The sequence below is a fragment of the Erpetoichthys calabaricus genome, chromosome 14 (genome assembly GCF_900747795.2).
Source record: "Erpetoichthys calabaricus chromosome 14, fErpCal1.3, whole genome shotgun sequence".
Taxonomy (NCBI): domain Eukaryota; kingdom Metazoa; phylum Chordata; class Cladistia; order Polypteriformes; family Polypteridae; genus Erpetoichthys; species Erpetoichthys calabaricus.
The window spans coordinates 60,481,237-60,553,325 of record NC_041407.2 but is presented as its reverse complement, the minus strand read 5'-3'; the positions used below and the strand labels follow the sequence as shown (position 1 = coordinate 60,553,325).

At 38.5% G+C, this 72,089-nt stretch overlaps 1 protein-coding gene across 1 annotated transcript; it reads left to right on the top strand.

Annotated features, from left to right (window-relative positions):
• The first annotated feature begins 11,566 nt into the window (after positions 1 to 11,566).
• On the top strand, positions 11,567 to 70,661 carry LOC114664463 (nuclear GTPase SLIP-GC-like). The gene is made up of 19 exons (XM_028818564.2): positions 11,567 to 11,684; positions 17,595 to 18,189; positions 24,877 to 24,948; positions 38,979 to 39,084; positions 39,427 to 39,658; positions 41,478 to 41,711; positions 43,365 to 43,559; positions 43,651 to 43,820; positions 43,914 to 43,947; positions 44,215 to 44,313; positions 49,443 to 49,554; positions 50,424 to 50,557; positions 50,904 to 51,074; positions 58,519 to 58,679; positions 62,264 to 62,390; positions 67,274 to 67,382; positions 68,214 to 68,347; positions 69,157 to 69,244; positions 69,595 to 70,661. Exons 2-19 carry the CDS (start codon positions 17,613 to 17,615, stop codon positions 69,669 to 69,671), a joined length of 2,832 nt encoding a protein of 943 aa, XP_028674397.1. The 5' UTR covers positions 11,567 to 11,684; positions 17,595 to 17,612; the 3' UTR covers positions 69,672 to 70,661.
• Positions 70,662 to 72,089: the final 1,428 nt, after the last annotated feature.

Sequence of the window (72,089 nt, the reverse complement as noted above, 5' to 3'; positions counted from 1 at the left end):
AAGATCAGGTGACTGACTTGGTAGTTCAAGAATTTTCCACTTCTTTGCTTTAATAAACTCCTGGGTTGCTTTGACTGTATGTTTTGGATCATTGTCCATCTGTATGATGAAATGCTGCCCAATCAATTTGACTGCATTTAGCTGGATTTGAGCAGACAGTATGTCTCTGAACACCTCAGAATTCATTCGGCTGCTTCTGTCCTGTGTCACATCATCAATAAACACTAGTGTCCCAGTGCTGTTCCACACCTTCTCCATACTTTTTTCTTGCCATCATTCTGGAAGAGGTTGATTTTGGTTTCATCTGTCCAAAGAATGTTTTTCCAGAACTGTGCTGGCTTTTTTAGATGTTCTTTAGCAAAGTCCAATGTAGCCTTTCTATTCTTGAGGCTTACGAGTGGCTTGCACCTTGCAGTTCACCCTCTGTATTTACTTTCATGCAGTCTTCTCTTTATAGTAGACTTGGATATCGATACGCCTACCCCCTGGAGAGTGTTGTTCACTTGGTTGGCTGTTGTGAAGGGGCTTCTCTTCACCATGGAAATGATTCTGCGATCATCCAGCACTGTTGTCTTCCATGGACGTCCAGTTTCTTTTTGCATTTTTGAGTTCACCAGTGCTTGCTTTCTTTCTCAGGATGTACCAAACTGTTTTTCACTCGTAATGTTGTAGCAATTTCTCAGATGGGTTTTTTCTGTTTTCGCAGCTTAAGGATGGCTTCTTTCACCTGCATGGAGAGCTCCTTTGACCACATGTTGTCTGTTCACAGCAAAATCTTCCACATGTAAGAACCACACCTCAAATCAACTCCAGACCTTTTATCTGCTTAATTGATAATGACATAACGACGGACTTGCCCACACCTGCCCATGAAATAGCCTTTGAGTCAATTGTCCAATTACTTTTGAGCCCCTGAAATGAAGGGACTGTGTTAAAAAAATGCTTTAGTTGCCTCACATTTTTATGCAATCGTTTTGTTCACCTCACTGAATTAAAGCTGAAAGTCTGCACTTCAACTGTATCTGAGTTGTTTCAATTCATTGTGGTAATCTACAGAACCAAAATTAGAAAAAAGCCCTGTCCAAATATTTATGGACCTAACTGTATGTGAATATTGGCAAACCCTATCATTACAACCTAAATAGCAGTGCATCTTGCATCCATAGGCGACTGTCAGCTTATCTTCAGTCTAGCTTGCTTTGTTCTCATATGGCCTTTGAATGGAGTATTGAAACAGGCCACATGCTTTCCTCAATATGTTTGTCGAGACAGAGTTGTGTTCTTCATGGCCCAGCTGGTGAGAGATGGAAGTAAAGGGAACATGACCAACATTATACCATTCTTACCACAAAACACAAACCAATGGGGCATCAGAGGACAGAATGGCCTGTGATTCCAAACCAATTATAAATGGCCACGCTTTAGACCAATAAAATTAGTTTTCAATCCCTTCCTGGTCAGTTACAAATGAAAGCGCTCAGGTACAAATCATCACCCATTTGCTTTGTTTAGTCAGTTTATGGCCTTCCTGTGGTGGATGGATGGCTTATAGGCCTGAATTCCAAACATAGTCACCCTTGCCAAGCTGGTCTGATGCTCCATCCTATTCCCCATCCCAAAAAAAAACAGGGTGCTTGGTTAGGTGAACATCAAAGCACCTACTGTATGTTCTCATCAATGAAGTAAAACATGTTTCCTGAAACACTATCTAATATTATATTTGCTTTGTCTATTTTTAAAGACTTACAAAATACTGTATTTATCAACTTATACAGTATGTTAGAAATCATTTCATCAGTTCACCACAAGGCTGATGCTCTATACTGCAGGAGGGCTTATGTCAGCTTGCTTTTATTCACAGTTTATATTTTGCTGAACACATTCATTTTTAACTGAGGTTGGTCTTCCAAAAGACAGAGAAGAATACCTGATGTAAGACTGGTACATATAATGACATGGCTTCTCTTGGATGTTTGTGAGGCAGCTGTTGTTGGTTTGTTGGTATCAGATCTGGGCTGGGACAATTTATTTGGTTTTGTCTTTGGAATGACCACAATTGTTATGCACTTCTTTGGTTTGTTCGCCTTATGGCTCTTAGAACAGAATAACTCTTTTTCATGGTTTTTCACATGCCACTGTTTTAATTCATTAGTATAAGTATGTGCAGTCATAAATTAAAAGTTGTGTGGGTTATAGTATTGTCATTTCTACATCATTATCCCTTTTTGTCTACCCAGCTATCATTCTCCCAAGGTGTATTCAGGAAAATGAATGTAATGTCAACACAAGATATTCCCAGGCTTTCTTCCATTACAGCATCATTTCTGCTTTTGAACCAGTTTGACCTAGGTTCAAACTAATTTTTAAAATCTTCATAAAAATTATTTTAGATCAATGACCACTCTTAATCAATAGCCAAAAAAACAAGTTAGAGTTGAGGACTCTTGGGTGAATCTTTTAAGAATTTAAAAAGTACTGTAGCTAAGTGAGTGTTTGAAGAGACAATGCTGCATTGTGATGTCAGAGCAACTAATGGCGATTGACTTCAGCATCTCTTTGTGATGTCCATTGTCTCCCATTCTTCCACCTCAAGAACTTATTCATGTGAATCCAAGAAACCTGTAAGTATAGTTATATAATGTTATTCTTTGAAAATATAAGTGTGCAGCCATGTTGATCACACTATGGATGAATTACATCTGAATGCACAGATTGTTGAAGGGATTTCAACACCAATATGGGTTTGGTGCCCCTCATTGGCCGATAGCAAGCAATGTTACATTATACAAGCAGATACACACATAATCATAAACAGATGTCTTCATGACATCTCATATACAATTGTATTACATAACAATACACAATGTCAAACAAAAGATGCAAAAATGGCACCCTTGGTGATATCACTAAGTCAAAAGCATCATATAAAACAGACCAAATAAAATATTCTTCTTTAATATTTGTAATTTCTTGTAATTTCTTGTTTTGTCTCAAAATTAAAACATCCTGGATCCACAAGTATCATCTTTCTGCTGCATTATAGGTGTTGGTTCATCCATACGTATAATTTGTAGATACTGTAAGGATACAATGACCTATTTTAGTGAGCAAAGGTTTAGCAGATATCCGAGATGTACAGTAAATTGGGGTTAGCAAAAGAACAGTAAGAGTCGTTAGTGGGGCTTAGACCAAGAATTTTCCCTAATCTTTTGTAGCCACTAGGGGGCGTTCTGCCACCATAACCCAGACACAGACAGGCAGGAGACAAGTTTTGCCACACACCACACATTTATTAACAGTTTCTTACCAGTCGACAATACCCATAATCACAACGCAGCACCACTAAGACCTTTCAGTCCCTTCTGCTGCCAGTCCTTCTCCCTCCACTCCTCTTCAGGCTGTTTCCTCTTCTCCCGACTCTCTCTCTCTGGAGTGAGGCGGCTCCTTTTTATAAGGCACCTGGATGGACTTTGAGCTTCTTCCAGCCACACTTCCGGGTGTGGCGGAAGCGTGACCAAATAAGGCCCTGGAAAGGTCCATGTGCCCCCTGGTGGTAGCCACTGGTTCCAACAGGGTTCAGCCTCCATGCTCATAACCCGTGGCCCCACTGAAGACCAAAGGGGCTGCCCTCTATCGGCCCGATGAAGAAACTGTCCCGACAATCCTCCTTTCCCCAGTCCTTCCACATTTTGGGTGTCCTGACCAGGTAAGGGCCCTGGCCACCCGCCACACTTTCAACACATTAAAAAGCACTCTTCTGTCTCAATATGAACCAAGAGTCAAAATCAGTCACTTCTTTTTGCTTTAATTTTAATTTTTAGTTACTTCGATGCTTTGTCTCTAATGCAGGTCATGTTTTTGTTTGGCCAAAATTCAGATTTCTGGATGTACATGTTGCCATCTTTTATGGCACGCTTGTGCCAATGTCAGTTGCTTTACCTAAGCACATCAATTAACCTGGCAATGAATTGCAAGGCAGTTGAATTTGTCCACAGAAAATATTGGCTCTTAATTAAAAACTTGGGCATAAAATGTGATGGCGTCATCAGTAATAAGATAGCAAAAAATCAAAACTTTAAATAAAAACTAGCAGCAAAGTAAAACAAGAATGTCAATGTAATTACAAACGTGTTCCTGACAGTGGAGTTCCAATGCCTCCCAAAAAACTCTAATTGAAAAGGTGGGTCCAAAAAATAGATGCAACAGTCTATTAACTTTCAAAGACATCCAAACAATTCACCAAATCATTTAAGACTCGGTTCAGCCATTTTCATTTCATTCAGCTCCTGCAGATCCTCACACATCTTCCAAGCTCTCTGAATCCGAGCAGAAGCCCACCAGAAGAACTGGTAGACACAGATAAATTACAAATATGTTTTCATAAAAATGAATACAAGTGGCTTGTAGAAACCCACTAGGTGATAATTTTATAAGTAAAAAACTAAAAGTAACAACAGGCTGAAATTAGAGCAGTCATAGACAATGATTCAACATAACAGGTGATAGATTGCTGTGAACTAAACACACAATTAAGAAAAGTAAGAACTTAAACTAGAATATCTGGAATTAAAGAGTGTAACCATCCTGGAGGTGTGTGTAAAAAAGGAGGGCTGGAAAAGAGTCCTCACGCTGTACCTCCTGCAGGAAGATGACAGCTTCTCCTATTTATCTCAGCAGCAAGGTTTGGTGTCAAAAGCAGTGCCTCAGAGTGAACTCCTAGACTGAGACAAAGACCTCATGTAAGAGGAAGAAAGTGAACGCATAGTTGTGTGCTCCTTCAGTAAACCAATGAAGCATACTGTAACACTTGCAGTAATAGTTTCACAATATTAAAAATCACCTTACATCTTTGAAAAATAATTGCTTTGATATTACACAATAAAGACATCTTAAATGTCTGTAGATTAACAATATTAAAAATCATCACCTTTTATCTTTAAAATCATCAGCCTTGATAATACTGAAGTATAAAGATATCTTACACTTCTGTACTAAGATCTGTTTCCTTGTGAACTGTTTAAGCATCTTGTCTGCATGGAATTCCCTGGCTGAGTTGCAATGGGAAAACACACTTAGATCACAGCTGATACTATTTAGAAAGGACAAATGCAAAGAAGGTATGAAAACAAGTCAATAATATAAGGAGGAAAAATATCCTAGTGATTATCATATCTAAGATGGGCAATATTTAAATTGAAATTTTGAAAAAGAGTTAAAGGATACCTGCCAATATATCTACACTTATTATAGTGAACAAGTGAACAAAAACAACAGCTATTTATCCATCCATCCATTATCCAACCCCGCTATATCCTAACTACAGGGTCTAGACTCATTAATACAGACAGATAAAGCAATTATCTATTTAGCTTTTTAATAGTATATTTGGTAGTCAATGACTTTAACATAACAGTCTCAAAACCATCTAATCCAAATTAAGGTCCCAGCTGAATGGAGCCTGTCCTGGCAGACCTGGTTGCAAGGTAGAAAGCGGGCATTCACAGGGTGCCAGAGGGGTTGTAGGAGGAAAAATCCATGCAGACCTGGGGAGAAAAAGCACACTTCATATGGACAATGACATCATCATTTCCACACATTCAAATGGTTTACAAAAGAACAGACCATGGGAATGTGCAAGTCTTTTCTCTTAGCCTTGATAATTAGGTAAAAGTGGGATTAAATAACTATCATTTTTATGCATGCCTTGAAATCCGACTTTACTTAAAGGTAGACTGCACTAAGCCTTGATAATTAGGTAAAAGTGGGATTAAATAACTATCATTTTTATGCATGCCTTGAAATCTGACTTTACTTAAAGGTAGACTGCACTAATGCAGTTTGTCCAGGATGTGGCACAATTGACTCACTTCATGTCTTCATCTATCAACTGCATGTACTGCAGCAGCTTTCTAGGACCTAAAATAAAATAATTGTCAGAACAGGCTTACCCTGAGATTGCTGTGAATGTACTGTATTGAAGAATTAAATATTAAATAATTGTTTTTTCTGTACTCAACATATTAATGGATGAACTACACAGCTCACGCTGCATAAGGAAAGCAGAAAATATCTTAAAAGACTCCTCACACCCCACTCATGACATGTTCTAACTGTTGCCATCATGCAAAAGATATAGGAGCATCAAAACAAAGACTAATGGACTGAATAACAGTTTCTACCCTGTTGCTATTAGGACACTGAATGCCACCTAATCACCTCCAATGCAGCAGTGCAATAGATGACATCTTGTGCAATAGTGTTCATGTGTAATTAAGGTCTTACGCTGAATGTTTGTGTTCTACCTTACTTCTTCTTATTCTTTCTCATCCTTTTGTAATTATATTTATTTATATTTTGACACCGTAGGGACTGCACCTAATTTTGTTGTATTTGTTACAATGACAATAAAGATATTCTGATTCTGAATATAAAGAAAAAAAAATACATTTATTTTAAACTCGAGTGTATTCTTATCAATCAAACTACAACTTTTACCAATTTTGACTGGCATTAGTTAACTTAGAAGATATTTTTCTGCTTCTACTGTTTAGATTTTTTTCTACTGTCAGACTGAATTGCCAAATAACTGAATCAGCCACCAAGCAGGTCTGTGTAGATCGTGAAGAATCTCTTTATATTTTGTACAATCTAGTTAAACTGCATAAAAATATGAATTGGCTTCTCATGAGTACCTGGAGCTAGTGTAAAAAGTACACAGTCAAGAATTAGGAACTCAGTTATTATTGGAGGTTTGTAGAACGTTGAAGAGGAACCAGGCTTCAATGGATTTGAGCACAGATCTGGTTTATCTTTCTTTGACATTTTAAAGTCCTCTACTTTCCTGTTTGAGCAGCTGACATGAATAACCTGTTAAGAAGGTTGCCTGAAGCTTCACGAGACTGGTCTTCTTCTTTTTTTTTTCTTATTTCGCCTTATACAATTTCTTGTATTAGGAATTTATTAGTTTTGGCATACCCCCTGGGGTCAGAGCACAGGGTCAGCCATTGCACAGCACCCCTAGAGCAATTGCAGGTTAAGGGGCCCAGCAGAGTAGGATCTCTTTTTGCAGTAACGAGGAATCGAACCAGCATCGGTGCAGATTGTTAGCCTCAGAGCCACCACTCTATCCTATTCAATTGTAATACCTCCAGTAAAAGTGATCTGGTATCACTTGCTGACACAACTTTAATGATGGAACAGTTCCATCCTGGAGGTTTACTAAAATGTGGCACCAAAATAACAGGAAGAAAGTACTTCAAACAGTAAAGAACATGCATACATGGAGGGCATTATCTTTACTAGTCTTCAGCAAATGGGTGCTGAGACGATTCACACTTTTGAATTTGACCATTCATTACTATTCAGGGGCAGCACGGTGGTGCAGTGGTAGCGCTGCTGCCTCGCAGTAAGGGTTCACTTCCCGGGTCCTCCCTGTGTGGAGTTTGCATGTTCTCCCCATGTCTGCGTGGGTTTCCTCCGGGCGCTCCGGTTTCCTCCCACAGTCCAAAGACATGCAGGTTAGGTGGACTGGCGATTCAAAATTGGCCCTAGTGTGTGCTTGGTATGTGGGTGTGTTTGTGTGTGTCCTGCGGTGGGTTGGCACCCTGCCCGGGATTGGTTCCTGCCTTGTGCCCTGTGTTGGCTGGGATTGGCTCCAGCAGACCCCCGTGACCCTGTGTTCAGATTCAGCGGGTTGGAAAATGGATGGATTACTATTCAGTTCATGTATTTTTTATTTTGTTTCTCCATTAAGGGAAACACTAATGTTATCAGATTAGCACTATAGGAATATTATTATTGAAGTATTATTCAATAAAACCATACCCCCTTCTTCAAACACATGGTCTTAAATGATCAAAATCTCCCAATAGTCAGGGGATAAAGAACAGATCAGTGAATGTAAGTACTAAGGGGCAGTCAAAAATCCAAAACCACTAGCACAAACAAATATAACGAGAATACCAAGATATACAGTAATTGAGAAAATGAGCATTTGAATTAACTCCAGATGTTGTTAATCATATATATATTGGTTTATTGAGGGTCAGTATTGTTACTTGCACAGAGCACTGTGAAAATCATACTTGCACGTTCTGAACATCGCCACTCTCTGACATCATGATTCATGAGTATAACTACCTTACCTCAACAATTCTGTCTTCCTTACATGAAATGCCTCAAAACATGTTCACCACAGCAATTTAACTGAGACCAAAATTGCTGTCTGTCTTTTGGTTGCTTCAGATTTATCCAAAAAGAAGGAAAGCCGCTGGTGGAGGATGGAAGTGGTAAATAAGAACCAGGAAAACCAAAGAAAATTTTGGGCCAACCCATTTAGTGCAATCGTCCAAAAAATAGAACAGAAATAAGCATGTGATGGTGAGACTAAAAACAGGTGTAATATCTGCCCTTTCAGCTTCAGTGACTTTTCGAAACATTCAGCTCTCTCAAGCAGGTCTGCATCGGGAAGCTTGTGCATGTGGGACAAAATTCTGTCAGCTGAGACCCTATCCTCCTTGAGTCCTCAGTATTAAGGGGCATGGCTGAGTTTTCCTTCATGGGGGGTTTCACTATGCCAGGGAAGAGAAAAGAGAAGATACAATTAGCTTTGGCGCCCCCTTCTATGCCCAGTGGGTTATTATATACCTAGTCCAAACCTGGAAGGTGATCTTCAGGTGCCCATGCTTGAAACGTGGCAGACATTCCTTGCTACACCAGAGAGTGCTCACCCAGTAAAGGGCATGGCCAGATCACTTGTAATAAAATAAGACTCCATATATATATTTTGGTGTCAGTTTCAGGTTTGCATATTCTTTTAAAATGAATAGCATCTTCAGACAAACTAATAAAATTTCACTTTTTTAATACTGACTGACTCGAGAGACTGCAGGTCAGCTTAGGAAATGTAGCAATGGCTGTAGGTTTTCAGTTTATTTTTGTCCCCAATTTAAACTTAATTTTGACTTTGTGTCTGTTGGAAAATTCCTATTTGTAGTGTTCTACTGAAGTTTTACCTTTTTTACAGATGTAAAAGTAAAGTATGACAGTGTTTACTGATAAGGGCTTCCATAAAATAAGCCATCTTTACTATCTCTAAAATGCAGACCTAGTAGGATCCATGTGCTTTGACTAAGCCTCGAGATTTAAGGCTGGTAGGCCTCTGGTTTGCAATCTCATGTCTTCCACTGAAACAAAGTGTTTTTTGCATAAATGTAACACTTGGGCTTGAACTACCCAATAGATTTTGTGGAGACTGGCCCTGACACAGACAGGCAGACACGTTCATGTCACCCAACACACGTTTATTATACATTATATTTACAAGTAAAATGCACAATCCAGTGCCAAAGCACCATTCACCCTTTCAAGTCCTTGGCCACAACACAATGCCTTTCTCTCTCTCTGGTCCGCCTCCACTCCTCTCCAACACGCTTTGTCTTCTTCCTCCCGACTCTCGCCTTGACTGGAGGGAGGCGGCCCTTTTTTATGTGCCCCAGATGGGCTCCAGGTGCATCGTTAGGGCCTCCATAGCCACACCCCTGTGTGGCGGAAGTTAGGGCCTCCGTAGCCACACCCCTGTGTGGCGGAAGCTCCCAAGGTGTTGCCGGAAGTCCACCGGGTGCCCTCAAGTTTCTTCCCCCCAGCACTTCCCGGTGTGGCGGAAGTACTGAGGGCCAACACCCCCAAGGCATTGGGACGCCCCCTGGCGGTGACCACGGGCCCCTACAGGGCTGAGCTTCCAAGCTCCGTACCCGTGGTCCCCAAAACCACCAGGGAGGACGCCCCCTCGTGTCCTGGAGGAGGCACAAGCCCTCCTCCGCTCCTCCTAGGCGTCCCGGCCGGGCATGGATGCCCGCCGGGCACCACAATTTGTACACGGGGCCACACATGAAGGAAACACCATTTTTCTCTGGAAAGTAGGAGTAGATCTGAAGATGAAAATGGTTGTAGTCGGACAGGCAGGGTTTGCAACTGCAGTTTTGTTTGTTTTCCAAAGCATTTAGACAACACGGCAAAGCTCAATCACGATAAAAACAAACATCAGTAAGAAAATGCTTCTACATGAGACATATGTCTTGTGTTCATTTGAAAGAATGAGCAGAAGTGGAACGTTTCATTGGTGTCTGAAATAAAGAGGTGTTGTGTCTTTAGAATAAATATGATTTTAAAATATTGACAAAATCTGCAAAAGGGGCAGAGAAAATGCCCCAGAATGACCGGAGTGTGTTTGTGCAAATTTTAAATAAGAACGGGCATTCAAATTATTTTGTATTTTTTTTATTTCTCTAGCTGAATATAAATGCAATAAATTGCCCATGTACAGCATCATGTTTAGTGTATCTGATGAGTACCAGATATCTGAGAAATCAACGGAGCTGTGTTTATAATTAGGTTATGAACTAATACGAAAAACAATGTCCAAAACATTTATTGGTCAGCTATAATAATTCATTTTAGCTTTCATAAATATTGCATCATTATAGTATGAAAATTCTTTATCCTTGATAACATAATAGAAATATACACTCCATTGGAATGCAGTCTTTAGGGTATAAGCAATTTCTCTTCACCATTTTTCTGATTTTTGTAAATTGTTATTATTGGTTAATCATTTGTAATACAGCATTCTTCATTTTCAAAGTTCTTGTTTTTTAGAAGGAACAAGCTCAAGAAACAAATCAAAATAATAAAGTAGATACACAGGATAAAATGTACCTGTCTGCTCTTGGGTTTAAGGTATTGTGGTCAGACTAGACAAGGGCTTTCCAGGTTCCATCATTTTCTTTCAGCCCGACAGCTTAGTCAGAAGTTAATCCCTTTGATTTCAAAATTTTTTATTTGGCTTGTTAGTGCTTTCATTCTCCTGTGTCTGGTCATTTTAAGATTGTTGATTTTTCTTTGTTCTTCTTCTTCCACTTCTTTCCAAATATTTTGTTAAAACAGATACTTCACAATGCACCCACACAACCATAAATAAGCACCCAAGTTTTAAATAGTGAACTGCTGGTTCTTCTGTCATTTGTATCTCATTGTTAACTGGCAGCTGGTTAAGAAATCACAAAAGCAATAAAAATGAGTCATTGAAGCTGTTTAGGACTAGAAGAAACAATTAAGGGTTGGGAATCTAAACAAGTTACTTAACAAGAAATGAAGCACAAAAATGTTGCTTGATTAATAATTTCTTCAGTCTTAATAATTAGCTTCTGATTATTACACTGGGCTGGATCAAGTCCCTGCGGTTTTGGCAGCCCTCCAGTACTCCTCAGAAGTAGATGGTAACATTACAAATGCAATCCTTAGTCAACAGCCAAGGCAGACATTGAATCTGATTTACTTCAACAATGAAGGTGGATTTCAATAAACCGTCGTTTGTGAACAATACCTGTACAGTATTTCATTTCCAGCAACAAAACCGAGTTGCTCTTTTTTTTTCCAACCAGATATAAACACAGAGCTATATCGAGTCATAATTCAGAAAAATCAGATACCTCCTTAAATAAAAGCTTCCTGTATAACTGCAGGATTACAACATCACAAGTTCACGTCATATTCACGCCCAGACATAATGCAAGCAGCCTCCCCTGAGCTTCTGTTTAACAGAAGGTGTCAGTGATCTTAACTAGCGTATCTTCTTTGACTGTACGTATTTCATCTGATTTCATCCTTTTCTAGACTTCATACAGGTATGTTTTACCCTGTTTTTCTCTGTCCTTTATCTAAATATCTGGTTTCTATGATACATTTATGTGTCTGAGCTTTATTCAAAGTAGCTGTTAATTTTACAGTGTTAAACTGTTAGATAGCAAAGGTAAAAAAACTGTAAAATTTAAAATGGCAAAGTGCTGTTAAAGTAACAACAAATTTCAAAGGGCTAGAAATTAGGGTTTTAAAGAAAAGGACATTTTGTATGTTGCTCTTAGGCAATAAAAAACATGCAAATAGCAAATGTATATAGCAACAGCAACAGATGAAGGGGCAGCAGGTACCCTTTGTTTGAGACCGGGATGATAAGTGAAAAGGAACATTTCCTGAATGACTCTGTTCCAGGTTGTTGTTGATGGCTGCCTACAGGATGTTGATATGAGTATTTACCTGTCACACAAAACAGTCACCTGCCTTGAAGATCATACTGTTTTGATTGGTATCTCTTCAACATACAGTATTGTGATAACAGAACTGTCTGCTTCTTAAAAAATCTTTACATTTACTTAGTTTGAAAATTAATATGTTCTGGGGACATTGGTCTCTAGTCAGCATACAGGGGTACTTCAAAATAGTTGGCAACAATACTATTGTTTAACCGATGAAAATGTTTTTACACTGCTGTTAAGCAAAGGAAATCAGTATGTACCATTGTTTAATCAGTCGTGATGTTGATCTAGGCAGAGACTGAAGCAGTTATATACCTCTGGGCAAATCAGAATAAAGGAGAGTATGGTCAGAGATTCTTAACTGCTGCCTGCTTCTTTAATTCGTTTGGGACCTTACTGCTGTGGCTACACCCTGTAGCAACACTGGCTTGTACCTGGCCCAGGTTTCCCAGGGCTTGACACCGATAACAGAAGCACTGAAATGAAACGTACAAACCAATATAATATTTTTTACATTTTCAATCCATAAAAAATATGTTCTTTTTCTGTAAAAAAAAGATAACCACAGCACTGAAAACAAGGAAATGCTGCCAGAAATGAAACCGCAAACTTTCATTTTGCTGCACCAAGCTGTTTAAGGGAGTTCCTGCTTGTTGATCCTCATACAATGGCTCTAATACACTATGACATCGTGGCCAAGAATATATTCTGTAACTTTAGCTAAACAGCTACTTTACATTATTTTAACTCAAAATGATCATACGTACTGGCCTTATGTAGCTGTTTCTTCAATTAATGTGTAAAATAAGTTTGTGTGATTGCCATATTGTATTTTTCAGAATTTTTTTAACATTTTCTTTTTGGGCACCGATTTCTAAATTTGCCTATAGTTTTATTATTTACATAAGAGAATGCCCCCTTTTATCTTATTGTTCCTGGTGACCTGCACATCTTTGCACAGTGGGAAAAAAAAACATAAACAGAGTTAGCAAACTTATTCTTCCCAGCATGTTGAAGGTTTTTTGAGGTTATTTACAGTAATGTGGGTTGTTTTTCGATATATTGGCAAACCTGTAGCACCCCATACACCTCAAAAGCAAACTTTTCTTCTCCACCAGAGAACATGACACAACTTCATTAAATGTTGAATTCTTTAAAATGTATTAAATTTAATTGCTTAATATGCATATTTATAAATTGTAATTCATTTGTAAGTGAAATTGCAATTGATTTAGGATTTGAACAAGAAAGGTCTGTTTTGCGTATCGTATTTTGTAATGTGTTGTGAAGTTTTTGAACTCTTTTAGGATCCAGAAATGAGACGGGATGCCAAAGCCGCATTCTGCTTGGCCTGCCGGTACCTATTAGCTGCCTCCAGAGTCCCACAGGACAAAAGGGTCCTGTAGGACCCCTTCTTCAGCTTGACGGCATTCCTCACCACCGGTGTCCACCAACGGGTTTGGGGATAGCCACCACGACAGGCACCGACCACCTGACGGCCATAGCTCCGGTCAGCCGCCTCAACAATAGAGGCACGGAACATGGCCCATTCGGACTCAATGACTCAAATCTCCCTCGGGATGTGGTCGAAGTTCTGCCGGAGCTGGGAGTTGAAACTACTTCTGACAGGGGACTCTGCCAGACGTTCCCAGCAGACCCTCACAACATGTGGCCTACCAGGCCTGACCGGTATCCTCCCCCACCATCGAAGCCCACTCACCACCAGGTGGTGATCAGATGACAGCTCCGCCCCTCTCTTCACCCGAGTGTCTAAGACATGTGGCCGCAGGTCTGACGACACGACCACAAAGTCGATCATTGAACTGAGGCCTAGGGTGTCCTGGTGCCAAGTGCATATATGAACAAACCCATGCTTGAACATGGTGTTCGTTATGGACAGTCCGTGATGAGCACAGAAGTCCAATAACAAAACACTGCTCGGGTTCAGATCGGGGGGCCATTCCTCCCAATCACGCCCTTCCAGGTCTCACTGTCATTGCCCACGTGAGCATTGAAGTCTCCCAGCAGAACGAGGGAGTCTCCAGAAGGTATGCCCTCTAGCACCTCCTCCAGGGACTCCAAAAAGGGTGGGTACTCCAAACTGCTGTTCGGCGCATACGCACAAACAACAGTTAGCACCCGTCCCCCCACCCGAAGGTGGAGGGAGGCTACCCTCTCGTCTACCGGGGTAAACCCCAATGAACAGGCTCCAAGTTGGGGGGAAATAAGTATGCCCACACCCGCTCGGTGCCTCTCACTGGGGGCAACTCCAGAGTGGTAGAGAGTCCAGCCCCTCTCAAGGAGATTGGTTCCAGAGTCCAAGCTATGCGTCGAGGTGAGCCTGACTATATTTAGCCGGAACCTCTCGACCTCATGCATTAGCTCAGGCTCCTTCCCCTTCAGAGAGGTGACATTCCACCTCCCAAGAGACACTTTCTGTAGCCGAGGATCAGGCCGCCAAGGTCACCACCCAACTCACACTGCACCCGACCTCCTTGGCCCCTCCCATAGGTGGTGAGCCCATGGGAAGGGGGACCCACGTTACCTCTTCGGGCTATGCCCGGCCGAGCCCCATGGGTGCAGGGCCGACCACCAGGCGCTTGCCATCGGGCCCTACCCCCAGGCCTGGCTCCAGAGGGGGGCCCCGGTGACTCGCGTCCGGGTGAGGGAAAACGCCGTCCAAAGGTTTGATTCATCATTGGAGGTTTGTCGAACCTTTGTTGTGTGAAATTTACCGTTAATAATTTAATTAATTTATAATTTACTGTGTCCACATGTTCTTGTTCAACTCATTTTAAATTAACAGGCTCAATCCACAGTACCAATTCCCTTCATAATTTTGAACACTTAAATCACATCTTAATCTTCTTTTGCTTAAACTACAAAGGTTCAGCTCTTTTAATCTTTCCTCATAATTCATCCCCTGTAGCCCTGGAATAAGCCTAGTCGCTCCTCTCTGGCATTCACCCTCATCCATCCTCATACAGAAGATAGTCCAGCCAGTGATACAGGGAGAAAGCAAGGTCTTGAAAAAAGATACATTTAGAAGAATTTTCTTGAGTTGCAATATCCTCAGACTAAGCACGCAAGGTCTTTTACAGTAGTTTGTATTTTAAAACACACTACCAGGGAAGGTTTGACTGTCATATAGTTTTATGAAACTGACACTGAAACAAATATGTTTCACTGGAGATATCACAATTACAAAACTCACTGAAAAGTTTTTTTTTTTTTTTTGCTATTTAATAATGTCATTCATATTAATGAGGAGGAGCACATTATGCTTTTAAAACATTTAATATTTTGCATATTTTCCACACAAAGACACACATTAAAACACAGCATGATGTACATGACTGTCTTTTCTTCACAGTAAAAAACTCACTACAAGGAAAGTTTCTTGTCTTTGCCTGATTCATCTTTAGGATTGTAATTGTAAAGGTTGTCATCATAATTGGCAAAGTGGTGATCATACCACACGCCTGAGGGCTCAACAAAATTTCTACACATGAGAAGAAATTAGTCCAGTTTTTTTTTTTTTTTTTTTACTAGAGTTCTTTATTTAAATAGTAAATGATAGGTACACACACATGAATTAATGCACGTAAATGGAACATAACACCTTTCCACTTTCAACGGAGCGAACTTCGCACCAAGTAAAACACAATTCTTTTTGCAAAATGAAGCAGTTTTTCTTTAATCGTTTCTCTCATCACTAAGCAGTTATCTTTGCACACATTTCTTACATTCAACTATACACATTAAACTGCTCATTGTGTGTCATTGTTTGTTAACAAATATATTTCTGAAACGCCGTGTCTGCAGACAATTGAGAAGTAATAATAATAATAATAATTCATTACATTTATATAGCGCTTTTCTCAGTACTCAAAGCGCTATCCACACAGGGAGGAACCGGGAAGCGAACCCACAATCTTCCACAGTCTCCTTACTGCAAAGCAGCAGCACTACCACTGCGCCACCTGTGAGGACAAAGTAGCAGTTATTACAGCTATTTATGGCTTATCATGGTTTTTAACTCTCCAGTAAGTGAGAACTTTTTGGTGGTGGGACATTGCCGCACCGAGAGCCTGCGAGGGGGTCTGAGCTGATACTACACTGGGGCGCGTGTCCAAAGTCACTATAATATCCATTGGTGCCATTTAAAATTGAAGTGGCCTGAGGACAAAGCGTGTGCCCTAAGCCACTGCAGAAAGGAAAGGGCAGAGCAATGCGATTAAAAGACTGTCGACAGAAAGAGGAAGAAAGTTGCTGAAAGTTCAGTGCTCAACTGACCCGTAGAGGTGAACTAGCAGCTGCCGTGACATGGCAACAAACACATTTGCACGAAAGGAAAAGAAGGCTTCAAATAGTGACACAGCACCTGATGAGAGGTGTTCTCCATGTTGTTTGCTATTGGGGTCCCTAGATGATGTAAAAAGTAATTGGCTAGGCAGAGGCACTAGAGGTATTAAACCGAAGTTCACGACCACAGTCTTCAGGCCGACAAACTTCTTTACTGTTCTTTACAGGTACAGCAGAGAGAAGAGCATTTAAGTTTGTATAGTGAGCACAGTTTACAGTATTTCCGATTTGTATATATTTTTGGGTGGAAGTAATTTGTGTTTGTGGGTGCTCATTTTTTCATCATTGCCTTTTGATGAATTTTCTGTCTGTCCTTTGTGAACTGCCTGAAGAAGACGAGGAAGAAAATGCTTTTTGTTTAAGCTGGATTTTTTCTCCTCACTTTTTGCTTTGGAATCATTGTAATTATTGTATATAGCACCTGCACTTATTTTTCTTGTTTTTGTTAATGTTCTTGCATTGAACTGTGTATATTTACAAGACATTACTACAAATAGTTATTGGCACATTGGGAATAAATCAGAATTGGAACAATTGAAAAAAGGTATCGGGAGTATTGTGTGCTGAAAGAATTACATCGAAGGTTAAAGGTAAAATTTTTAAGACAATTGTAAGACCAGAAATAATGTTTGGAGCTGAGACTTGGACAGTATGGAGAGCACAGGAGAAGAAGTTAAATGTGGTAGAAATGAGAATGATGAGATGGGCGTGTGGAGTTACAAAAAAGACCAGAATAAGAAATTAGACAATCAGAGGTATAACAAAAGAGGGAGAAATATCTGTGAAAGTACAGGAAAGTAAATTGAAGTGGTAAGGACATGTGATAAGGAGAGACAAGGAATATGTGGGCAAAAGACTGGTGGGAATGGAAGTACAGGGGAAGAGGAAGTGAGGGAGGCCAAAGCAGAGGTGAATGGATAAAGTAAAAGAAGTATGAAAAATGTTGCTCAGACACATCAATCCTACATATAAGTGGAAACCAATGAAAAGGAAGAAGTTATTGTCATACAGTAAATGACTTTACATATTATTTTCTGCATTCACGGCCTAAATTAAAATAAATAATCAGTATATTATTCTTTATATTGCATGAGAACTGTATGTCATTAACCCAGTTTTACTCTATGTGTTTTACAGATATACATTGTATAAAGGATGGATCAATTTGCACAAGACTCCTGCATTCCATGCTGTGAAGATCCAAGACCCTCGAGTCATGCTACTGGTAGCACAAGTCAAGTTTACGTAAAAAATCCACAATTCTTACATGTGGTGGCAAAGCCTCCTCAGAAATGTTCAACTGTGGAGCTAGGAGTGCACAACTGTACCTCAAAGTGTGAACTATGCAAGAAATATCTGAAAAATATCAAAATTTTTAGGAGTACAACTAAAGAAAAAAGTCATGAGATAAAAAGTATTTTAACCTGCAAGTCATCTAGTGTCATTTATGTAATAGAATGCCAGAAGCCTGACTGCAAGAAACAATATGTGGGGAAGACAAGAAATTCATTAAAAAGCAGATTTAGTACTCACAAGTCAGCCATTTCACGTAAAAACCATCTGCCTCTTTACGAGCATTTCAACAGCAATGGCCACAGCTTCGAAGATTTAAAAATTTTTCCAATTGAACAACTTGATGATTTAGAAATGTTGGATAAAAGGGAAATGTTTTGGATAAAAGCTCTTGGCACACAATATCCTGAGGGACTCAATTTGGAAACTTATGAATCAGGTAATTAGATATTAAATCTGTTTCAATCAGCTTTTATAAGTAAATCAGATGTAATTTTTATTTTCTTATTTATTACATGCAGCTTTTTAATCACCATTGTAAGTTTCATTATTAAGGTATGTAATGTGCAATCCTGGAATACAAGTGAAAAGCTCAATGAACAGACCTAGAAACAAAACAAAGTGTACAGTTTTAGGATGTCTCCTTGGCTCAAAAAGCCATGAAGAAAAATTTAAAATAATTAGCATTTGTTAAGAGGTTGACTTTAAAAATGCTAGAAATTATGTTTTTCAGCTCTAGTTTAGTTTTTGTTTTGCTCAGCTTGTTATTCCCCTAATGTGACAACAAGTTTTCAACACTTGTGTCCTTTTCCTTAGGGCTGTTACTGTGGAACTTGGCACTGGGGTTCCAATGGTTGCAAAGTCAATTTTTTCCCATTTCTCCCTCCTACATGGTCCTCTGAATGCATATATTTTGTTCCCATTGCAATCCTAGTGACTGAATTAATGATTACAGTGATCCCTCGCTATATCGCGCTTCGCCTTTCACGGCTTCACTCCATCGCGGATTTTATATATAAGCATATTTAAATATATATCGCTGATTTTTTTGCTGGTTCGCAGATTTCTGCGGACAATGGGTCTTTTAATTTCTGGTACATGCTTCCTCAGTTGGTTTGCCCAGTTGATTTCATACAAGGGACGCTATTGGCAGATGGCTGAGAAGCTACCCAACTTACTTTTCTCTATCTCTCTCTTGCGCTGACTTTCTCTGATCCTGACGTATGGGGATTGAGCAGGGGGGCTGTTCGCACACCTAGACTATACGGACGCTCGTCTAAAAATGCTGAAAGATTATCTTCACGTTGCTATCTTTTGTGCAGCTGCTTCCTGAAACGACATGCTGCACGATGCTTCGCATACTTAAAAGCTCGAAGGGCACGTATTGATTTTTGACTGAAAAACAAACTCTGTCTCTCTCTCTCTCTCTCTCTCTCTCTCTCTCTCTCTCTCTCTCCCTGCTCCTGACGGAGGGGGTGTGAGCTGCCGCCTTCAACAGCTTTGTGCCGCGGTGCTTCGCATACTTAAAAGCCAAAAACAACCCTATTGATTTGTTTGCTAGAGATTGTTTTCTCTATCTATGTGACATTCTGTGCTCCTGACACGCACTCCTTTGAAGAGGAAGATATGTTTGCATTCTTTTAATTGTGAGACAGAACTGTCATCTCTGTCTTGTCATGGAGCACAGTTTAAACTTTTGAAAAAGAGACAAATGTTTGTTTGCAGTGTTTGAATAACGTTCCTGTCTCTCTACAACCTCCTGTGTTTCTGCGCAAATCTGTGACCCAAGCATGACAATATAAAAATAACCATATAAACATATGGTTTTCTACTTCGCGGATTTTCTTATTTCGCGGGTGGCTTCTGGAACGCAACCCCCCGTGATGGAGGAGGGATTACTGTAGTGTCATACCAATAGGAGAGAATTTATTTTTATACGTGGAGTTTATTTACATTCTAAGTTTCCGTGTGGATTTTTGTTCGGTTATTCTGGTCTTCGCCTACATGTTAAAGATTTATATTGTGAGGTTTATAAACTCTTTTGGGACTCCACCCAATGGGATGACACTCTGAGGAGCGTCCCAAAGCACCATCGCTGCGTCTGTGGAAGACTGTTATCCATTGCTGGGGCAACCACAGGCTCCCGCTGTTCTAGCAACTTGCCACGGAAACAAATCCGAGCCAACCGCTGTCGCGCTATAAGCGTGTGTCGTCGATGGATGATGAAAGGAACATTATAAATGCAGGGAACAGGATTACTTGGCCACTAACCTGGCCATGACCCTGCCTGACTGCTGTGTATGTGTATAGGAGAGTGGTAGATCCCGCTACAATAAATAACTGTGCTTTTCCTGTTTCAAGTTGAATAAAGCTGGTTCCACTAAAGTACTGAGACTCAGCCTCATGTTTTGGGGTGCAAGACAGGGACTCACGCGTCACAATGTGTAAAGTTAATCAGTAATGTAAAATTGGCTCAGTTAGTATGAATTTAGTGTGTGTATGAGTGTGCCTTGTCATGGACCGGTGTCTATTCAGAGTTGGTTGTCACCTTGTTCCTAGTACTCTCACTATAGACAACAGCTCCCAGCAACCCTAAACTGGATATTGTTAAAATTTGGGCCAGTTTGTTAATTTTTTTTAATTCAGAATTTATTCTACTGCTTTATTATGAGTCTTTGGATGGCTTTAACTTCAGGGAATATTAATACATGACTTATTTGTAATGTAGCTATGAACCATGATGTAATTTTAAGTGTTATGTTGCCATTTTGTAGCTTCAACATTTTATGAATGTGTTGCTAGGACATTCTGCCCTGTTACTTGTGTCTATCTCCCAGAAGGTACGATGCAACACACCATATATGTTTTTCTTTGTAGCCCTGTGCCACATTCAATGCAGTGTCTAAAATTCTGGATCCAACATTCAAACAATGTCAGAGTGAACCCTCCTGAGAAATTACAGTAATTCCCATTTTGGCTTTTATAACATTTTTAAGTCTAGATTTTGTAGAAAGCTTGTCTTTAGGTTACTGTACAGTTTCAAATCTATATTTTTGCAACATCTGCCTTTCAGTCATTGTTCAGTGTCAAGTCTATATTTTAGCTATAGTTGGCTTTCATGTAATTGTATACTTGCTTTTGGGTCTAGACTTTTGTGACTACTTAGTTATTGTTTGGTTTCAAGTCTTGATTTTGGCAGCACTTTGTTTGTCAACTTCTGGAAATTCTCATTTCGGCAGTAATCACAGTTTTTCATACTGGTTTTGTCTATAACATCTATGGTCTGAGAATTCAGCCATTGTACAACTCAAGTGAGTGTATTCATAACATTTAAGGTCATTTGGTTTTCCACTCATAACAGTTCTGCTTTTGTCTCTGTTAACAGTTTGCATGTAGTTTTGATGACAGCAAGCCTTATGATATTGACTAGTGTGGTAAAAATAAGGCAGCAGGCAAGAAAAGGGTTTCGGGATGGCCACCCCATATACTGAGAAATCAGCAAAATAAAAGAAGCATGTCTTTACAGATTGGAGTTCACAACTGAACTGAACTAACAGGGTGCGTCTGTTTTATAAATATGGTGGCCAGCAGGAAGAGGTGGAGTTAGGGTGGCTGGAACAGGAGCTGACGTGGCAGGAAGGTGAATTCTGGGTACCAGAAGTGATGTCATCACGATTGGTCAGAAATGATGTTAGTGGGTGGTTTGGTAGTGATGTCTTTGAGAGGAAGGGCCTTCAGCTGAACTGTTTTTGTCATCAGGGTTGGTCAGAAATGATGTTAGTGGGTGGTTTGGTAGTGATGTCTTTGAGAGGAAGGGCCTTCAGCTGAACTGCAGGAAAACAAGAGGAGAGAGGATCAGTTGTGAGCGCCAACCCCCGGTCTGCCTGATAAATAACACTATTTGAGCCAATAAACTGTTCCCCAAGTGCACGTGTGTGACACTCACAATGTTAGAAATGATATTCTAACTTTATTGTCAGTTTTGTGCTCTGGTTTAGTGATTGTTTTCCTTAGTAACCGACATTTGTATATTCACCTTCTGGCTATATCCACAGCTTTACACTCTGGTTTTGACAATAGTCTCTCTGACTTCTGTTCTCTACCCTCCCTACAGTTTCCTGAATAAGTTCTTATCTCTCTAACATCTCTCTCTTGTTAACATGCAATTCAAGGCTGAGAGGTGACAGCGTCAGATGTGCCATACCATCTGCTCCTGTACATACTCTGCTGTCCTTCCCTCATGTGTTGACTGTGATGACACTCTTTGGACATCTTCACTTTTTCCTGCCTGCACCCTCATAGAAAACGGGTGGTCACCTGAGATGCGTCAAGGACTCCTCAGTATGGCGTCCCGTTGTGCTGCAGGTGATTTTTACATTTCTATGCATGTAGGTGAGTTAGGCTGAGAGGTGGCAGCATCAAGTGTGAGCCATACACTGTGCTACATACTCTGCAGTCCTTCCCTTAGCTTGAGATGAGCTTCGGTGGCTGCGGATCTCATCATTTTGTAGATATGTTGCAGCTTCTAATATTTCAGCTTCAGCTACTGCAGCAGCAGCAGCTTCTTTTTTGGACTGAAGAGCCTCTAGTGCTGCCTCCAGTGCAAGTCTCTCTGCCTCCGTTGTTGCTCATTCTCTTTTAATGGCAAGCTCTTTCTCTGCAAGGGATGCATGTGCAAGCGCAGCTTCAGGCAATGCACGAGCTTTGGTTATGGAACTGCTTGCTGATGCGTTGGAATAGCGCATGTGTCTTGAACTGGCCACAGAAGCAGCGTCGGTTTTGTATACCTTCTCCATGTCTGCAACAGAGGAGTTCGGGCTGTATAAGTTGAACCGAGTGCTTGTGTAGCGAGCTACACCAAAAGAAAACTGCTGATTTCATGCGACTCAGGAGAGGCAAAGTGAATAAAGCTGAAACGCTTAAGGAAATCAGATCCCAATTCGGCTTCTGTGTGAACTGATTTTCACATTGTTTACGGCCAAGAGAAACGCCAATCTATATTGGAAAGCAGAGCATGAACAGTCCTTACTGCGCTTCAACCTGTTAGTGGGCGGAGTATATTTAAAAGATGCCGTGGAGATTCTGCACTCCTAATCGCGGAGTGAATAGCCTACTGTCTTAGCAGGTGTGGAGCAATGTTCTGCGGTCCGTCCCGCGCCCTAAGTTGCCTTAGGATCCTTCTTTGATCCGCGTGACTGAGCTGTAACTGAGCTGTCTTAATGATTCTCTTGCAGTCTGACCCTCGACGTGGATTCGCCTTTTTACTTTTCTGCCTCACTCCACGCTGTCCATGCAACACGGCCGCAGAGAACTTAAAGAACTCGGCACATCCACATAAAAACGACAAGGGGTGAGCTTTCTTGAAGGCTTTTACTGGACGTTCCTCATTGTAAACTGAAATATATACAAAAGAAACATACAGGTATATACAGGTGTACAACCAAAGACAATAAAGAATGATTTACAAAGCAATACATAGCAGACAGTATACATTAAACAATAAAGTTTTAAAAGACACTTACAAGGCGAGTGATTTCCACGGTTGGATCAAGGCAAAGAGAAGTGCATAGACAGAGGTTCAGATTGCTGAGTACCACAACTAACCAGACCCAGGGATTTATATACCTTAAAGATACGCTTTGGACGTGACCGAAACAAAAGGTAAAGGGGTGCCTACATGAGACACATGGGGTGTATTGTATTCAAATGATTATTATGGGACCTACATGCATTACGTGAGTTTCATAGACATTTATAGCACCACAGTGAGTGTGGGACGTGACTGATTGGTGTGTTAATAAATGACAAGATGAAGGGGGAGCACAGTTCAATAAATAATAGCTAACAGCTAACAACATGTGGGGCTGAACACTATCACTGATATGAATTGTTCCACCTGGACATTTTAATTTAGCCTGCATACAGTTTAGTGCAATGTAGCCTTTGTAGTTAGAGATCATTGGTCCTCTTTCAAATTTTTGATGACTCAGAAGATCTCAAGGACTGTGATGAGAGATGTCCGTGGCAGTGAGAGTTTAGTTTAAATTGGTGAACTCAGGCTTAGAGGGGCATAGGTGTATATAGTGGAACAGCCCCAGAGCTGTTGATGGGGAGGGAACTGACATATCTGTATTCAGGTGCAGATGTGAACAGTCTGGCCAGTTTCCTCATTAGAGCTCTCAGGTGTGTAATTAAAGCTCCTGCGATCCTATCAGTTTGAAGAGGAGCCTGAACAGAGAGCCATGGAGGACTGGAATCAGACTGGACAAGAAGCAAAGCCAGATTCATGGGGGAATGAGTCAGCAACATGTACAGAAGGCAGAGCGGTTGATGGCCCTGCAAGGGCGCGAGAGGAACAATGGTCGCTCACACTGAGCACCATGGAAGTGTGAGGAATGATTCAGTACTCCTAAGGATCCCACAGGCAGAGGGAAGATGAGAGGCTAGCTGAGATGGATGAGGTAGTCCAGCAGAGAGCCCGTAGTGTCAAACCACAGTTGTAGGCATCTCCACCCAGATACAAGACCTGATGGGTGAGCTTAGGGAGACAAATGGGAAAATATGCCTAGAAACTCTATGTCTGTGCAGCTTCACTCTTGGATTTTATGGAATTTATTTGTTGTTGATTATATCCTCAGGGACACAGTTTTTTTATGGAATATTTATTACATTTACTTATTAAGAGGCATTGCACTATTTGCACTTTAGGTTTTTTGAACTTTTGATTTTTAATTAAAAACACTATGTGACTTTATATCATCTCTTACTTGTTATGTGCCCTCATTGCCTGGCTCAATATCGGTTATGACTATCAACTATCGGTTGCTACAGCCAACATGGGCCATCGAAGGGACCTTAAACACTCTAAGAGCTGCAGTATGAAATAAGATGTGCATTTACAACATTGAATTTTATGGACCAATGCTAACCCAAACTTAACTTCAACCACTTTGTAACCGATTCTTATTGGTAATAGCTTTCATAAACCACACCTACTTTTAATCACTAGGGTGGCAAACAATGACTCACACAATGTGACAAAGCGTCATTGTCACAGTAGTCAGAGTGAATGAGACAAACTAATAATATAACTGTCTGACATCTTTCAATTTGTATTATATTTCAGATTCTCCAATCCCTATCAAGAGAAGAAAAGAACTAAGTCTACCAGTAGAAGCTCAAGAGAAACTGGATAAATGTAATGTAGAATGTATTTACTGTAGTGTAATATGAGTGATTTTTCTTTATTTACGGCCATCACAGATTAAAAGTAAATGTTTCGATAGAGTTTGAAACCCGTAAATCGCTACACAAATTAACAGGTTTTATTTCACAATAAGCAAAAACTTTATTTAGTAACAACTTCAGTCAGATGTGGTACAACTTTCAATGCATCTTTAAGAAAAAAATCCTGGTTTTTGTATTGGGCTCCTTCACAATTTCCTTCTACTGTTTGCTTTATCTGGGGCTCCTTTATACTAAAACTAGCAAAATACCCGCGCTTCGCAGCGGAGAAGTAGTGAGTTAAAGAGGTTATGTAAACATATATATACATATACATATATACATATATATACATATCTACATATACACATATATATATATATATATATACATATACACATCCACATATATATATACATATATATATACACATATCAACATATATATACACATACATATACACACATACATAAACACACACATATACATATATACATACATACATAGTGCGTTGTAACACGGGCTGTGATTGTTACATGGGAGGGAGACGACAAATCACAGCTTCCCGCTTTCTAATCGGGCCTGTGATTGGTGCTTTGACGGATGCCCAGATCCCACAGTATGTCCCCTTAGGAGAGGCATTAGGCAAGTGTAATTGAATAGTGGTGCTGCAAGTTTAGCTTTACACCTGTTTTTAAGGCTTATTGACTGAAAGGGGCTTTCATGAAAAACTTAGGGCTTTGCTACAGGATACACCCTCCACAAGTTAAGGAAGTAAAAATAAAGGTATATATTTCTGTTTTATTTAAAGCTTTTAAGTTTGTATGCGGGCAGTATGGTGGTGCAGTGAAAGGTGCCAGTTAGGAGACCCAGGTTCGCTTCCCTGCGTGGAGTTTGAATGTTCTCCCCGTGTCTGTCTGGGTTTCCTCCAGGTACTCCGGTTTCCTCCCACAGTCCAAAGACATGCAGGTTAGGTGCATTGGCGATTCTAAATTGTCCCTGGTGTGTGGGTGTGTGTGGGTGTGTGCGCCCTGCGGTGGGCTGGCACCTTGCCCGGGGTTTGTTTCCTGCCTTGTGCCCTGTGTTGGCAGGGATTGGCTCATGTATTTAAGATATAGCGGGTTGGATAATGGATGGATGGACATTTCTATGCATTTGCACGTTTTCGTTTTTTTTTCATTCTTCAGTAATATTTCAGCAAACCCGGAGCTTGTATGTAGCTTTCTTATTAATTTTTCAACATTGTGTAAAATAACTATAAAGTAACATAAAAGGTTTAAATACTCGTTATCCTTTTACACTAAAATATTACTAAAGAGATACAAAAAAAGTAAAATGCATATGTTGTTTTTCTTTAAGGAGATTAAATATTACTGAAGAAAAAAAAAAAACCTAAAACAGCCAAATGGGGCTATGCATACGAACTTAAAAGGTTTAAATAAAACAGAAATATATACCTTTTATTTTTACTTCCTTAACTTGTGGAGGGTGTATCTTGTAGCAAAGCCCTAAGTTTTTTCATGAAAGCCCGTTTCAGTCAATAAGTCTTAAAAAGAGGTGTAAAGATATTGACAATAAGCTATGTAAACCCACCAAGACATGCAATCGTTTAAATCAAGGCACGAGTCGAAAAACACCATCCGATACTATTAGTTAACGATTAACACATTTCTATATGTATTGTAAGCATACAATACAACTGATAATATGTTGCGCTTATTTATCTGGTGTACCGACATTTTTGCACGTTTAACGGCTGAAATCTAACGTGGTTTGTGCCCTTCAGAATGAAAAGTTTGCATTTACCTTTTTAATAAAAAGTGAGCTTTTAAGCCTGAGAAATCACTCCGTAAATGCACACGTTTAATTCTTTATCACTTCAAACAACTGAACTATCCAGAACATTTCAGGCATACATCCAGCATTCAAACTATGTATAAAAAGCACAACTGTTAAAGGAATTCAGTATTTCTTAATTGAAAATGTTCCTTTAATCCTCAACATGTCTCAATGAGTCGTTCTGGTGGTTTTACTTGACATTTTGATATTCTGGTTAATTGTGTTTGCAGTTGAGATGTTCTTTCCTGATTTATACTTGTTTTCTCGTTAATATTTGTTTCGCTGGTGTTAGTGTTCTGATTAGAGGTTATTGGTCCTTTGATGTCTTGACGGTTTCTTCTTAGAACAGCTCCTATTACGCAATTCCGTCACATACTGGTCTATTGTTTCTCCGCTTTTCTGGAAACATGTAAAAAAACTTGTGCCGCTCAAACGTCACATTGCGCTTTGGGTTGCAATACGTTTCGAATTTTTCAACTATTTTGTTCAATTTATTTTGTCTCCATCTTCTTCAAACTGAAAATTGTTATACACCTCTAGCGCCTCTTCGCCAATTACATGTAGAAGCATAGACGCTTTCATTTTTTCACTTTTCCTATCTGCTTCAATCGCAGCAAGATACAACTTGAATCTCTGTTTAAATCTTTTCCAATTTTCAGCTACATTTCCCTTTAACTGGAGATTTGGTGGGGGCTGTAATCCTAACATATTTGTTTTTCTCTTTTGCTAGAACGTCTTAGCGCTTTCTGATCACGTTTTCTGATTACTCACAGACACGTGACTCGTTCAAAAGCTGAACCTCTTCTTCAGATTCCTCTTCCAATCCGCCACTTCTGACACCATGTAGTGATCTTGTTAGGTTCGTAGTTTAATCAATACACAGGATTGAAAGATATAATAACTTTTTAATAGACAGACTTTGGATACATTTACTGTACAAGTTACTAATCGTTCTTTAGTTCACGCCCATTCTCCTACTTGCATCGGCATTCACAGGCATTACTAATCATTCTGTAAGTATCCCTTAATAGACCTTACTAATCAACTATCATTACAAAATCCAACGTGGTTTGTGCCTTTCAGAATGAAAACAGTTAGCATTTACCTTTTTAATAAAAGGCGAGCTTTTAAGCCTGAGAAATCACCCCGTAAATGCACACGTTTAATTGCACATGTGTTAATATGTATGGTTACACAGTATTAAAAGACAGTGAACAACGTCAGTTACCTTTGTTCCCGCGTTTGATAAAAGGCGAGCTTTTAAGCCTCAGAAATCACCCCGTAAATGCACATGTGTTAATATGTATGCTTACACAGTATTAAAAGACACTCAAAAATTAACGTCATTTACCTTTGTTCCCGCGTTTGACTCGTGCTGTAAATCTCTTCCTTGTTTTTAGTTCAAGTGATTACGTAGGAGGCGTGATGACGCGATACGTGACTCCGCCTCCTCCATTAGAGTATATGGACAAAAAACAGGTTCCAGTAATGACCATTACACGTAGAATTTCGAAATGAAACCTGTCTAACTTTTGTAAGTAAACTGTAAGGAATGAGCCTGCCAAATTTCAGCCTTCCACCTACACGGGAAGTTGGAGAATTAGTGATGAGTCAGTCAGTCAGTCAGTCAGTCAGTCAGTGAGGGCTTTGCCTTTTATTAATTAGTATAGATATAGATGACTCACTGCGATTATAACTGCCAAGACATTAGTTTTCTTTCTTTTTAGTTTTCCACCTTTAAATCATTCTGGTGTGTATTTAAGAGGGGTTTGTTTGTCATTATGTAATATTTATTTATTATTAAGCTTCTGTAAAATGCCAAACTTCCCCCAGGGACAAATAGTTCTAGCCATCGGATAACTTAGAAACTGCAAACATAAATAATTAAAAAGAAAACACAGGCAATTGTGTTGTAATAGCAGTGAGCTGAATGCCATGACTTTATTTATGCAATTCATATTTCTCTTCCCCTGCTTTTACAATCCTTCTGTTTTGTGTCAATTTTCAGTAAATGATTTAGTGTATCAGTAATAAAATGGCTAATAACAAGGGATGTAGTGAGTAGTTAACTGTCCAAAGCTTTCATGATTGTGTTAGGTTGCCTTTTCTGTTTTAATTATGTCTTGTGTAACACACTAAGGTTTTTACTTAAGGTGGTTACTTATTGGCTACCATCAATAAATGTAGTGCAGTCATCTAAAGCAGTGGTCCCCAACCTTTTTGACAGCAAGGACCATTTTATGAGATGCAAATTTTTCCACGGACCGGTCGGGAGGGGCAGTTTTATACACAATTTACATAACATTTCTATTATTATTAAAGTTATTAAGCAGTTCGCATACGTTTGCAATCTGAGATTTTTCTTTTTTTTTTGCATATAACAAAGACATATACTTTACATTTGCCATTCCAACAGATTGCACATCACAAACATTAACACTGCTATCTTTTTTTCGTGTCTGCCATTTCTATAAGAGGGTGTCAATGAGTTAAATTCCAATGGATGTTTTTCAAATGTTGACAAGCAATAAGCAAAAGGAATCAATGAAAACCACAGACAACAAAAACAGCAAAAAAAAAAAAAAAAAAAACGGTACAAGGAAAGTTCGAAGAAAGAGATTTTTTTACAATGTTTCTGTTTGGGGATCGTTGTGCAAACGTGCACAACTGAGCTGCGACCACAGATCTAACTGCTCTGTGGATGATTCGTTCAAGCATTTCAAGGTCACTTCGTTGTAATGAAAGCATCTGTTGAATGTACTTCGTAGTAACGTGATTTCTATAGACTCATGTCATATGGGGAAACTGTCGGGACCATAAAAATACTCTGTTGTAATACTCTGTCACCTCGGTCTCTCTCCTCTCTCTGCGCCGCTGCAAAGCCCCGCCCGCCAAGCGCTCTGAAAAGTCTGAGTGAGTCGCCGTTGCTGGCAGTTCTCTCCTGGCCCGGCTGTCAGACGGCTGCGGACCGGTAGTGGGCCGCGGACCGGGGGTTGGGGACCCCTGATCTAAAGGACTTCATTCAGACCAAATAAAAGCCTGAGCACTGTGTTATGTCCGTGCTTTGTGACAGAGCTTGCTTTTTCCAAAGGTCTTCTTCTTCTTACTTCGATTCTGCATTTTTGTTATGTACCTTTTCTAGCTAAGTGCTGTGTTTTTGTTCATGGTCATGGTTGAAGTTTAGTTGATTGTTTCTGTTCATGTTAATGGTTCAAGGATTTAGATTTAAGATTTTTTTTAAAATTTTAGTTCAATTTATTTATTGTAATGGCCAGCGTTGTCAGTCTGAGGTGGGTGGGTTCAAGACAGGTGATTGGTGGGTATTCAGATGACAGAAGGGTATTCACAGGCGTGCTGAGTGCTGCGTTCCAGGAACTCCTGGAACTTTCTCATTATATCTTTGAAGTCAGAGAAGGCTCAAGAAGGCAGGTGGAGACTCCCATGGCATTATAAATACAGACTTGCAAATGATAACAGGGTAACTCAGAAAAGGGACATGACACGAGACTCTAATAATAATAATAATAATAATACATTGTATTTATATAGTGCCTTTCCCATGCTCAAGGCACTTACAGAATATAAGAAAGAACGGCAGGGTATACAGTATATAGCATTGTACAAACCAGATAAATAAATAAAGAAGATTATGACAGTGAATTCATAGAAAGAAAGCCTGACAGACAGCATAATTGATGGTCTAGCACACACTCATACAGGTTACATGAGCATCTTGACAGAGAAGTAAACTGAGAGAAGGGTAATAAAGTCAAGTAGAGCTAAAAGCCTTCCTGAACAGATGAGTTTTGAGTTGTTTTTTAAAAGAATTCATGGAGTTAGCTGATGTAATTAATTTTGGTAAGTCATTCCAGAGTCTTGGCACTATGGAGCTGAAGGCCCTGTCACCCATGGAGTGTAGATTAGTGTGGGGCACAACAAGATTACCAGAATCAGAGGACCTTAGTGGGCGGACAGGCACATAGTGATAGAGAAGGTCACTGATGTAGTTTGGCGCAAGGTTATTTAAGGCTTTGTAGATTATTAGGAGGATTTTAAATTCAATTCTGTAAGACACAGGGAGCCAGTGAAGGCGGAGCAGGATGGGTGTTATGTGCTCACTGCTGCTGGTCCATGTAAGGACTCTTGCAGGTGAGTTTTGAATAAGCTGGAGCTGTGATATAAGATTAGAAGGGGCACCTGCCAGTAGGGAATTACAATAATCGATGCGGGATGTGATAAAAGCATGGACAGGTTTCTCAGCATTAGAGAAGGAGAGGAAGGAGCGAACACTCCTTGGGGTGGAGTGGTGGCTCTGAGGCTAAGGATCTGCGCTGGTATCCTGAAGGTTGCCGGTTCGAATCCCCATCACTGCCAAAAGAGATCCTACTCTGCTGGGCCCTTGAGTAAGACCCTTAACCTGTAATTGCTCCAGGGGCGCTGTACAATGGCTGACCCTGCGCTCTGACCCCAAGGGGTATGCGAAAACTACCAAATTTTTTTTTTTTTTTTTTTTTTTTAATATTTTTATTTTATTAATTTTCATTGTAATCATTCCATACAAACAGATCAATTTATAACCCAACAAATTTGAAGACAAATCAAACCCCACCCCTGAGAAGGAGAGCTTAGCTAAAGGAAAATTGCTTTAAGCTTTTTAATAAGGCAACATTAGACAAAAGAAGGGCAGAAGTAAATATCTATATAAATAAGAGATGGAGAAGGGAGTTAAATGCAATAATAGTTAATTCTCTTATTCTAAAATAATATTGATTAAATCCTGCCAAGTTTTGAAAAAATTTTGTACAGATCCTCTAACTGAAAATTTGATTTTTTCCAATTTCAAATAATATAAAACATCAGTTTCCCACTGACTTATAAGAGGAGAATTAGGATTCTTCCAATTTAACAAAATAAGTCTGCGTGCCAAGAGTGTAGTGAATGCAATCACCGTTTGTTTGTCCTTCTCCAATTCAAGTCCATCTGGAAGGACACCAAACACAGCTGTTAGTGGGTTAGGAGGGATTGTGATACTAAGGCTGTCTGAGAGGCACTTAAAAATTTTTGTCCAAAATGATGTTAGTTTGGTGCAGGCCCAGAACATGTGACCCAGTGAGGCAGGAGCTTGGTTGCAGCGCTCGCAGGTTGGATCCTGGCCTGGAAACATTTTGGACAGTTTTAAGCGAGACAGATGAGCTCGATATATAATTTTTAGTTGAATAATTCTATGCTTTGCGCATATAGAACTCGAGTGAATTCTCTGCTTTGCTACCTTCCACTCCTTTTCTGATATATTGAGTAAGAGATCTTCTTCCCAATGTCCTCTTGGATCTTTGAAAGGTAGGGACTCTAATAAGATTTTATATATTGCGGAAATAGTGTTTGTTTCCTCGGAATTGAGCAGTATTTTTTCCAGCATTGTGGAGGGTGCAAGGTGGGGGAAATCGGGCAATTTCTGTTTAACAAAATTTCTAATTTGAAGATAGTAAAAGAAATGTGTAGCTGGGAGGTTAAATTTTGAACGTAATTGTTCAAAAGATGTAAATATGTTGTCTATATAAAGATCTCTGAGCATTTTAATCCCAAAACTTTTCCAGGTATTAAAAACTGGATATACTTGCGAAGGTTGAAAGAGGTGGTTCCCTTGCAGAGGTGCCACTGATAAAAGATTTTCCATCTTAAAATGCTTCCTAATTTGGTTCCATATTCTGAGTGAGTAAAGCACGATTGGGTTATTAGTATATTTGCGATAACTTTCATTTATTGGAGAGCAGAGCAGGGAATATAAAGAAGTACTACAGGATTTTACTTCTATTGCAGACCAAGCCTGTGTATGTGCATTTATTTGTGTCCAGGTTTTTATGGCTTGTATGTTTGCTGCCCAGTAATAAAACTGAAAATTAGGTAAAGCCATGCCACCTTCTGCCTGAGGTCTTTGTAGGGTCGCTCTTCGGATACGTGGGTGTTTTGAGTTCCAAATGAATGAGGTTATTATTGAATCTAACTGTTTAAAAAACGATTTATTGATATATATTTGTAGTACATCTTGCCTGAAGAAGGGGCCTGAGTTGCCTCGAAAGCTTGCATATTGTAATCTTTCTAGTTAGCCAATAAAAGGTGTCATTTTGCTTGGCTTTTCTCTACATTGATATATATTGAAATGTTTTGAAATAAAAAGAGAAGTTTAGGAAGGATATTAATCTTAACGATGTTAATTCTTCCGGCTAGAGTGAGATGAAGGGTTGACCATCTATGCAAGTCTTGCTTAATTTTTTCCATACAGACGCCAAAATTTTGTTGATAAAGAGCTTTATGTTTACTTGTGATATTTACCCCTAGGTATTTAAACTGATCTGCTATGGTAAAAGGTAGGGTGTCTAATTTATTATTATATGCTTGTGAGTTCACTGGAAAGAGTATACTTTTATTCAGATTAATTCTAAGACCAGATATCTTTTGAAATTCTGTTAGTGCTGTTAAAACAGCAGGGACAGTGTTTTCTGGGTCCGATATATATAAGACCATATCATCTGCATATAAAGAAATTTTCTGTTCCAGTCCTTCTCTGACAATCCCCTTTATCTGATGAGAATTTCGGCAGTGAACCGCCAGTGGTTCAATAGTGATTGCAAACAACAGTGGCGACAAGGGACATCCTTGTCTGGTACCACGTTCTAGTTTAAAGTAGTCTGAGCAAATTTTATTAATACAAACTGAAGCTTCTGGACTGGTATACAGTAGTTTAATCCAAGCACAAATATTCGGGCCAAACCCAAATTTCTCCAATGCAGTGAAAAGGTAATTCCATTCGATCATGTCAAATGCCTTTTCTGCATCTAATGATAGTAATATCTCTGGGGTGTTTGATTTTGCTGGTGAATATATAACATTAAACAAGCGTCGGAGATTTGAAGATAGATGTCGGCCTTTAATAAATCCAGTTTGATCTTGTGATATTACCGAGGGCAGCACTTTCTCCATCCTTCTAGCTAGGATTTTTGAGAGTATCTTAACATCATTATTCAGGAGTGAAATTGGTCTATATGATGCACATTGTAACAAGTCCTTATTTTGTTTAGGAAAGACGGTGATTAATGCTTGTCGAAATGTTTGAGGTAGTATTTGGTGGTCTTTAGCTTCTGTAAATGTTACCAATAAGAGTGGAGCTAGCTGAGTGGAGAATTTCTTATAAAACTCTACGGGGTAACCATCAGGGCCTGATGATTTCCCGCTTTGTAGTGACTTTATAGCGTCTAGTAATTCTGTTAGCGTTAGAGGTTTATCTAGTTCCTCAGCACTTAAAGCATCTATTTGTGGTATTTGTGAATTATCCAGAAATGCATTAGATTGCGTGTTGTCTTCTTTGGGCTCAGTGGAATATAAAGACTTATAGTAATCTCTAAATGTGTGCATTATTTTATTATGGTCGATGATTTCTTCTCCATTCTTGTTGGTGATTACTGGTATTGCATTGTGAATTTCCAAATTTCTAATACGACAAATCGTATAAGACGAAATAAAGAACAAAAAAAAAACAAAAAAAAAACACATGATATGTTACGGAGGTGAAAGTAAGAAAGTTTCTTAATGTGATTTATGTGGGTGGAATAAGAGAGGGAGGAATCAAAAATGACACCAAGATTCTTTACAGTAGAGGCAGGTCTGATGAGATCACCGCCAAGATGGACTGGGAAGGAGCTCATTTTATTAAGTTGCATTTTAGTCCCAATTTGCAGGAGTTCAGTTTTGTTGCAATTTAATTTTAAAGAGTTCTGCTCCATCCAGGTTTTAATTTCACTGAAGCAGGTTGTGAGCTGAGAAAGCTCTGATGAAGTTCAACTTTTAACATTGAAGTAGAGTTGAGTATCATCTGCATAAAAATGATAACCCAGTCCATAGCTACGGATAACATGGCCAAGGGGAAGCATATAAATACAGAAGAGAAGAGGGCCGAGGACAGAGCCCTAAGGGACTCCTTGTGTGACTGGCACTGAGCTAGATCTGCTGTTGCCAAGACTAACAAACTCTTGCCTATCAGTCAGATAGGACTTGAACCACTGGAGGGCAGTGCCAGAGATACCCAGCATGTTCTCCATTCTGGACAGTAGAATGTCATGTCAGTGTCAAATGCTGCACTGAGGTCTAATAGAATTAATATGCTGGTTTGTCCAGAGTCTGCTGCCATAAGCAAATCATTGGTTACCCGTAGCAGAGCAGTTTCACAGCTGTGCCATGCCCTGAAACCAGACTGAAAGGGTTCCAATCAAGTTATTAGGGGTTAAGTATTTGGTGAGTTGGGAAGCTACAACACACTTGAGAACTTTTGACAGGAAAGGTAAGTGGGAAATAGGCCGGAAATTGTTAAGATTGTCAGCATCAAGAGCAGATTTTTTTAGCATTGGGGTTATAGAAGCGATTTTAAAAGTGAGCGGCACAGAGCCAGTGTCAAGGAATGAGTTTATTATTGTTGTAACAGTTGGGATTATGGCATGAAAGCAGGATTTAAGTAGGTGGTGGGGATGGGGTCCAGTACACAAGTAGTCGGCCTCATCTTACAAAGCAGGTCATTAACAAAAGCAGAATGTGACTAGTGAGAACTTAGAGAAGGAGCTGGATGGAGTGGGAAAACAGGGAGAGATATAAACAGATGATGTATTTATGTTAGTTGAATTATTTAGATCTTTAATTTTGTTACAGAAAAAGTGCAGGAATTCCTCACAGACTTCAGTGGAAGAGGTAGTTGGGCCTGATGCGGGTTTGAGTAGTTTATTAACTACAGAGAACAAAACCCTTGGGTTATTGTGGCCACTTTCTATTATTCTGCCATAATGGGTGGTCTTGGCAGAAGTTAGTGCTTCTCTGTAAGCTCTTTGGTGGTCAGAGAAAGCCTGGATGTGCACGCTGAGGCCAGACTTACGTGACATTTTCTCAAGGCATCGGCCAGCTGCTTTCATAGATCACAATTCTGAATTATACCAAGGAGCTGAACGTTTAAAGGAAACCTCCTTATGTTTTAAAGGAGCTGTTTTATCTAATGCTGAATGAAGGGCTGTGTTATAGTGGTCAACAAGACTATCTAGTGTTGGTGGAATAGGTGAAGACAGTAAAAGATCAGAAATGGATCCAGAAAGGATAGAGAGACAGATATTTTTAAGGTTTCTGTAAGAAATTTGTCGTTTACAGGTAAGAGGAGGGAGAGGCAGTGAGACAGTGAAAAATACTGCTTTATGGTCAGAGAGTCCCAAATCAGTGCTATAAATGTTGGCAACAGATAGTCCAGAAGTGCAGATCATATCCAATATATGACCACCAGAGTGGGTGGGAAAATCAACATGTTGTGTCAAGTCAAAACAGTCCAGTAAGGATAGGAATTCATTTCTCAATTTAGATGTAGTAATGTCAATATGGATGTTGAAATCACCAAGAAGGATAATTCTCTGAGAGTAAGAGCTTAGGTGGGTCAAAAGTTCAATCAGATCGGATAAGAGGGATGCATTGAATTTTGGGGGACGATAAAGAACAATGAATGAGACAGGACCTGATTCCATTATTAGTTTAAGAGCCAGGCTAGACAACGATCATGAACAATAACCTGCCTAGTGAAGTGACTGCCATTTTTACAGGGTGTTTGGGAGTTTGGTTCTGCCAGAAGACTGCTGTAAATTATATGTTATGGAATAAATGCGCCTGTTATTGGGCCTAACTTCCATTTGGTGTGAGTCTTGTTTTTTCCATCACTGTGTTAATTATTAATTAGTTACCATTTTTTCTTATTTCTGCCTTGTGTTAATTTTTTCATTCTTCCTTGTGTTTTGGAATTTTCTTTATTGTTAATTACTTATCGATCCAATTTTTCATACCTTCATTGGATTTTCCTAACATTGTGTTTTGGGATTTTCAGGTCTCAGTCTTTCATCCTATAATTATTACAAATACAAGAAGAAAGGAAAAGGACTAAGGAAATATTTAACTTGTTGTAAATTCATATTAAGTCTCATCAACAATCTGAAAAACCTAACTGGAATGCAGATATCCAGATAATTTAAGTAGATCACCAAGAATGCTCTGTTTCATATGTGCAGACTTTTATGGAAACATTCATATGACTGACACAGTTTTGAGTAATATTGACTGTGTGTGTGTGATTACAACATGTGGTTCCTACTTGGTACCTAGTGTTGGCAGAATAAGCTTTATCCTCCCACTATGCTCACAATCAGAATAGGATGCATAGAGGGCATTATTTAAGTAGTAGTTAAAATGTCCACAATATACATTTTTTTAGAGAGCAACTTAAGTCTTGAAAGTACACGTACTTTTACTTATTCAACAAATGTGTGACTTTTAATCACTTTAAGAAAATTTAGCTGAATGAAAGCAGCACTTCCGCTGCTCAAAAACTGAATAACGTAGGAAGCATTTCAAATTTTAATTTTGAAATCACTTTTACTTGGACTTACTGACATATGCACAATGAAATTAAGATCTTTAAGATATTTTTATTTATGATGTACAGTATCAGACATGAGCTTTTTGGACCTAATGGTAGTCCAGTATTTAAACACAGATGTCACTTAGCACAATACCATAATGCTCCAAGAAAAATGTATTTGCTGATTGAGGTAATAATTCACTTCTATCTCATGCCAAGGAAAAAGAATATTTATTCTGTAAGATTTTGGGATAAGAATTATTAATGACATAAGGCATACCTTCTAAATGAATAAATACATTTATAAATGATAAATGAATTATTACATAATTTTAAAACATTTGTATTTGGAGTTAGTATTCTTTGTATAATAATTAATTTAAAATTATTAATAAAAAATAATCCAAATATAAAAATATAAAACCCAAAATATAATTTAAAGGTCCAGGTTTCTGTTCCTCCTTCCTCTTTCTTTATTTTATCTTCAGATCAGATAAGTCCTTAAGGCAAATGTGGTCCCAATATCCTCTGCACTGTCTTCTCACCTCCTTTGTAAATTTCCTGCTTACTATCTAGAAACATTAAGCCATTATATCTTCATATGCAAGTCTGTGAAGGGCATCTGCCAGACCTCTACTTTAACTTTCAGTTAGGCAACATGACCTCCTTTTTTCTATACCAATCTCATAGAAGGAAATCCTGAACAATATTTTGACATCCTCCAAAATCTCCAACTATCTGCATATCCAAATTAAATCACCTGTGCCTCACCCCTCTGAAAATGTATGTTTTGCCTTCTGCTGCTGATCTCATCTGCCACCTGTGTCCTTTAAATGCTGCTGGCACTGTTCTCCATATGTTTTGGGACTGCTCTCCAGTTTACACTTTTTGGATTAAAATGTCCAACTGTCTGTCTGATATTTTTTCTGTTAATTTTCCTCTTTTTCCTCATATATTTCTTCTCCTTGACCTCTCTTCTCTTACCTTGACTTCTATCCAGCGAAGATTATTTTGTCTTGGTACCATGTCTGCTTAGATCATTTTAGCCTCTTTCTGGAAATCTCTTGACTCCCTACTTTCTGTAAACTTCTGGAAATCCTCTTTCTTTAATCTAACCCTACCTGAACTTTTGGTGGTGCAGATCAATGGATCAACTGGCTTCAATATAGAAAAGTGGCAAACTGCTGTGCACTTCTTTTGGAGTTGGCTAATGACGGATCCATGTCATGTGACTATTCTTAATCCCCAAATCATCCCTTTTCTTATTCCCTTTCTCCACTCAGAATCACCTGTCTGTCTGGTCACTCTCAACTGTTTGCGTAGTCATCAGTAGTTTTTAATTCGATGCAAAACCTTTTTTACAAGGCAATTTCGAGATGGTGAGTGGAGAGTCAGGTAGCGTAGTGGGTTGTTGTTGATAATCTGTTCCACTTTCAAAAATTCCTAAATCTGTTTATTTTATTTTGTGATTACTGAATTTTAAAATGAAAAATGTTGATCACAAAAAAATAAAGTACAACTCTCTAACACTAAATCAAACTCATCTGTTATAGTAACATAAATAAATAAAAAAGTAAAATATAATTTTTTTCCAGTTCAGTGTTGAAATGTAAACTAAATAAAGTGAGTCATCTGATAAGCTGCACTGCCTTGGCCAAAAGGACATACATTTGATACTTTTCCTTATTATTATTACTATTACTACTATTTACTCAGTTTTTAATATTGTTTGGTAGATTATGAATCAAAAGAAGAAGCGAGATTTACTATATCAACAGTGAATGAAAAACTAAAAGAGCTGTCTTACCCTGGGAATGATCAACAGTTTCTGAACCAACTGAGGTAACTGTAAATATTTATTCCGGTACCTTTGCCTTTTACATACTATACATTTATTATTTTTGTAGTGTTAGTGGTCGTGTTATGAACTACCTGTCTGATGAATATTACATTCTGTACAGGAGCTGTTCTATTTATTAATCAGTGTTCTTCAGTGCTTAAAAATCCCATTTTATTTGTCATGTCCATAATATGAAGCACGTTTTAGTCCTGCCTTGCACTCATTATTACCACAGAAACTTAAATCTTAAACTACACTACACGTTATATCCATCTTTAAACTATTGCTCTTGGCATTTGGTTTCTGCAAAAGGTATAATGGCATCATAGTTTTGCATTTTTCAGAAAAATGACTTCTAAGTTAACGTCCAAGAAGATTCATGAAAACATTTATATTGGAATATTTGGAAAGACTGGGGCTGGAAAAAGTTCACTGATAAACGCTCTTCTAAATGAAATTAATTTGTTGCCCACATCAGACACTAAAGCCTGTACATCCTGCATTGTGAAAGTAAAAGCTCATGAAGATTCAGTTAATGAAAAATACAAAGCAAAAATTACGTTTATCAGCAAAGAGGTACTCTTCATGTTTATTTGTCTATGTTACCTGAAAATCAGCCCAGTAGGTGCATAGTGCAAGTAAAACAGGTAAAGCAACTAATAAAAGAATAAAGGCCATTTAATGGGGGCCAATTACATCAGTAATTAATTATTAATACAGTACAGATCACGGTTATAAAAAGTACACTGCAGGAGATCATACAAATTAGACTATTTAATTATTATCAGTTTCTTCAAATGTATAATATATACCTTTACCAAGGCATCAGCAAATTTATGAGGATAACAGAAAACAACACAAGGATAGGAAATAAAATGAGATTAGAAAAAATGTCCATGGAGGTGTGTTTAATTTTTTTTTTTATTCAGTATTGTGCATCTGTTCAAGTGGTAAGGTTGTGAGCTGTTCACTTTATTTTGTATTCTTATTTTTGTATTTTATTTTATTCTTCTGTCTGGAGTAAGGGTGCCTCATCCACTGCTGCCGGGTATACCAATAGGGGAGACACCGTGGCTCCTTATTATAAAATGTACTTTTAAGTTTGGTACTTGAGCACTTTTGAAAGCAGATACTTTTTATTTATTTACTTTATTTATTTATTTATTTATTTTATTTTTTTACCTTTACTATGTATTACTAAGTATTTTTCAATTAAGACATTTCCGATATCAGTTAGTAAAAATCTGACAAAGCACTTTTACTCAGGTATCATTTCTGTGTACTTTTAACAACTCTACTAGTGCAATAAATGTTAAAAAGAGAATTGCAACTTTCCATAAGTGTTTTCTTGCTGCTAATTCTATTGAGAATCTGCACTGAGAAACACAATTGGCCTTACACATCTGAAAAGGGGCAGAGTGAATATTATTTTCAAGCCAGTGCAAAGGAAAATGAGGAAGAAAAATTTTTTCATTAACAACATATGTGAAAATGTTGTCTTGCAGGCTGAGGAAAAGGGTATACAGAAAGAACTATATAAAACTGCCGGGCATGTGTTTGTTGCTCAGTGTGGGTTCTATAAGAGTAAGACCTCAGGAATACAATTATACAGATAGATAGAATCTATTTCTTTCCCCCAAAAACACTATAATAAAATAGCTTAATAGAATCCTAATTTGAAAGAATTCAGTAATCATATGTTGAACAACAAATTAGGCAAAATACAATTAAAATACACACAAACTGGGAGGAGATACATACTTCTCATGGACAAATCCAGCATCCTGAGGTCTGAAAAATAATGACTAACCACAACACTACTGTGCCATATATATATAGTAGGAAGACAAGATCACCACAAAAATGAATTGAGGATCTACCCCATATATTGTAGTGCAGAAGGAAAAAAAAGAATGTTTGAAACAAACAAAAGAGTAATCTCTTCAGACTTGAACTAAACCTATACAAAATCTGTATTGCCTGGTTGATTTATGACTATTGACTGGTTTTATAGTGGGAGGACAGGAAGAGTATGCTTACTAGTCAGGAAGTGGAATGAGGTCAACAGTAGGCACCGGAAGTGAGGTCATGAATGGAGGTGGAAGTGGTGCAGTCAATAGGAAGAGAAGAAGAGGCATTAGTGAGCCCGTTGACTGCCTCCCAAGTGCACATATGTGACTATATATATTTACAGTATATATAAAAAATATATATCATGAATTAGGTTTCAAAACAGTGTAAGTCAACAGCTCAACCAGCCTTATGAAATTATTTATTTTTTAATATTGGGGGATAAAAAACAAGTAAAAATTATGAAATGGCCCCATTATATAACAAGCAGTCTAGGTCTTGCAGTCCATAAACAAAGCTATAAATGTTTCTCAATATATTTCAGGAGTGGATTAAAGATCTAAAGACTCTTGTTGAAAACTGTCAGAGTGACAATGACCAGAGCATGTCAGATTCTGATGATGAAGATCAAGATGGGGAGGACAGCGAAGGTGAAATGGCAAAAGAAAAACTAACAGCAGTGTATGGAGAAGAAGGGCCAAGCAAAAGTTATGATGAATTACTAAACATTAAACTGGAAATGCTTAGTTCTCCAAAGAAGACAATTTCAGCAAAATCAGTAAGTTTTCATTTTCAAAATTCAGAGTCGGTAGTGATTTATTTGAACAGGACTGGTGGCTGGTGACACTACCAGGGAGGTTTTTATGTTTGTATGTTTTTATAAAAAACATGGAGAATTTGGATATTTTGTATGACTTTTTTTCTATGAGTGGCATGGTGGTGCAGTAGTTATTGCTCTTGCCTCACAGACCCAGAGCCCTGGTTTCATATCCCATACCAATTGGTTTTCTGTGGGGACTCTGAACATTCTCCCCATGCCCATGTTTTTCCCTTATGCACTCCAGTTTTCCATCCACATTCCCAAAGCAATGCATTCTGGGTTAAATGGCTACACTAACGCCTAGTCCATAGCTGTTGCTTACCTTGGGCCCAGTGATACTTAGATAGGCTTTGCTCCCTGCAACACAAGTTAAACAGAATATTGTGTTATGATATTGTTTATGCAGTAATAATGCCATCTTACTTTCCTAATAGTTGTTAAGCAGATTGAAATATGATATGTATATGGTAAATAGTAAACATTTAACTGATAACTTCTGACTGTTTACACAGCAATGTAAGCTTGACATTCTGTTCTGAAAATGGGCCCCTCTGTCAGAGGTCTGTTACTAGTGTGTGTGGAAGCTTTGAACATTCTGCACAGTCACCTTTTCTCACTAGTCCAGTCTTAACCTGGTGTTATCCTAGTTGTAACTGGGAATATTATGACGGATTCACAGCTCCTCCCAGGCCCACCTTCAGTGTTATATCATGATCATCCTTATTTCTCCACAAAAGTGTGGCATCCTGCTGGGTCCTTTCTCATTGCTTTACTGCCTGAATTGCAATGACTTATCTACTTCATTTCAGTTTGGTTCAAAAGCTGCACTCCAGACCCAAAGCAAATCTCTGATTTATGTGATTCCACAAGAGCAGGAAAAAGAGGTTACTTACACTTCATAAGTCTACTAAGCCTTAAGAAAGTGGGAAGTGTAGCAATTTCCTGATGTCCAGATCCATGTTTGTGGTTGATTCAGAACTATTAGCAGCCGGCGGCTCAGAGCTGCTCTCAGTCATTTTTACCATCCTCTGAATCAGTGGGGTCTTGTGTTCAGTCCTGAGGGTCTACTGAGGCTGCAGGTTTTCATATCAAATAATTTCTTCTTTTAAATATATTCCTACCTTAATTAAGCAAGTTGTTGTTTTCCATTTTCTATCATTTTTGGATCAATCCAGAAATTGCAAACTGGTTTTCTACACAAAGCAAAAATATGCTTGTGGGTGGGTAAGAATTCATTCAGTTTGTTATTAATATGGATATTTAAACCGTTACTTGTGCTTAAGTGGCTAACACTGATACAGCCACCCTTTAGCATTCACAATGGCTTGTCCTGGTGTTTGCTGTTTTCATCATTTACAGTCTGATACCATTAACAGAGCAAACTCCACATAAAATTCAATTAAAGAAAGTAACAAAACATATTTAGGCATTTAAAGACATGGCAAAATTTTCAAATACTTCTTAATCTAAATAAATAAAACTGTAACACCTTCCATAAGTCTATATTCCATATGTAAGGCTTTGGTTTGGCATCATTTGATTGTATTTATCCATTTTGTGCGCTAAGGGCCTCATTGGAACCCTCTAATGACATCTTATTTATTTATTTAGGTTAAAGAACTGTCTAAAGATATAAATCAATACATCCGGAGTGATATGGATGAAGAAACTAAGAGCTACTGGCCTCTGGTAAAGTCTGTTACTCTGTATTTACCAAGACGTCAGAATCTTCTCGATAATGTAGTACTGGTTGATTTTCCTGGAACTGGAGATACCAATAAGGACAGGAATGAAATGTGGAAAAGGGTATTAAACCATTCCATTTGATTTAATTTTCTTTAAAAAAATTCATACATGTTATTTACCTTTTTTGTATTTTTTTTGTAACCTCAAACAGTATTTAAACAAATGCACCTCTGTCTGGATTGTTAGTGAGATCACACGGGCAGAATCTGACCAAAATGCATCGAAAATCCTAAAGAGTGTTTTAAAGCATATTGCTGGTGGAGGACAATGCGAAAATATTACCATCATCTGCACCAAGACAGATATTGTTGGCATTGAAAGGTAGAACTCATCTTGCATTTTTTAAAGTTAACTACAGTACTGTATATTGCTTTATAAATATAAATTGAGCAACAGTGTCATTATGTTTTTCAGTGATGATATGGGAAATGAACACCATGGAGAATCAGTGAGTAGTACTTAAAAATTATTCACAGAAACAAATTGTTTGGCTATCTTAATTCGCTTACCATGTAAAATACAAAACAATTTAACCAAAAGAGTTATATAATAATTTAATCTATATTTAAAATTGAGGAATGGGTGTTCAGAGACAGCTTTGAAAGACTGCTTGGTTTTATGACACAAATATAACTATAAATACATCCTGACATATTTATGTACAGTATGTAGCTGAGAATATATGAAAGGCCAATTTGCTTTCTTTTGTCCGTAGAGTGAAAACAGCGAAAATGACAGGAAGCGAGAAAAAATACTAAAAAAAAATAAGAAGGTGAAAACGAATCTAACACGAAGTTGTGAGGACACAGCAAAGGTAACCTTTCACAATCTGATAATTTCATGCTCACTAAATGGTCGTCCAACAAGATTATTGTGATGAGTCTGAGTCCCCGACACATGTCTCCACACTTGCAGTGACTCACTGGCAAACTGTAGAAACACATCTGTGAAATAAACTTTGTGCAACAAGACTCAAAATGTTCAGTCAATGCAGATATAAACATGTACAATATACAAATGCCCTGCAGTGAACTGACTGGTGCCCATCTTGAGTTGGTTCCTTGTTGCACCCAGTGCTCTTAAGATAGACACCTACTCTTTACAACCTTCAAGACTGGATTGGGAGTGGAAGGAAAATAAATAACATGGCACCATCTGCTGTTAAGGTTTCTTTTTCCTGTTGTCACACACGTGTGCATGGGAAACAGCTGAAGGGCCTAAACACTTGTAATTCTACGCCAGGCCAGGGGGCGACGGAGTGTACTGACTATCTCTCTCAGTCCCTTGCAGACCTTTCCCGGGAAATCCCGCCTCTTGCCGGCCCCAAGGATGATGCCACTCCCAGTTCCTGCAACACTGACGTCATTTCCTTTCCAGGCCTTTAAAACTGCCATCTTGCCTCAGTACAGGCAGTTCTGTTTTGGACTCTGAACTATACACATCGTATACATAAAAAGAGCAATTTTGCAGCCGAGCATAATATACGGGTGGCTGCCCCAATCCTTTATGATGTCTCCGACTCATTCTTGTGACACTGTATATTACCATTTAATACTTTGTGCCATCTGTAGAAGAACAGCAGAAATAAAACAATATGATTTAACTCTTTGATCTAAAAGCATAGATAAGGGAAAGCATTTTGCTACAAACAGCCTGTTTACCAGTATATAGCCTTTGGCCTTAGACGTTTCCTGTAAACCAGTTATATGCAGTCATACGCCGACTTACGGCTCCATTTGGGACTGGCCACTTGGCTGTATGTCAACTTGGCTGTATGTTGGTCACAAAATATGTTGTAGAGTAACACAAACTAATTTCACGTCTCAGGGGCCAGTATGCAAGCAGTGCTTATCATCCATTGAATCGTGCTGTTGGTGTGTTGTGGGTTGTCGTTGTTAGTTCGTGAGTGGCTTGCGTCACCTAAGCCAGTGATTCTCAACCGCTGGGTCAAAACCAGGTTGTCGCTAGTGGGTCACGGGTTGCCGTCATTGGTTCACTAGTGGGTTGCATAAGCAGTTGGCAGCCCTGCGTTCCTAAGTGAGCTTGTTTCATCAAGGGGGACCCCGATCACGCTCGTTTCATCAAGGGGCCAGTTTGCAATTGCTGCCAGTGGGTTGTCAATGTATTTAAAATGGCAAAACTGTGATGCAGTACCATAAAGTCTGAGAAATACTGATGTAACATGGTCACATGGAGCAGTGCCATTCAAAGCAAACCTTAAAGAGCCTTCACATAGTGAGAAAACATATGAGATCCTGTGAAATTACAATAATAATAATAATAACAAAAGATGTATTATTGTGGGTAGTTTTGTCAATTTCTAGAACATTATTACTGTATTATTTTCCTATGTCAGCCATAAATCACAGCATGACTGTAATTTAACCCTTTAATGTAAGAAAACTATCTTATTAGGATGTACCAACCTTTTGATGTGCCAATGTATATTGTAGCAGACAGAGGCGTGGTCCACCTCTTGAACCCTCAGGTACCACTCTGAACACCAGGTGAAAGTATAATTATTATTTATTTTATAATTAAACTGTGCAAAAAGCACCCTCCGCTCCACACTCATAAACTACAATTCTCTCAAACCAATCCTCCTCGCCCAGACACTTCGCCCTCCTACCTCCCAGCTCAGCTCAGTGTCTGGGCTTTCCCACAGTCCTTTTATATCCCCTGACCCGGAAGTGGTTTCCATCCAAACCCACAAGTCCTTATTCCCTCCGGGTCAGGGTAAACAGTCCTTTTCTTCAGCCCGGGAGCACGTCGTTCCTTCCTGTCACATGATGATGACGCACTCCCGGGTTATAGGGCACATAAGAGCCCACTAGCCCCCCTACAGTGACTCCCGGTGGTCCCCAAGGTATCCAGCAGGGCTGTGTATACAAACTACAAAGTCCATGAGGCCCTGCTGGAACTCGGGGCACGATCATGCTGTCCGGAGGGCTCCTCCTGGCGGCCTGGGGGTGGCGACCGGAGTCTGTAGCCGGCCGTCCATCACAATATTCAAAGAGTCTCCCTCACAACTTCAGGAAAGTGACAGCATTATAATTCTAACTGTTTGAACCACAAATGTAGATAACAACCTGTTTATCTACTCAAACAAATTGTGGGAAACAGCCCGGACACAGACAGGTAAACATGATGTTTCACCACACACACCTTTATTTACAGTATTTACAGTAATGATAAAGTGCACAATATCAGTGCCACAGCACGAATCACCCCTTCAGTCTTGGCCTTTCACAATGCCTTTCACTGTCTTATCGAATGGAGGGAGGCAGCCCCTTTTATACACACCCGGATGGGCTCCAGGTGCTTCCTGACACTCCTCCGGTGACACTCCCCTGTGTGGCGGAAGTGCCGGCTGTGCACCCGGAAGGACTCCGGGTGTCCCCGATCCTCTTCCCCCCAACTCTTCTGGGTGTGGCGGAAGTGCTGAGGTCCAGGGCTCCCAAGGCATTTGGGTGCCCCCTGGCAGTGACCACGGGCCCCTACAGGGTTGGGCTTCCAAGCCGTGCACCCGTGGCCCCTAACACAACCAGGGCGATCGCCCCCTCGTGGTCTGGAGGAGGCACAAGCCCTCCTCCGGTCCTCCTGGGTGTCCCGGCTGGGTACCAACCCCATCTGGGTACCAAAAGATTCTGTATAAATGTTCTGTTTTGTCATAGATGTTTTGAATCAGGTTTTGATGGTGCGACAATATACTATATTGCTGGCTCCCAGAATGCTTTGTAAATAAATATTGGCTCAAGTTGTTGTCATAGTTCCTTGCTTTATTATGAGAATTTGATATGAGGATTTGATTCCTTTACTAGGAATTGTACACTCTACAATTTACTGGGGATTCTACACTCTACATGTATTTTTCTTAAATTGTTTAAGTAGATAATGTAAGCATTATCTTTGATAATGCATGTATTATGATAAAATATTTCCTGTCTCTTATTATAAACTGTTATAATATATTTCCAAGAAAAAGACCAAAACCACCCTGTCCATACAAAACTTTTAATTCATGAGATTCTAAGTCTAAAAACACAAAATTCAAATTTCAAATTAAAAAGTCAAAAACATTAAGAAAATATAAACTCTAAAATTCAAAGTCAAAGAAAAGAATGATAGTAAAATGAATAATATCAAAACTTCCAACAAATTAATTACTTAAAAAAAGGAAACAGACATGAAGGGGTGTGTTTGGTGTATGAGTCACATTGTGACCCCACAAAGTGACTCCAACTGAGGACATAGATTAGAAAGAGCCAAATGGGTATTAGGTGTTTCACCTTATTAGTTTCTGCTTCACTTGTATGCTTGTAACCTTTTTCTGTTATTAACTGTGATCTTCTAGGCTATCGTCCTCTATACTGTATTTTATTACAGCCCTGGTCAGTGATTGTTAAGCTGGATATAATTAGTTGTACCCAAGTTATGCTTTGATGTTTACAATACCATTTACTTCTGATTGTTGTTCTGATATTGCGCATGAATTTTCAAATGAAAATATTTAACCTGCTAGTTCTTACTCATCCGAAGTCTGTTATTGGTCTTCATCTTGACTCACTCCATATGGGCCAAGTAGATCTGTGGGCGATGCCATAAAATGGGCCTACACTTTATGTTTGAGCATCTAGACTGTAAAGGAACATAGTTCAGAATACTGTGTATAGATTACAATTTAGCATTTAATACCATTGTCCCTGATCTGTTCTTAATTAAATTTCTACAAACTGAACTGTTCCATCTGTAAATCAGATTATAATTTCTTGACAAACAGGAAACAGTACAATCGAATGGGCTCTCACCTCTCAGATTGTCTCAATATCAGCACAGTGCCCCTCAAGGTTATGCACTGTCTCCCTACTCTGTTCCCTGTCCACCAATGAATGTAGGTCCATTGACTTTTCAATAAAAATAATTAAGTTTGCTGATGACACCACCATTATTGCACTAATTACTAATGGAAAGGAAATAGCATTTAGAAACAAGGTGGCTTGCCTTTTGTCTCAATACGCTACAAATAACCTGGTACTCAATACCACCAAGACAGTGGAAATGATAATTGCCATTAACACCACTTCCATTATTAAGAAGCAGCAGATGTATTTTCAACCAAGAACAGCTGTACAAAGCCGTAAGTGAAAGTGTGATTACATTCTCCATTGTTGTCTGGTTTAGTTCAGAAACAGTCCACTTCAAAAACAGATTATTGTGAGGTCTGCTGAGAAAATAATTTGGCTGCGCTCATTTATCTGTTGCAGCCCTGTATGCATGTAGTATCATAAACTAAGTGAAAAGGATCACCACTAACTCATCTCACTCATTTATCTCCCCTCTGGTAAATGCATTAGGTCAATTGAAACTAAAACGAATAGGCCATAACCATCACAAAACAGTAATTTAGTCTGTCTTCCTCGTTAATTTGTGTATTCTTTTGTGTCTGAAGTTGTGTGGGTCTCTGTGTATGAAAGCGTATGTGTGTGTATGTACAATATATGCACATGTACAGTGTTGTGAAAAAGTAGGTAGGCCCAATGGAATTTATTGACTTTTCAACATATTTGAACGGGCAAATATTAGACATTTATGCAAACAATGTTTTACAGATAAGGGTGATATATTTGAATAAAAACACAAGGGTAAATTTGCATTTTCAATCATTTATTGAAAAAAAATTTTATTCTGAAACTATCTGGTACACATGCATGGCTCTGCTGTCAAACATTTGAATTTAGAATTTGCAGTTGATGAGTAAGCCCTTTCTTTTAGTACACCCAAGTGCTGCTTTCTTCATTGAAAAAAAAAAATGTTGTCAGACTAAAATATAGTGAACTCTTTTAAAATCTACTTTATTTTATCGCTGACACTAAAATTAGATTTTAAAATTTCTTCGAAATTTTGCATTTTTCTTTAAACATTTATTCCACACATTTTTTTCAGAAAATGCTTGGCAATGAAGCAACAGATCATAAGGATTTCATTAAAGTGTTCACTGTGAGTTCAAAGCAATTCAGAAATAAGAGAAATCCATTCCTGAGTGAAGAAGAAACAGGTATGACTGCCCGAAGCTTAAAGAAAAGACATATAGTCTTTAATGTGACTGTCATATTAACCTATATTTCATAAAAAAGTATATACAAGCAAATTATTTTGGTAAGATGAATATGAAGTTCTAAGCAATATTCCTAAAATACAGCAAGTAATCTAAAATGTTTAATTTTTTAATCTTTCAGCAGTAGTTTAAATTGGGCAAAATATCTGCATTATGTAACAATTGTTATTAACAATTCTATTTTTTAACAGTGTTGAACTGAAACTTATATTGTTTATTAATCTTTTTCCAAACATAATATTTAGGTAAGATATACAATCTTAAAAATGCTGGCCATTTAATGGCACTATATGGTTATTTACTGGGCTGTGTGATTCCTCCTAGCTCCATTACTTGACCAAGCACCATTTCATTCTGGGAAGGGTTCTTTGCATTTGTTGTTGGATCTTTGTTCCTTGAATAACTTTCTAATACAGAGAAAAAAAATCAAACAAAATCTTTAATGTATGGTGTACTGCAGGGTACTAACAGATTAAGAAAACCTGGACTTAGAAAATGTGTTACTATCTATTCATGGTTATTAATTGCATGGTTACTGTTACAGATCTAAATAAATACCTTGATGTGATTCAGTCTTTTGGGAACTAAAAATGGGTCCCCTATGGCATCGATCTGAAGAACCCCTCTGGCTCCTTTATTTTTAAAAGTGTATGCTGAAAATAGATTTTCAAATTCTTAACAAATTGTATTTTAATAAAATACAAATATAAACTTGCAATACAACATTTTACTTACTAGTTTAAGTATACCTTTTACTATGATGTAAGTATACTTTCACTAAGTATGTTTTCATATTTTATTCTTTAAAGAATTTCCAGGGTTGGAAAAGCATCTTTTGGAGTTTTATGTTAACCAAATAACGAAAGATGTAGAAAACTATGTTACTGAAGTATCAGGAATAACATCCTTTCTTAATGTCCCACAGAAAAACGCCAAACAAGAGGTACAGTCATTCTATAAAAATATTTTGACATTGTCTCTATGAACTGCAACCGACTTTTTCCATTTTACATGTTTCTTAATTCTATTATCAAACAAGGTTTTTAGCTGCTGGTCATTCCAAACTTGCACAGGATCAATAACCTCATTATTGGTAGTTATTTGTACTAAGTTAAAACTTGTATTAATATACCATAGATAGATAGATAGATAGATAGATAGATAGATAGATAGATAGGTTTAGAGTCCTAAATATGTTTCCTGAAAGCAACAAATATTGTTACAATTTGTAAATGTAAAATGTTTAATAGATGCAGCTGAATAACTCTGACTAATTGCGTTATTTGCAGGCTGTAATCAATAAGGTTTTCACTGAACTGTCTGGATTTCTCAGTAAGGAACTGCAGAAACTGGAAGATTTTTTTGTTAAATATTCTGATAAGCTTGCAGTTGAACTGGATAAAGGTGTAAAGACAGCAGCTAAACAGTGTCTGCAGAATGCTGAAAATATTTTAAAGCCTGTAAGTGACCATTTCTCTGTCTTTCTTCCTGAAACTATGATTTTATAGATATGACACAAAGGAATTTGTATTGCAGTGTTGTGAAAGTTATTGGAGCCACTGTGACACTAAAGGTAGCACTGGACATAGGCTTCTGGTCACAGAGAGGTCTAGTTATCTAGATAGATAGATAGATAGATAGATAGATAGATAGATAGATAGATAGATAGATAGATAGATAGATAGATAGATAGATAGATAGATAGATAGATAGATAGATAGATAGATAGATACTTTATTAATCCCAATGGGAAATTCATCTATTGCAAAGCACAAAATAAGTACATGGTTATCTCTTGCAAAGGACAAAATAAATATGTCTGCCTAAAAACATGAACTGAAGGATTGCTATGAGAATTTAATTGTAACATTAACAAAAAATGTAAAATAGTAAAACTTATTAGATACACTTCATTCTCGTCAAATAAATTGTTGAAAATATGACTATGAATTGCAGGGGTACGGCCTAGTGGTACAATTGGTTATTGCTACTGCCTGGAATTTTTATCAAATGTATATAATCTTTACAAATTATTGGAAGTATATATTAATAAGAGGTTATGATAATGAATTAATTAAAACATAAGGAAAAGGACTGAAGGTAAGTAAAAGTTTAACTAAATATGGTTTAAAGCTTGAGCTTTGCCTTATCTTAAAAGAGCCACCAAAGTAGAATTAATGTAACTGCCACAGGAAGCAACAGGAAGGCTCAAGTCCTAAGCACATATTTTTTCCCTAAATCACATCAACAGATATTGAAGTGGTATTTAATTGGTACTAGTTAATTTCTTTTGCAATAGCCTTTGTCAGAGACTTCATCAATATTTTTGACACCACTGCTGCAAATGCAGAACATAATAAGCTGACAAACAATTCCAACTCTTTTCCGTATCACATTTAGAAAGGAAAGTACCCTTAGCAATCCATTAAGCAAATTGGAGAAATAATATGAGACAGTCAAAATAAGCACACAACAAGAAACACCTGTGAGTCCTGCTCTGCCGCGTTGGGTTACATCCAAACCATCCTTGGCTAGGAGTTTAGGACAGTTTTAGAACTGTACATGAAGGATGTAGTAATGAAGTAATGTAAATTCTAACCTAAAGTTTAAGTGCAAAAGTAAATGAGTAACGCATTAAAATAGCTTGTCTTAATGCTAGAAGAATCAAAAATAAAACAAGAGTGTTGGAGTTGCATGTAGCTGAGCACAAATATGATATTATTGCAATAACAGAAATCTGTCTAAATAGAAAAGATGGGGATGAGTATAACATAGAGGGATACACATTTTTTAAGAGGGATAGATGGAAGAGAAAAGGAGGTGGGGTTGCTGTTTATGTCAAGCAGAATTTAAATGCCAGTTGGATAAGTCCCATCTTAGTGAGTACATCTGGCTTTGTTTGGATAGCATCAGGGAAGAAGGCCTTATTTTTGGAGTGTGGTATAGACCAGGGGTCCCCAACCCCCGGTCCGCGGCCCACTACCGGTCCGCAGCCGTCTGACAGCCGGGCCGCAAGAGAACTGCCAGCAACGGCGACTCACTCAGACTTTTCAGAATGCTTGGCGGGCGGGGCTTTGCAGCGGCGCAGAGAGAGGAGAGAGACTGAGGTGACAGAGTATTACAACAGAGTATTTTTATGGTCCCGAAAGTTTCCCCATATGACATGAGTCTATAGAAATCGCGTTACTACGAAGTACATTCAGCAGATGCTTTCATTACAACGAAGTGACCTTGAAATGCTTGAACGAATCATCCACAGAGCAGTTAGATCTGTGGTCACAGCTCATGTTTGCACAACGATCCCCAAACAGAAACATTGTAAAAAAAATCTCTTTCTTCGAACTTTCCTCGTACTGTTTTTTTTTTTTTTTTGCTGTTTTTGTTGTCTGTGGTTTTCAGTGATTCCTTTTGCTTATTGCTTGTCAACATTTGAAAAACATCCATTGGAATTTAACTCATTGTCACCCTCCTATAGAAACGGCAGACACGAAAAAAAGATAGCAGTGTTAATGTTTGTGATGTGCAATCTGTTGGATTGGCAAATGCAAAGCATATGTCTTTGTTGTATGCAAAAAAAGAAGAAAAATCTCAGATTGCAAACGTATGCGAACTGCTTAATAACTTTAATAATAATAGAAATGTTATGTAAATTGTGTAAAAAAAATTTGCATCTAATAAAGTGGTCCTTGCTGTCAAAAAGTTTGGGGACCACTGGTATAGACAACCCAATGCAGACAGTAATTTCAATGCACATCTTTTTAGTAATATTAAAAAGATAAGTTTACAGTGCGATATTACAGTCGTGGGGGTTTTCACTGCCCGAATATTAATGGCAAACCTTCCAAATAGTTGAGCACAAGAGTAGGAGTTTTTAGAAGTAGTCAGTGACTGCATTTTAACGAGTCTGTTAAAGCACCAACATCAGAATTGAGGTTGTAGAGGTGATTGAACCACTAAGGTTAAGTGACCATAATATAAGACAGTGTTTTGGAAGAGTACAGATGCAAAGATGAAAAACTTTTAAGTTTGACTTTGATAGGGCAAATTTTGAGAAGATGCAACAAAGTCTAAGGAGGATAGACTGGGATAAGCTTTTAAGTGTGGAGAAAAGTCAAGGAGCAGTGGAATACGTTTAAAAATCCATCCATCCATCATCCAACCCGCTATATCCTAACTACAGGGTCATGGGGGTCTGCTGGAGACAATCCCAGCCAACACAGGGCGCAAGGCAGGAAACAAACCCCGGGCAGGGCGCCAGCCCAGTGCAGGGTGTGCGCACACACACACACACACCCCAAGCACACACTAGGAACAATTTAGAATCACCAATGCACCTAAGCTGCATGTCTTTGGACTGTAAGAGGAAACCGGAGTACCTGGAGGAAACCCACACAGACACGGGGAGAACATGCAAACTCCACACAGGGAGAACCACTGCGCCACCGTGCTGCCTGGTTTAAAAAATTTTTACATATAATGCAGGACTGGTATATCCCAAAATTTGGAATTAGAAGGAAATTAAAAAAACAAACTCTGCAGTGGATTAATAAAGAGTTGAAAAACAAGCTGCACAGGGAAAAATAGCTGAACAAGGTGTGTAAGATTCATAATTCCAGTGTGAATCATAGGGTGTATGAGAACACGAGGGCAACCATTAAGAAGGATATTACAAAAGCTGAAAGACTGTTGTAGAGGAATATAGCAGATAAGGCAAAAGATGACTCATATAGATTCTTTCAGTATTTTAGTTGTAAGAGAACAGTCAAGGAGGAGTTGAAGTGCATCAGGAATAGTAAGGGGAAATTAAACAAAATACAGACAGTGAAACAGCAAAAGCTCTAAACTCACATTTTCCTGGGGTCTTCAGATATGAGGGAATATTAAGAAGGTACTGAGTGATTTGGAAATTGCAGAGAGAGGAGAACTGCTAAGCTGAAATCAAACAAATCACCAGGACCAGATATTATTCATATACATATTTTTAGGAAGTGATTGTGCACTGGGAAAATTGCAAAGGACTGGAAAATGGTAAATATACAGTAATCCTGTTATATAAAAAGGATGACCTGACAGATCTAAGCAACTATAGGCCAGTAAGCTTAATGTGCATCACAGGTAAATTAACAGAAGGAATTATTAAGGAAAATATTCAGTAGCACATGGGAAGAACTGGAGTTGTTCTGAATAGTCAGCATGAGTTCAGAAGAGGAATGGCATGTTTTACTAACATGCTGGAATTCTATTAGGAAGCTACTAAAGGATATGATCAAATTGGAACATATGATATTATTTATCTTGACTTTCAGAAAGCATTTGATAAGGTGCTACATGAGTGGTTGGGCATCAAAGTAAAAGACGTGGGAGTTCAGGGTGTTGTGTGTAGATGGACACAGGAAGCAGAGGGTAATGGTGTGAGGAACCATATAAGAATTGGCTGATGTTAAGAGAATAGTGTCCCACAGGGGTCAGTGCTAGGGCCTCTGCTAGTTTATATATATATATATATATATATATATATATATATATATATATATATATAAGATTTGTGTAGGAATTGAAGTAACAAGCTGGTTAAGTTTGCAGATGATGTCAAGCTAGGTGGACTGTCAGATAATCTAGAGTCCGTTGAATCATTACAGCGGGGTTTGAACAGAATACAGGCTTGGACAGATTTGGGGAAGATGAAGTTTAATGACAGTAAATGTAACATATTACAAGGAAGAAGTGAAAATGTTAAGTTTGAATACACAAGGGGAGGTCTGAAAATCGAAAGTACACCTAATGAGAAGGATTTAGGAGTCATTGTAGATTCGACACTGTCAACTGCCAGACAGTGTTCAGAAGCCACTAGGAAGGCTAACAGAATGTTAGGTTATACCAGCAAGCCCGCGATTCGCTAGCGAATCAGAAATCCAAGAATGGCAATCAGTTTCTATTCCGTCCGATATCTGGATGGATGACATATCATGGAGGGTGGGTGCGTCTGGGGAAATGTCATTTAATTACATAAGCATATCTGTAGTAAAGTGGTCTCGTTTTGTGGAGACGTGATTCCGTTGCCTTTGCTGACACTGACTGCTGGCAGAGTGGAGCACAGCAAGTTCAGTTTACAGGTTGTGGTGTTCGAGTGCCAGCCACTGAGTCTGGGAAGCTGCTCGCCACTGCGCAAGTTCAGTTTACAGGTTGTGGTGTTCGTGTGGCAGCCACTGAGTTTGGGAAGCCGCTGGGTTAGAGTCTGTGACCGTCATGTGATCTATATTACTGTCACAGTGGATTAGAGCAAGTGTAGCTCACAGGTTGTGTTGTTTGGACGCCGCTGCATTTGATTCTGGACTCTGGGGCGGGCGCCAAACTGAATGACCGCTATGTGATCAATATTACTGGCACAGTGGATTAGAGCAAGTCTAGTTTACAGGTGGCGGGCTCGTTGCAGTGCGGCAGTGAGCATGACATCCGTAATCGTGTACCATTGCATAAACCTTGTTTAGTATTAAGGTTTCTTAATAGCATGACTATTGTCCCCATTTTAAGGTTAAGACTGTGTTGTGGTAACCCGGCCAGGTTAATAGTGTTTAAATATTCTAATGGGAAATTAATATGCTCAGTTTCGTCTTTAGAATCAACATTTTCAGTACTTAGAAAGAGGCGGCTTTCTCCAGGAAGCAGTGCAACGACTTGGTTATTTATCTGATCAACGTCAATATTCTTTGGACATAATATAGCTCGGTGTGTTAAAAGTGGTATTTCATCTAATGAGATTACTTTACCAAACACCTCTGTTACTAAGTCATCGCAAATAAAGGCTTGAGGGATCTGAATAATATCTGGGTGAAGTTCATATGTATTGGTAAGGTTTCCATCTCCTAGTTGCAACAACCAATTGGTATATTCTGGATCTGTACAACGCATGTTTTGTACTAAATGTAGTTTCTCAAAGTAATGCCAATTGTCTGCGTATTTTAAACTGGACTGAACAATCGCTGAACACATGGCATGCGGAACAATAGCCAGGCACTGTCGGAAGTCTCCTCCTAATAAAAGTACTTTTCCACCAAATGGAATATTATTATTCATTAGACGCCTGCTTTCATTGTGTCTATCCATTAGTTGAGCTGTTTCGTTTTGGAGACGTGACTGTTTTGCCTCCGCTGTTTTAGAAACGCGTTGTAGGCGCCTGTGTTCATCGTGTGTATCCATGCGGGCTCGTTTTTGTATTTCCGTTAGTTGAGCTGTTTGTTTTTGGAGCCGTGACTCCGTTAGCTATACGGCGTCTACTGTTAAGAATTATAATCGCACTTACGTTTAATACAGAGCGCTCGTGTATTGTTTCTTTCCATCTGGTGGCGTTTCTGTGTTTTCTGTGGCTGGACTGTTAATAATGTATTACTGTAATACTGTAATGTGATTCCAATATGCTGTGCAGTGTGGACCTTTGGGGATTCCATACTGTAATACTGTAATGTGATTCAAATATGCTGTGTAGTGTGGACCTCTGGGGTTCCCATACTGTAATACAACCTTCGAATCCTTTGGTTTATTATTTTGCTCTGTGGCGGGCTTGTTGCAGTGCGGCAGTGTGCGTGCACCTCGATGCGCCCTGTGCTATTGTTTTGCTCTGTGGCGGGCTCGTTTTTATTTTTTTGCTCTGTGGCGGGCTCGTTGTAGTGCGGCAGTGCGCGTGACATCCGGTTTACAACCTTCTCGTTTCTGTGTTTTCTGTGCAGTGCGGCAGTGCGTGTGCGCCTCGATGTGCCCAGCGCCCAGCGCCCTACGTCCATATCCGGTTTACAACCTTTCGGTTAGTAAGATGGATAGCACAATGTATAGAGTACAAGTCTGAGGAGGTTATGTTGAAGCTTTAGAACATAACGGATATACCTCACTCGGAGTACTGTGTACAGTTTTGGTCTCCAGGCTAAAGAGAAGAGTGACTAGGCTTATTCCAGAAGATGAATTATGAGGAAAGATTAAAAGACCTCAACGTTTTCAGTTTAAGCAAAAGATTAAGAGGAGACATGATTGAGATTTTTAAAATTATGAAGGGAATTACTACAGTTGATCAAGACTGTTACTTTAAAATGAGTCAATCAAGAACACAGGGACACATTTGGATGCACAAATAGTAAGATGATTTTCTTCACAGAGGGAACCATAGACACATGGAATAAGTTACCAAGTATTGTGGTAGACAGTAATAGGGACTTTCAAAACTAGACTTTGTTATTTTGGAAGAATTAAGTGGATAGAACTGGCAAGCTTTATGGGTCTGAATGGTCTGTTTTCATTTAGATTGTTCTATTGACAAGTAGATATTCCTTCTCAAGTAGATAGAAAATAATACCAGTACCGCTTCCATCCATCCATTATCCAACCCGCTATATCCTAACTACAGGGTCATGGGGTTCTGCTGGAGCTAATCCCAGCCAACACAGGGCTCAAGGCAGGAAGCAAACCCTGGGAAGGGCGCAAGCCCATCGCAGGGCACGCGCACACACACCAAGCACACACTAGGGACAATTTAGAATCGCCAGTGCACCTAACCTGCATGTCTTTGGACTGTGGGAGAAAACCAGAGTACCTGGTGTACTCCTAACTGCGAGGCAGCAGCGCTACCCACTGCGTCACTGTGCTGCCTACCAGTACTGCTTGATTTTTTTAAATTGCAGGTGATTATTCAGGTCGAATCTCCTAATTAATTTCATGGTAGCAGAACGATGATGCCTGTTATGTCATTTTTAAGTCATGTGTGGTCAGCAGTGAAACAGAGTGATATATGCCATTGATTGGAAACACAACATAAGCCATTGATTTAAGAACTATGACAAAGGCTTAGTTAAGGAGAAATGAGTATTATTCTTTTTAAGGCATTTAATTAAAATGGACTATACATTTATTTTTTAACAGAAAAACAAAAAAGACTATCGTGGTTACCATAAAACAGTAAAAGCTTTGGTCAGAAATGATGGGATTTACAGATCAAAAAATGGAGAAATCCATGATTTAAACAATAAGTTGGCATCACCCCTCTATAAGTCTGTGGATATGACTATTATAAGCACTTTCCGGTAAGTTCCTCATTTTCCTTAATATATACTATAATGTGTTGTCTTATTTCACATACTGTATATATATTTATAATATATATATATATATATATATATAATATATGGAAGAGAAGGTCTGTGATACGGTTTGCCCCTCCACGTAATGTTTTGCTATATATTGCCTTTGATTCTTGTAAGTCTAAGCATTATCCTCTGATGAAGACCCCTGGCAGGGGTTGAAAGCTCAGGAATAAAAACTACTTTATGATACGTGATTCATTTTTTCTCCCTTTGTGGATCTCCAGCTGCAAATATATATATATATATATATATATATATATATATACTGTAACCAAACAGACAAAGCAAGAGAAAGTTTTGGAGATCCACCCCGTATGTTATTAATATTGCTGTGAAGCAAAGCACAATGATGCCACATAGTCTCAAAAGACTGAGTCCAAAACAGGACTGCTGTGTCTGGAAAGTTGGAGGTTTTTATAGCTGGGAGGAAGGAAAAGGCGGGTCTTTGGAGCTGTAGCAGGAAGTGACGTCAGGATCTGGGTTGTGACCAGAAGTACACAAGTACTGTCTGTGGAGGAACTGGAGGACAGATTAGACAGGTTTTGTGGTTCAGTAAGGAGAGCAGAAAAGTTGTTTGTACACTCTGCCAACCCCCTATTCAGTTCAGTATGTTTGATTATCTATAATAATAAAAGGCAAAGCCCTCACTGACTGACTCACTCACTGACTGACTGACTGACTGACTCATCACTAATTCTCCAACTTCCCGTGTAGGTGGAAGGCTGAAATTTGGCAGGCTCATTCCTTACAGCTTACTTACAAAAGTTAGGCAGGTTTCATTTCGAAATTCAAAGCGTAATGGTCATAACAGGAACATATTTTTTGTCCATACACTGTAATGGAGGAGGCGGAGTCACGTATCGCGTCATCACGCCTCCTACGTAATCACGTGAACTAAAAACAAGGAAGAGATTTACAGCATGAGTCACACGCGGGAACGAAGGTAAATGACGTTAATTTTTGACTGTCTTTTAATACTGTGTAAGCATACATATTAACACATGTGCAATTAAACGTGTGCATTTACGGGGTGATTTCTCAGGCTTAAAAGCTCACCTTTTATCAAACGCGGGAACAAAGGTAACTGACGTTGTTCACTGTCTCTTAATACTGTGTAACCATACATATTAACACATGTGCAATTAAACATGTGCATTTACGGGGTGATTTCTCAGGCTTAAAAGCTCGCCTTTTACTAAAAAGGTAAATGCAAAACTATTTTCAATCAGTTTATTGAAACGCTCCCGTTAAGGATTGCAATAACATATTCGCGAGATAAAAGAACGAAGTAGGGGGAAATGGAGGAACAGCCGCAAACAGCGAAGAGCAAAAAATTAATTAAACAATTGAGAACGGAGCGAGTTAAGCATACAAGCATGTTCATAAGGGAAACAAACCACGGTGTAAAACGTAAGTTTAAATTAAGTTTATAGAAACGCTCCCGCTGCGGATTGCAATAACATATCCGCGAGATAAAACTTTCATGAGAAGACACGAGGTATAAACGAACCACACGCCGTGGCGCAACGTTAAGGGCAACAGTTTCAACCATTCTATGATCTGCTTCTCGCAACTGAAAGACGGCACATGGCGGATGTTAGCCGACTTGCTGACCGCAACGTTAGGGGCTTCAACTATGGCGCTGACGCCACATCTCAGTGCCAACACTTTGCAGACTCTACTTAAAAGACACGCCCTCCTCACTGGACAGTTAAAAAGACCAATCAAACTAACGATGACATCAAGTATTACCCAATGAAAAGTAGGAAAGGAGGCATCTTCATAAAATGCGTATGGGATGATTTGCATGACACGCTGCTTTAAAAAAAAAATTATAAAAAAAATACGGGATAAATCCCGTCCAGTATTGATTCAAAACGGGACGCGCAATTTCATTCTCAAACGCGGCACGATTCCATATTTTAAAGGACGGGTGGCAACCCTACAGTGCCAGGTAACCACCCATACAATCAGATTGTGATTCAGACTAGGAATGCAATGAATGTAATTACCCCGATCTACATACAAGGCGAAAGTCTTGCAACATTCAAAGATGATGGTTTGGGATAATTAGTACTTATTAAGTACACCATGGCACATAAAAGAGCTTATGAAGCCTTGAACCGAAAAAAGCAAGATCTCAGAGATCGTAAAAAAAAAAGGAGGTAATGTCGTTTTACTCGCTGTAGATTTTAGTGAAACATTACCAGTTATTCCACGAGGGAGACCAGCAGATGAACTCAACGCGTGTTTAAAATCCATGCTTCTCCCACGCTCGGTTATATGTCGCGTGTTCTCGGGTAGGTACACCAAAAAATGTATACATTTAAGCATGTAATGGGCAAACAAAAAATGAGGTATACCCGAAGGCACTGCAGTAGTACTCAATGTAACTTTACTTCTTAAATGTTAATGTTTTACTGTTTAATAATTTATACGCTTCTTATATATTGTTCAAATTCTTTTATCAAAATACCAGTGACAGCACAATGCACGATAACATGGAGTGAATACACCATACGCATCTGCCCACGGCCGCCCTGCTGTGCGCAGATAGGAGTTGATTCTAAAATAAAATAAACATAAAAACAGTAATACAATCATCACCCATAAAGCGGATAGCAGACGTGACGTATTATATGTGTACCAGATTTCAAGTCAATAGGTGAAACGGTTTGCAAGCTACAGGTGATTTAAAATCCTGGACAGACCAACGAAAAGCCACGGTGGAAAATTATAGAAGAAGATTTTACTGTTTAATTATTTATATTTATATGATATGTGCTTCTTATATATTACTTCATATTCTCATATGATAATGATGTTAATGTTGTTTATATTGATTTCTATGTTATTGTAAGTGCATCTATGTGTGTATATGTATGTATGTATGTATGTATGTGTATATATATATATATATATATATATATATATATATATATATATATATATATATATATATATATATATATATATATATATATATAAAAAATATATATATAAAAAATATATGTGTATATGTATATATAATATATCTGTATATGTGTGTATATGTGTGTGTATATGTGTATATGTATATATATATGACAGCAACACTCATAACAATGACAACACAATTACATTGACAATCATGTTACGTTATTTTTAAAATGTTTCCTTTACTTTTTCATAACCTCTTTAACACACTACTTCTCCGCTGCGAAGCGCGGGTATTTTGCTAGTATACTATAATGTGTTGCTTTATTTCTGCTAATAAAAAAGCTTAAAGATGTCTGTTTTGTATGTTAGAACATATGAAAAGTGAAATTGTGTACTGTGGTTTTTTCTTTAATATGGGAATTCTTGTAGAAAAATCTTAAAGAAAAAGAGAGCAAAATGAAAAGAAAAGATAGAAAACTGTCCCAGAGTATTCATTGCTTACATTTGTAATGACTGTTTTTATTTCATACGTTTGTCAAATAAGTAATGATATATTTTTTTCAATATTACAATTTTTAAATACTTTATTATTTTGTCCATTACAGGATGCAACAAGCCACAAGGAATACTATTAAAGGGGCTCTGAATTCACTTCAGTCTAATGTCTTTGTTGAATGTGACAAAAATCAGAAAAAAATTGCTCCATTACGTCTTGTCTTTATTAAATCTCAGGTAGTAAATTCATTCTTTTTCCATAAGGCTTTTCTAGACTTACAATTAAAATCCTTATTAATAAAACTTATTTACTTCTTCTTTCGGCTGCTCCCGTTAGGATTTGCCACAGCGGATCATCTTCTTCCATATCTTTCAGCCCTCTTCTTGCTCTGTCACACCCATCACCTGCATGTCATCTCTCATCACATCCATAAACCTCCTCTTAGGCCTTCCTCTTTTCCTCTTACCTGGCAGCTCTATCCTTAACATCCTTTTCCCAATATATTCAGCATCTCTCCTCTGTACATGTCCCAACCAATGTAATCTCGCCTCTCTGACTGTGTCTCCCAACCATCCAACTTGAGCAGACCCTGTAATGTACTCATTTCTAATCCTGCCCATCATCTTTACATCCAGTGCAAATCTTAGCATCTTTAACTATGCTGCCACTGTCTTCAACCCATATAACATAGCTGGTCTCACTGCTGTCCTGTAGACCTTCCCTTTCACTCTTGCTGATACCCGTCACAAATTACTCCTGACACTCTTCTCCACCCATTCCACCTTGCCTGCACTCTCTTTTTCACCTCACTTCCACAATCCCCATTACTTTGTACTGTTGATCCCAAGTATTTAAACTCATCCACCTTCGCCAACTCTACTCCCTGCATCCTCACCATTCCACTGACCTCCCTCTCATTTACACACATGTATTCTGTCTTATTCCTACTGATCTTCATTCCTCTCCTCTCCAGAGCATATCTCCACCTCTCTAGGGTCTCCTCATCCTGCTCCCTACTATCGCTACAGATCACAATGTCATCAGCAAACATAATAGCCCACAGGGACTCCTGTCTAATCTTGTCTGTCAACCTGTCCATCACCATTGCAAATAAGAAAGGGCTAAGAGCCGATCACTGATGTAACCCCACCTCCACCTTGAATGCATCTGTCACTCCTATTGCAGACCTCACCACTGTCACACTTCCCTCGTACATATCCTGTACCACTCTTACATACTTCTCTGCCACTCCCAGCTTCCTAATCCTCATACAATATCACAACTCCTCTCGAGGCATCCTGTCATATGCATTCTTCAGGTCCACAAAGACGCAATGCAACTCCTTCTGGCCTTCTCTATACTTCTCCATCAACATCCACAGAGCAAACATAGCATCTGTGGTGCTCTTTCTTGGCATGAAACCATACTGCAGCTCACTAATCATCACCTCACTTCTTAACCTAGATTCCACTATTCTTTCCCATAACTTCATGCTGTGGCTCATCAATTTTATCCCCCTGTAGTTACTATAGTTCTGCACATCCCCCTTATTCTAAAACATCGGCACCAGTACACTTCTTCTCCACTCTTCAGGCATCCTCTCACTTCCAAGATTCCATTAAACAATCTGGTTAAAAACTCAACTGCCATATCTGCTATACACCTCCATACTTCCACAGGTATGTAATCTGGACCAACAGCCTTTCCATTTTTCATCCTCTTCATAGCTGTCCTTACTTCCTCCTTGCTAATCCGTTGCACTTCCTGATTTACTATCTCCACATCATCCAACCTTCTCTCCTTCTCATTCTCTTCATTCATCAGCCTCTCAAAGTACTCTTTCTATCTTCTCAACACACTCTCCTCACTTGTGAGTATGTTTCCATCTTTATCCTTTATCACCCTAACCTGCTGCACATCTTTCCCACCTCAGTCCCTCTCTAGCCAATCAGTACAGGTCCTTTTCTCCCTCCATAGTGTCCAACTTCTCATACAACTCATCATACACCCTTACTACATCTGCTGTAGTTTCCCAACTGTCTGTAACTCTTCACTGCCACCCAGTGCCTGTCTCACCTCCTCCCTAAACTCAACCTTGCAGTCTTCCTTTTTCAACTTTCACCATTTGATCCTTGGCTCTGCCCTCACTCTCTTCCTCTTCTTGATCTCCAACGTCATCCTACAAAACACCATTCTATGCTGCTTAACTACACTTTCCCCTGCCACCACTTTCAGTCTTCAATCTCATTCAGATCAACTCTTCTGCATAGGATATAATCTACCTGTGTACATCTTCCTCCACTCTTGTACATCACCATATGTTCCTCCCTCTTCTTAAAATACATATTCACCACAGCCATGTCCATCCTTTTGGCAAAATCCACTATCATCTGACCTTCTTCATTCCTCTCCTTGAAACCATACCTACCCATCACCTCCTCGTCTCCTCTATTCCCTTCACCAACATGTCCATTGAAATCTGCTCCAATCACTACTGTCTGTTCCTTGGGTACATTGTTCATCACTTCATCCAACTCACTCCAGAAATCATCTTTCTCATCCATCACAAACCCAACTTGCGGGGCATATGCATTAACAACATTCATTATCACACCTTCAATTTCCAGCTTCATAATCATTACTCTGTCTGACACTCTTTTCACTTCCAAAACATTCTTGACATACTGTTCCTTCAGAATAACTCCTACCCCATTTCTCCTCCCATCCACACTATGATAGAACAATTTGAATCCACCTCCAATCCACCTGGCCTTACTTCCCTTCCATTTAGTCTCTTGCACGCACAATATATCAACCTTCCTTTTCACCATCATATCTACTAACTCAATCCCCTTACAAGTCATACTGCCAAAATTCAAATTTCTACCCTCAGTTCCACTACCTTTACCTTCCTCCTCTCCTCCCTCCTCCGAACATGTCTCCCCTCTCTTCTTCTCCTTCTTCGGCCAACAGTTGCCCAATTTACGCCAGCACCCTGTTGGCTAACAGTACTGGTGTCGGTCGTTGTTAACCCGGGGCTCAGCCGATCCAGTATGGAAATTTGTATTGTTGTCCACATATTGATTTGGCAAAATTTTATCCGGGCTTGGAACCGGCACAAAGAAACACACTGGTTTGTGCATTCCCTGTGGCTGGGTTATTTACTAATATTATGAAATATAAAGAATTGGGTACTCTTAGAATTTTAGTACTTTGGTCTAAATAAAACCCAAATATTCTTAAGTGTTTTATTGCACAGTATTATAGCAACATTAGTTTTCCATATTTAAGCACTCGTTTAAGTACCAAGCGTGAATTTGTAATTTTCATATTTCTTTATGTTTGTCATAACATAACAGTTGTATTCTGTGAACATAAAAATAAGGATTAGTTTAATTCAAGATGCGATAGCAGTTAATATTTAAGTCAGTCAGCATTGTTTGTGGCCACAAAAATGACCTAGACAATTATTATTAATTCTAGCTAATTTAATATCAATTTATCAAAAAAAGAAAGAAAGCAACAAGGTTGCAGGATAAAAATTCTACCAGAACCTCAACTGCTGTACCTGTAGTGAAACTGTAAGCACTTGTATGTCTTCCTGTTAAAAAATTATAGGTTGATGCTCACAAATTTAGATCTAATCTTTAGCTTACTGTTCAACTGTTTTGCATACACCATATTATTTTTGTGTTAAATGTGTATATAAAGTTCCTACAAATCTTGCTCAAGTCAAAAGCAGCCAAATATTGTACTGTGCGTGAAGTAAAGATGGGTTAATTGACCAGTTTAAACATAGATAGATAGATAGATAGATAGATAGATAGATAGATAGATAGATAGATAGATAGATAGATAGATAGATAGATAGATAGATAGATAGATAGATAGATAGATAGATAGATAGATAGATAGATAGATAGATAGATAGATAGATAGATAGATAGATAGATAGATAGATGGGTTATCTGTCCTCAGGGGGAAATTTGGCTTTTTACAGAATCTCTTTAAATAAATAAATACATACATACATACATAAATAGGTAGATAAGTAAGTAAATAAATGAATATACATTGTGGGGAACAGCCTGGACACAGATAGGCAGACATGATGGTTTTACCACACACGTGTTTATTTATACAATATATAGTGCTCATACCCAGTGCCTCAGCACCAATCACCCCTTAAGTCCTGGCCACACGCACAATGCCTTTCTCAGTCTTTGGTCCGCCTCCACTCCTCTCCACCAAGCTTCGTCCTCTTCCACCCGACTCTCTCTCCTGACTGGAGGGAGGTGGCCCCTTTTATTCACCCCGGATGGGCTCCAGCTGCATCCTGAGGGCCTGTAGCCACACTCCTGTGTGGCGGAAGCCCCAGCGGTGAAACCAGAAGTCCACCGGGTGTCTCCATCTCTCTTCCCCCCAGCACTTCCCGGTGTGGCGGAAGTACTGAGGTCCAACATTCCCAAGGCATCGGGGCACCCCCTGGCGGTGAGCTTCAGGGTTGAGCTTCCAAGCTCCGTACCCGTGGTTCCCAAAGCCACCAGGGAGGACGCCCCCTCGTGTCCTGGAGGAGGCACAAGCCCTCCTCCACTCCTCCTGGGCGTCCTGGCCGGGCATGGACGCCCGCTGGGCACCACAACATACACACTTTTCTCTGAACACAAATTGGAATTACTATAAAGCATGAAACATTCAAAAGAAAGAAAATGTTCTGACTTGGCTGTCACTGTAATATTCTTTAATCACTCTGGAAGCTTCCGTAAATAATTCAGTGCAAGGCAGATGGTTAACTCAGAAAAGCTTTTGATTTATTAAAGCACATGAAGTAGAACTTTACAAAAGATGCCTGTCTCCATTACTCTCTGTTGCTAACTCCTCCCCTTATTTATTCATATATTTACCTTGGTTAACTGGTTCATAACAACTTTATTCAAAACGTTAATTCACAATATACTACATTCCCAGTCCCAGTGAGTCATTATGCAGGCGTATTGCTGTTGGTATGCAGGAGCCCCAGTACTGTTTCTTGACACACTTCTGCTGAATCATTTGTTGGCTGAAAGTGCTCAGTGTTACATGTAGCTTTTAAAAAAATTACTCTCTGTTTCCCTATTAGCTTAAAGGTGTAGTTGCATCTTTGGAAAAAGGAATAATTGATGGAAAGAAACGTTTGTACAATTCTCTTGACTTATCCATTCAGAAAGAATTGTTCCCTGTTTACAAAGGTAAGTAAAAGTTTATTTGGTGAAAATGGACAACTGCAATGATTGATATTTATTCTTGTGCTAAAAATGAGTGTGGTGCCTTTCCTTAGTGCTTTACGTAGAGAACAGCATGCACAAGTTTAGCTGACTTTTCATAAATTCAAACTGTATGCTATCTTGCTTGCTTGTGAGTGTTTGCATTTCATATTCACATTTAAGCTTATTTACTTAGATTTTCAAGGTGTCTGCAACCGCTTAGTCACCACGTGTCTCTTTTATCATTCAGAATATGTGTGAAATGTCAATATTTTGGCCAATTCAATTTCATAGTAATTTCTTGGTTTTCTTATCTCAAATATCTTATCCATCTATCCATCCATCTGTTTTAAACCTGCTACATATTTTATCATTCCATTGTTGACTTCCTGATTGTTAATGCAAATGTGAGACTGACAATTCCACTTAGACCTTACTATAAAGTATGAAGACTGATTAAAACATTTTGAGACACTGTTCTGCATGCATCCCTGTTTATTGTAGCTACATAGAGTAATTGTGAGGGAGCCACGTTCAACATCTTGTGATTGTACCTTTTGTGCATATGCAAAATAATTGCTAGTCCTGTATGTAGTACAAGAATACTTAAATGGCAGCACAGCAGAAAGATCTGAAAACAGAGTCTACAGTAGCAATACTACAAATAATCAAATATGTAAATCTGAAAAAAACTTTCAAATTAACAAGCTATAATTAAATAACTTATTCCATTGCTCAGGAATGCCCTCCATCAGCTTTTCAAAATTGTTTTTACATGTCCCTTTAGTGAAAAATTCAGCCATTTTTGTTTTTCAGATGCCAGCAATATAACAGGTTCCAAATTTATGATGAGGGTACAAACAATGTTCACAGAAAGATTGGACAAACTGAAAAATCAAATGTTTCAAAATGCACAGAAAGAAATGCTTCTTGAGCTTACAAAGTTGAAGGTTTGTGGATGATTTTTCATATAATTGTTGTTCTGAACTGATAAATAACATCATATGATGATTATATTGTTGATAATTGGGGTAGGGCTGTAAATGCTTTGAAAAGACTGGTATTGTTAGTTGAAAATTCTGTGCATAGTATACCTAAATTTATACCTCTCCAAAATATGAAAACAACAGCCTGAGTATTTCTTCAGAGCTGACAGTATGCAAGGTAATATCCTCTCTTTTTGCTTATCAGGCATCTACAATGTATTATGACACCATCTAGTACGGAACACTGCAAATATGTGCATTCATTTACTGTACTGTATAGAATCCAGAATAATACACTGACCACTAGGAGTTACTGTACACACATAATTCTATATAACCGGCTCGGGCCACTGATCTGACCTGTTCAGCTTTGTGCGTTGGTTATTTTACTGCCCTAGATGGCCTACAAATAGCATTCTCCACTTTCTAGAATTAACTATCCAATGACTGCATAATCAGACTTTTCTCATTCAGGGTAGACATTTTGTAATGCTGTGATAAAATATTAGAATGACCACCATTTCAGGCAAGGGGCCCATGCTGCCTGGGAATTTGTTGTTTAAAAATTATACTCATAGTCAAGACATTACGACCCTCTAAGCAACCACACAGAAATATTAAGACAAGGATATTATAATATAGACAGAAAGATATATTTAACTTGGTTTTAAATGTTGCATTTACTTCTATAAATAAACAGCTGAGGAAACCTGTAGGACATTACAATTGTCTTATAATTATTTTTTTGTTTTGTACTGAACAACTTGATTTAGGGCTATGTCATAAATACTGTTAAACATGAAATGGAACAACATTTAAAGCTGGCACTTTCTCAGTTTCCAGAAGGTCTTGATTTGCCAGGTAAAGTAAAGATCATAATCGACATTTTTACACCTTATGATGATTTATTTTTACCTAAAAAATTTTAAAGAAAGAAATAGAATTTATTGAATTACTTGTGATATACAGTATATTTACAGTATTTAGCAGTTTTATTAGATATTTATATTTCAGTTCTCTCAATTAGAATAATTAATTTTGGAAGATTAATAAATATTTAGTTTTCTTTATGGATGTAATACTTTAACAATTATCTAAAATCAAAATATGAAAATATGTTGAAAGTTAACTTACAGAAATATTTTATAAGTTTAAATAGTTTGTCCTTCATTTTTTATAATTTACACATCTACTTCATTTCCTTCGTATAGATTTCCAGGAAGAATTAAAGAAGGTGAAGATCATCTGCGATGATTTAGAGCTCAGGCTCTTCTACCAAAAACCCTAAACACTATGAACCCTAAATACTGTGAACTATATTTTTACACTATCAAAAATATGTTGAAATGCTGGCTTTGGAATTTTTTATTATGCACTGTATTTTGGCAGCTGTGTATTTCATATACTGTGCTAAAAAAAAGAAAAGAAAAGGCCAAATTTCCCTCTGGGGACAAATAAAGTTCTATCTATCTATCTATCTATCTATCTATCTATCTATCTATCTATCTATCTATCTATCTATCTATCTATCTAATATTTATTTTTATATCAGAAACCATTTATGTACTCAATACAATTTTTTTATTGATAAAATTGTTGTCTGATGATGGAAAGCATAATGAAGATGATTTAAATAAATGTTCAAATTCACAATATTGAACTATGAATTAGCAATATTTTATGAGTAGGACATTTACAGACAATTAAAGCAATTTAAAACTGAACTGTTTGGCTTAGATGGCTACCATAAAGCTAACACTGATTATCAGTGCATTTTAATTAAATTAACTCTTTTATGGGCACCCCACAATTTTATTTTTAGCCACATATGACCAACAAAGTCTTAGTACAAGAAACATTTTTTTTTTTTACTTTTTAGTGCATTTTTTAATAAAATCCTCTCACTTAAAAATCTTTTTATATATATTTTTTAGCCACCCTAATGCCACACAGTCCTCGGCACGTTACAAAAACTTTGACTTGGGTGGGAAGGTGATTTGTCAGAAATGACATTAGCGACAAAGTGGAGTCAAACATACAATCTTAAAGTGAAATGTAACATTCATTCATGTTCATTTCTCATCTGAAAAAATCCTAAACATGGGTGAAACCTTACACATGTGAAGTACTGGAAATGTGCGTTTTATCTATTGGAGAATCAAACCTTCAGTCTTTCTTAAAAAAGCCCAACACCTTATCCACTGAACCAATATTTTCAAATCACTGAAAGGAGTATTTTGCCAAATTTCTATATAAATGCTGAAAAATTGGTAACATTCGACCGTTTGATTGAACGTCCAACATGCTAACCACTTGAATGCTGCTTAATTGTCAAGTAATTTGACAAAACTTCAATATCAAAGTGATCTTTTTTTATTGATTTGTCTACATTGGTCTTGAACCTTCAACCGTTTGATCAAAAGTCCAACATGCTAACCACTTGACCAACATCACTAATTCATATACATGTGTGTTGGGAAAAAGCACTATATGTATGTATATTTGCTAAAAAAATAATATAAGGAAATTAGAAATTTAAATTTGACATAATAATGTACAGATCTTGGGTCAAAATTGATGAAATATGGCATTGTCACTGAAGATCAACATGCATGCAAAGTTTGAAGGAAATGGGTTCGGTAAAAGTGGGTAAAAAATTGATTGCAAAATTTGACCCTGACAAACAGAGATGGCAAATTGTGTAACAATAAAAATCCAATTAATTCTTAGCAGATAAAATTATGTTAAAAATAAACTATTACTTACGGTTAACTCTTAGTTAAGATAACTTTGTATGTTAACCTGTAAGCAATCAGAATTATTAAGCCCAATGACTAGGTTGAATATTTAAAATTATTAAACAATGGTTTATTTTTTGCCTTGGGTCAGGTCAGTTTGGGAAGCATGCACTGGTGCACATGACGAAACAGATCAGGACTCTGGGTAGCAACCCCGCTGGCAGACATGTGATCCAGTTCCACACTCCGGAAATGACCATCTATCTGCCACATGTGTTACGTGGGTGTCTTCTTGGCCTGGTACAGCAACTTGGGTCCTCAACAATAAGGATCTTGCGAGCTGGATCACTATGCCTCATTTGATACTCTGAGCTGGATCACCATGCCTCATTTGGTACTCCATGAGCAACCGCTCACTCAACACACAATCAAATCAGTGGTACCCAAGGATTCTCTGAAGATACACAGTGCTGAAGGAGTCCAGTTTTTGTCTCGGGGCGCTGGATAGCGTCCATGTCTCGCAACCTATAGCAAAACATGGAACACAGGGACTCCAAAGACTTGAACCTTCATCTTTTTGCAGTGATATCAGGAGCACCACACACCCCTTTCCAGCGACCTCATGAACCCCCATGCTCTGCTGAATTCAGAGGACACCAGAGACAAGCCAAGATAAGTAAACCTCTTGATGAGGTCAAAACTCTCTACACAAACAGACACACTGATGATGACTACGCCCAAGACGTCATTAAAGGTCATTTTTAGAATTATTAAACAATGGTTTATTTTTTGCTTACCTCTTAATTTATTTATACATTGTCTAATGTAACCTAGAAACATGAAGGGAACTATATGGCCTGCTGACCCTTAGAGACACCATCTTATTTAGTTTGATTTTCTTAATTAGCCACAAATGTTAATGTGCTATAACTAAAGTTGCTCCATTGTGTCACAGGCAGGGGATACAC

Coding starts and splice junctions, on each gene's coding strand:
- LOC114664463 (XM_028818564.2), top strand. CDS start 17,613: ATGGATCAATTTGCACAAGACTCCTGCATTCCATGCTGTGAAGATCCA. Junction 43,821..43,913: donor GATATTGTTGGCATTGAAAG/GTAGAACTCATC, acceptor TATGTTTTTCAG/TGATGATATGGGAAATGAAC. Junction 49,555..50,423: donor CCTGAGTGAAGAAGAAACAG/GTATGACTGCCC, acceptor TATTCTTTAAAG/AATTTCCAGGGTTGGAAAAG.